The following is a 72,089-nucleotide window of genomic DNA, read 5'->3' on the forward strand; positions in this document are numbered from 1 at the left end:
TCACCACGGTGCTGCCCCCTCCCCACACCATTGATGGTAAATATTTGCTTCAGTGGCAGCCAGATGTTTCCTGCACTGGTGGCGTTAAAGAGGCTAAAACCAGTTTTCTGTGACGCAGAGATGTGTTATTCACATGGGGTTGCTGCCATGCTCCGTGCAGCTTCTGGGCATGGGGTTCATCATCTGCACTGCTCCTGGAGTTGCTCATGCCTGGTGCAGGGGCTACGCAGAAAACTCCACTGCTGCTAGGAGCTGTGGGGGGACAGAAGAGGCTGGATGGGGTGGGAGGGGATGGAGAGGGACTGGGGGGCCCAGTGCCCTGCTGGCATGCACAGCTGTTGGCGCAGGAAGGTGGGTGCTGGGGGACCGAGGGCAGCTGTGGGATCAGGCAGCCCGTGTGCACTCCCCTCAACCTGCCCGATCCCCCTGTCACCTTGGCCTGGCAAGCATCCCTGGCTGGCCATTTCATAGCAGAATGGGGGTGAGCAAGCCAGTCTGACTTTGTGCTGGAATGGAAGAGGAGTGTTCACATAGCTACAGCTCAGCATGAGCCTTGATGAAATCCGAGCCTCGCCTTTCCTCTGTCTGAGATTTGCTGTCATCCATGCACATCTCATGTAGACAGGAGTTCAAGCTTTTTCCAGAGGGATTTCTCTGCTCAGACGTTACCTCAAGCCTTAGACTGTCATACCTTCATCTGAAGAGTAACTGTATGGATTGGCAGCCAGGTCGGCAGGAACTCAGGGCTTAAATGCACTTAAATGACCATGTGGACCTGCTCACACTGGCAGCAGCAGGGTCCACAAATGGGCTGTGGTGCAGAAGGCGTATGAAAAATGGCAATAACATGTAAAAGCCTCTCTAAAATCTCCAGTCCTTAAAGAGGCATGGACACCCTGCAGGCTCTCCAGCTCTTTTCTGTTGTCATCTCACTCCAAACTGTCACAAGATGTCAGTGTTTTCAGATACTCCTGCTATGGCTGAGCAAACAGCCTCTCCGCACTGTCTGGCTGACTTTCAATGGCATAAAATTCATCCATAAAATTGAGCAATAAGGTTCACAGCAGAGTGGCGTTACCACAGAGAAACTCGGCGTAGGGACCACATCTGAGTTTCGGCCTCCGGCAGTGAAATCGAGACAGAGTCGCTGTTTCCCTTTGGCCCTGAGGTAGCTCTAAGGCACCCGTCGTTCAAGCTGAGATGGGTGATGCTTGTTTGGAGCTTGGTGTCAGCATGGAAGTCCTCAGAGCATAAATGCAGCAGGGTGAACCAAGAGGAGGAGACGTGGCAAAGCAGCAGACAACTTAGTCTTTCTGTGTGTGGTTTCACATGTACTACAGGATTGCCCTTTTGGGCGAATCCTAGAGACTTGGAGACAGGCCACGTTCTTGTTGCAACTTCCCCATGCTGGTGGTGTGACAGACAGAGGGACGCTGCTCTAGCATCCGACTTGCTGTTATCAGGCACGATGCAATGAGGAGAAATGATGCAGGTGGGAAAGGAAGCGGCTGAGACTGTTAATGCAATAGCATCTAGCAAGATGGTGCTTGGGAAGGTCTCAGGGCTAATGCATTAGAGTTAATGCAGCCCTGATTTTGAAGCAGATGTTGCTTTTTTTCTTTTCTTTTTTTTTCTTTTTTTTTTTTTATCCCTGGACAAATCCTTTTGGAGACCCCTGGCATGAGAAGTTTTTTTTAGCTTGTAAATTCTTTAATCCCAGGTTTCCCTGCATGACACACCAGCCACGGTGACCTCTGGTGGGTAGTTCAATATCCTGCCTATTGGTATTTTCTAAGACTCTTTTACATCCAAAGACCTTAATCCAGACCCTCTTCACCCATGTATACATAGAAGGATTTGCAGGGACCCAATGTCATCTGCTCTTCCCAACAAATACAGAGCATGTAATTTTCTATCCCCTGTTGGTCCTGCTACTCTGGGGCATGGGGGTTATAAAAAATGAGAAGCCTTGTGCTGAGAGCCTGGACCTTATCCTCCCAGTGACTCGTAACTCCTACTAACAGGAAAGTCCACTTGTAAAATTTAAGAGGAGCACCTTAACATAGAAAGGCATCTACAATTACAGAGCTATCTTCAAGCATGGGTTATAAAATCAGTATGTGATCCTCCTTTGGAAGCTTTGAATTACCGTTTTAGGGAGCCACTCATTGCCATCACCTAAATAAGAAGAATAATATTCTACTAGGCAACTGATAGACTCCACCAGTTGGATAGTACTAATGTCCCCTTGTCCCACCAGACCTTCCTGGCAGTATTCAGTGACCCCTCTAATGGGGACAAAGGGTGCCGTATAAGATTTTTTCCCCCATCTTTATGGGAGATTTGTCCTTCTGAAGGCCCAAAGTTGGGGGGGGGGGTTTGTTTGTTTGTTTTGGTTTTTTAACAAAGACCTTGTGGAGTCTGCCTGTGAAGCCATGAAAATTAGCATGATTTCACATGGAGATGTGTTACTGGGAAAATGAACTGGTCCCATTGCATAGAAAATGCCTAGGAAAAATAAATAGGTTATAGTAATGTTTGTGACTCAAACAAATCCATCTGACTTGAGCCTTTTGTGTTAATTCCAAGGTATTTATTTCAGAGAGAGATGCTCTAGATCGGATGTTCCTGTATGAGAGGACAGCTGATTTACACCATGATTGCTTGCCACCAAGCTGTCCTGCTGCCTTGCAAGCTGCACCCTTTGCTGCCATCCCGAGGTTTGGATTTGATTTCCCTCGAGAAAGAAGCTTGTGTTCACATTCTCCATCCACCTGTGTTGCCTCAATACAGCATTGTATGTTTCCAGGTTTGGTTTTTTCCCTCCCTCACCCCCAGCCCCTCCCAAACTTGCTCTCATTGAGTGGCATGAAGGAAAAAAAATAAAAAAAAAAAGCCCACCTCCTACTAAGAGGACTAAGACCTGGGGAGCCAGTGAAGAGGAGAGGCCGTTGCCTCTAAAGTTCAGAAATAAAAAAAATGACTCGTTCTTTTGAGCTTGCTGTTCCCTGATGTGACACTGTGATCAGTATCAAATGCTTGGTGGCAAGGATTTTTGTCAAGCTTTCCCAGCTAAAATAGATTTAACCTACCAGTTGCTCTTTGTGGGTTTAACAATGTGTGCGACAATAAAGGGCTGCTGCCGCTGCATTGTTAATACATGAATAGTCCCGGTTCCCTGTATTTACTATTGTGTGCTGCAGATTTCCAGGAAGGAGTGTTTGGCTCTGGCTATTGATACAGGTCCTGTTTTGCAGAGGGAGCTGAATCAGCCCCTTGGTGATTAGTCAATGTGGAGGCGCAGTTAGGATTTAATTGAAATTAAGGAAAGCACCCGATTGCCTTTGAACTGCTTGCTGGGCTTTCTTCCCTGCTCAGAGATGGTGCGCCTGGGTTTCGCACATTGCCGTTGCTGCTTTTGGATGTGAGGAGTTCACCCTGCAGGCAGGAAATTTGCAAAACACCAAAATCAAGGAAGAAATCTGCTCCTTGATAGCGGTTTGTGGTGTGCTCTTGTCTGGGGCTGGCCAACAGCATGACGGGCAAGAATAAGAGGCAACAAGAAGGACACTGATAATTCTCTGGTCTCCTGGAAAAGCATAGATGGGGCTGAATGAGAGGGCAGCTGTGAATGCCCCCACAGAGGCTTCTGGTGACTCCTGGGCATGTAATTTATTCTCATTTTATGTATGTCGCACAACACCTCGAGCACCCAGCCGGGACCAGGCTGCCTGGGGGAGGAGGATGGTGAAGGCAGGATGGCTGAGCAGGGTGCTGGCACCATCCCTGTGGGTCCAGTGTGGGGGACTGGTCCCACGCCATGTTGGAAGTGTGCTCCTGTTGCTGTGCCCTGCTTCACTCACCTGAAACACCTTCACAACCTCCATGAGTGAAGGCCCATGAACCTTAGCCAGCCCCATGAAGGTTCCCCCAGGAGCAAATCTCAATGATGCCTTTGTTCCTCCGATCCCAAGGAAGCCCTTTTGGGCAGTGCCCTCAATGGGACCGAAGCTAGCTCTCCCCTGGATGGCAAGAGGACCCAGTGCCCTCAGGTGACCTGGAGTCAGCCATCCAGGTGGGAAAGAAAAGTTGCTCTCAGGTACTGGAAAAAGAAGAGAAAAACCCAAAGGGTCAAACGCTCCTCCATCCTGGAAGCGGTCTTTGCTGGTGTTTCTCTTGGTTTCATTTCCGTAACAATCAGCCACTTATTATTAAATCAGAGCTGCTGGGGAAATGGAGTTAAATTAAGGGAGATCAGAGGCAGGAACGGAAGCGATGTCTATATAAATATCTGCCTATATTATATAGAGTACTGTAGTTAATCAATCCTGAGAACAAAGAGCTTGGCTTGAACTAAGCAACAGCCCCAGCCAAGTGAAGGAGCCCTGCTGCGGTAAGCAAGCAAACAGTGCTATCGACAAGGAAAACGTCTCTAAAGGCCTCTCTTCCCACTGAAAGAGTTGAAAAACAAGGGTTTTCAGCCCCTGGGGCAAGCGCCAGTCCCCCAGCTCTTTGGGCGAGCGCTCCTCTGAAGGTTAGCGAGCACGGGAGCCAGATGAGGGGACAGCAGCTTTTCTTAACTGAGGCAAAAAACTTATTGATTATACGTTCAATAAAAGGTCAAGACTCCCTTTGAGGGTCACCACAGTTGCAGTAAAGCTCTTCCCAGCCCCAGCCCCTCTCCCTGTCTGCTGAGTGTTTCGTGCCAGTCTCTCCAGGTGGACACCTGGGGTAAAAGTGAGCTGCAAATGAGCTAATCATCATTAATGTGTCGGTAGAACCTGCCAGCCTGACATCCCTCCTAATGGCTGACAAATGTCAGGGTGACTTGTATGCTTTTTTTGTTAATTGAATTGGTTAATTAGGTCCCAGAGGCCTGGCTGCTAATTATGAGCTGCAGCGGAATACGGGTTTAAAAAAAAAAAAAACCAACAAAAAAAACCCCGCCACAACAAAAAAACCCCCAAAATCCCCATAAAATCCGATGCAAGGAAATTAAAACAAAAGGGAGCGATGGGGGAAAAAAATAGCACCCCCCACTCACTCACACACACAAAACCTCCTTTGTGTTCTTTACAATCTGTACAGTTACCTTCGCTTAATTTCTGACCTGCCACATGCTACTGCCTTCTTGATGTGTTTTTAAAAGGAGGGTTAGAGAAATTCCAAATCTGCCTTTTTTGACGGGAGCATCTGCTCAGTCAGAAACACAGTCATTAATTTTCTGCCAATTATCAAAAAAAAAAAAAAAAAAGAGAGAGAGAGAGAAAGAGAGAGAGGAAAAAAAGAAGAGGGGAAAAAACCCCTCCAGATTTGCATCTTAATTTGTTACTTTGTAAAGATGTTGTTTTTTTTAAAAGTTAAATACTCCCTCCGGTTTGCCAGTCATAGAAAGTGAAGAGATGATAGCAACTTCCCACCAAGAAAAGGCAATTAATCATTATATTTTGCACTTCTATAGCAGCTTTCATCCCCTGATCTCAAAGCGCTTTGTGAAATTATTGTATTAAGTCTCCTGCCAAGCCCCGGCGAGGGTGGCAGTGTACCAGCAAACTCCTTGGGGCCAAGGTGGTCTTAATCTGCGTCTGCTGAAATGTGCCAAGGACACTAATAAACTTTATAACAAATAATTACTAGTCTACCTGTTTCAGGGAGGGGTACGCAGAGGCGCAGGGAGCACTCGAGGGCTTCCTGCGGGAATATGACCTGGGAGCTGGAGGGAACATCTTGAACCACCTTCCTCTTGTCTCAGCATTCCCGCTCCTTCTTTAATAACAGACTCAACTGGCAGCTACACGCAGAAAGATCTCTGGCATTGCAGTAATTAAACATATTAGAGCTAGAGCTGGTTGGGAACCAGCTTTTCCACTGTGCAGAATACCCCACAGACTATGAAAAATGCATCTGCTCTGTCCTGAAACAAAAAACTTGGGAATTCAAACTTTTCCTTCCAGAGAAAAGTTGAAACACCAACGCCCAATCTCTTGAAACATCTTTTTCATAAACCATACCACTTTGCACCACATTTCAGCACTGTAAACTTCTCCGTTCATTTCTGCCTTTGTAAAAGAAAATCCGTTTTGCTTCAAAAAGCAAAACTATTCCTTCCGAATGAAATGAGGGTTTTTTCTATTGATGAGGTTTATGTTTTTTTAAATCAGATGCTTGCCTTCAGAACTGGTTTGTGGAATTTGAAAGCAACATGTCAAAATCCATACAGTTCCAAAGAAAAGGAAAAAAGATCCAATTAACCTGGAACGACCATCGCTACCTACAACAGCCACTTGCTGAACTGGCACGGGAGGCTCAGCCGCTTGCCTGTTTCCAGGTGCATTTTGGATTGCTGGGAATTCTTCTTCCTTCGTATAACAGAGGGTTCCCATTGACCCAGAAAGTGGAAACCCAGGTGGTTGATCCCTAGTGTTATTTCTGCTGCAGACTCGTTGCCGCAGCACGAGTCACTTTGCCTCAGTTTCCCCTTTCTCCCCTTGGCCGGGGACCTGTGGTGTCCCCCGGTGTCCCCCCGCCAGCCAGGCACATGCCCTCACTCCCCCTCTCTCTCCTCACCCCAAACTCTTATGGGCACCGCAGGACTGTCAGGAGGGGAAATTTGTGGATGCTGGTGAAGGACTTGCAGCCCTCAGGTGAAGATAAAATACGACGATTATCCTGCTTGCTTCCCCACCCCCCTTCCCGTTGGATAGCAAAGTTGCCTTACGAGTTAAAATAAATTGCCTCGCGCTCCCCACTGAAAGCATTTTGACTTTGTCTTGAATCGCGTATTCCAGTAGTCATTATACTTCAGCTGCTTCTTCTTCTTCTTCTTAGCATATGACATATATAGCAGTTCAAAAGTTGCAGCGAGCTGCTGCCAGGTCACATTCAAAGGAAAGTATCTGGGAAGCTGGCAGCTAAAAGTATCTGATAAGTTGGCACTGTTACTGCTCAGCGGGAGGAGGGAGAAGTGAAGGAAGGAAGGGGAGGGGGAACCAGGCATGGGGGAGCAGGGAAGGGGAGAGATTCAAAGGGCTTTTGTTTCTGGATCAGATTCTTCCAGACTCTGAAACTTTTGCAGAGATGTATGTGCCAGGGATTTTTTTTTTTCCCCTTCTCTTCCTCCTCTCCATAGTTTAATGCATTAAAATAACCTATTAAAAGGCCTATATTTGCTTTCAAGCAGACTCTGAAAGGCGCTCAAGATGTCACTATTAAAAACGGCGCTGCGCTTTGCAGGCGAGGGTCTGTGGCTAGGAGAATAAAGCAGAATTGATTAGCTGCTCCGACTTTGCCAGCCTTACAAAGGCTGTGGTGTGCCACAAGTTGCTAGAGAACAGATCAGCAGCTTCTAACCAGCCCGCCTGTATACAAGGGTGCGTCGCTTCAAAATTCAGCTTGTTTTTGCAAAGCCTGACGCTGGTCCGGCATTCCCACGATGTCCCCACATTCCCCCCCCTTCCTGATGTCCTATTTTCCTCCTTTTGCGAGTCATGTGGGAAGAGTCAAAATTAACCCGTCATGAAATTCCCTCTGAACCCAGAGAACAAAATACCCCCCTGGGAGGCTACGGAGGGTGTTCGATTCGAGGAGGCCACGGGACCCCAGTGCAAACACTGCGGCTGTTGCCCCGAGAGGCTTGTTCCCGGCTACATAATCGACGATGAATATTAGAACAAACAGACTGGAAAATGTCAGCAAATGCTGCAAATGGCCAAAAATATAAAGCCAAGGCACAAAGGTAAAGAGAAGATCGGAGCCCTTACGTTCTGCATAGAAATGATCTACTCTGCACCTTTGAAATTAAGGAACGGAGTTAGTGTCATGCCGTGCATCAATCTGACAATCCACCCCTGAGTAGTCATTGTCATTATACCACGGGTCACATGTGTTACAACTCTATTAATGTGTATGAAGATACTCCCAATCTAACACTGGTCTAAGAAAATCAGGCTTAATTAGCTTCTCCTTGTAATTAAATGCAATTTATTCTTATGCTTTGTGTTATGCTTCTGGCTTGCCCATACTATTGTCTGCTGATTATTAGAAATGTATTTATGGAAGGTGTAACAACTGTGTAAGAGCCGTGTTTATAGCAAACATACAATTAGCTATGCTTGTACCATTCCCAGCACAGCAGGGGCTTGGTCCCTGAATGCAGCTCGTGATGGGAGTGCTCTGCAAATAAACACTAGGCACAGGCGAGCCTGATCTCATTTGCCTTGGTACGTTAAGGTTATATCGTATACAATCAGGCTGAGGCTCTGTGTTCCACGTTTATAACTATAATTCTTCCCAAGAAAAGCTCCCACTAGCCCTGACTAGTGACTGACCGATGCCTTCGGCTCTGCTGTTTCAGAGATTTGCACGTGATTAACCCGGTGTGTTAAAAACTGGGCCACTGACTTTAACAGAGACTACATCTAAAGCAACAAGATAAGCATGTGTGTTATTCATACCTGTGCGGCTCAGGTGGAAAACACCCTTTTCTCCCTTCACAATTATGCCAACAGCTGCCCTGCAGAAGAGCAGGTCCAGGGAGAGACAAGGCTGCATCAACAGCTGCTCCCCGTGCATTCCCTCACCAAAAATTACCAGCCATTGGGTTTTCATACTCAAGGAAGCATTTTCTGAATGGTTCTTCCATGCATACTGAAGTCAATAGAATAAGTGCAAAATAATCCAATACCTTCATTAATTTCAATTTAAATCAATGGTAAACTAGGTGCAGAGATCAAGCCAGGTCTTCCTTGTTGCTACTTAAAATATTTTAATAGAGGGAAACACCTTTGCAGGTGAGCTGGCTCAGGGAGGGCAAGAGTCCAGAGCAGATTGTGGGAACAGTTATTTTCCCCACCACCATGCATGTTCTTGAATAACCTGATTATTCTCATTAGCACTCCATTCGGATGGCTGCAACTAAATAAAAGAAAGCAGGGGCGGGAGCGGGTAGTAAATCCTCCATATATGAATACGATGAGGAGTTTAAGCAGCTCCCTCCCACTCCTGCTAAAAAAAGTTTTAATCTTGGCCGCTCCATGAATATTGACTGACTGCTTATTGACATGCCACCTGCTGGGGCTGCTTCAGCTATTGATAACCAATGCCATCACGTCTAAAGTTCAAAAACCGACAGGCGGCTTTCATGTTTGTAAACAGTATTGATCTGCATAAATAAGCTTGCCATTAGACTGCCGGATTAAACAAGGACGAAGACAGAACATTTGTGAGATTAAATCCGGAAACAGTTAATTAAAAGCTGAGCAATAAACCCAAGCTGTAAACAGCAGCCAATTAATTCAAGCGTCTGTAGATCTATGAACAGCCCTTCTCCGCGTTCCTGGCCATGCCCTGCACCGGTCCCCTGTCCCCCCACCCATCACCCGTCCCCAGCACCAGCATCCTGCTGAGCTTTGCCTGCTCTCCTACCCTACCACCTAGCCCGGCGCTGTGCTACTCCCTCATCACACTGCTGCAAAGGGGCTCTGAAAAATAATTTTGAGATGTAGGGACACTTTTTCATGAGGAGGGGGAGAGGGAAGCCCTCTGGGCTCTCCTAGTGCACACTGTGGTCCTGTTACAGTAGAAGACCTCATGTAGGTTCTTTGTGAGCAGCGATGATGTGGATCTGGGAGATAACCCAGGGATTCCTGTGTTCTAAATACCTCTTCTGACACTGGCCCCCACTTTGTGGCCTCAGGGTCATCACTTCGGTGCTTCACTTCAGTTTTCCCATCTGCAAATGGAGAAGACAAGACCTTGGGATGTTTGGTCTCTTCAACTCAGCCATACTTTCCAGTGACAAACAAGTCATTTCATGAAATAGAAATGTTTTTACATAAATTTTCATTTTTTTTAAACAAACCCCCTCAATGATCTCAAAAAAAACCCAAAAAACCAGCAAGGTTTGAAGATTTTGGGGGTTCTGCATCCGCTTCCTCCCTTCCTTCACCTTTTCTAATGACAATATGAGAAAGAAGGAAGGAAGGAGAGAATAAAAGCTGCTTAAAGGAAGAAAGAAAAGTTTACTTAACTAAAAACAAACAAGCAAATCCAGAAAAACAAATGCAAAAGTTATTTTAAGTTTTCTCTGGAAAAGATTCCCATATTTTCTAACCAGTTCTGTTAGCTACACGTCCTCAATCCCCGCCTTATAGAATTACAGTTAAGTTGGCTGCATTAGAGATGATTTAATGGTTATTTTATACTGCATGTGGAGAACTTGTAGGCTCTAGAAGGCGGTGCAGTGCAACTGAGTCTACAACCATGTCGGATTTATAGGGCTGCTGCCCTCACCACATTCAAGAAGGATGTGCAATCCTCTACCAATTCGGCTTTCAGAAGTGGCACAGAAATATTATGGAAAACTGGGAAACAGACTCAAACATCTCAAAACCTTACCAAACACCATGAGCACTGAGCTATCACTAGCCAGGGGTTTCTCCAGCAAGCAGTGTGGACTGTCAGCAGATCTGCACTACCCTCAGGGGCTATTCTGCTTGGCTTTTTCTGTCCTAGTGCTCCCTCCGCAGTCTCATGCTGATTTTATTGAGGGGAACTGGATCCTGTACTGGTAGATGGACAGACTGTATGGTTTCATGAATATGTTCATATACTGGCTGGCTGTACTCCCACACGTGGTCCCAGTGGATTATAACTGACAACAGCAGACGACAGAAACACCTTACCTTCCCCAAAGGTGGATTTATGATGGTACCAAAGCCAAGACTTCAGCCACGTATCGCTCCAGGAATGTGGTGTGCTCTGCTAGGTAAAATACTTGTAGCTTAGATCCTCCATCCATTTTTCAGGCTTAATCTTAAGTTACAACAAGCTGCTCCCCTTGGGGTATTCCACTAACATCGTTTTCTCCCTTGTGGGAAGAGCGCAAGAAAAAATACCTGATGAACAGAACTGGAAATTAAATGCCTGTCACTCATCTTTTCACAACAGTGTTCTGAGATCGTGTCCTCCCCTCTGGACAAGATCTGACAATGGCAAGAAAATAGTAGGCAAAATATTTTTGTGTGCTGGCACTTTCTAGGGATGACAGTTGCTTATCAAGTATATAAGCAAATAACACACAAAAAAGAAGATTGCACTGAAAGATGGGTGAGAGTCCTCTCTTTGAAGCCCAGCATCAGGAATTGGTTTTATCAGATCAGTAGTTTTAAAGTGGTGAACTGCAGACTTTTAGGAGACCACGGACCACTCCTAAGAGGTTGATTTTTGTAATAAATATAAGATTTTCCCTGCCTGCAGAAATCACCCCACTTTAGTAAGCAATGCTTGTGCTACCAGCATCTCACCAGGATTGCTGAAATGATGTGGACCAAAATCAAACCAAACAAACCACAACCAAACCAAACAAAAAATTCCTTTATTTTGGAGAGTTTAAAGGTGCTAACTGCAATAACCCAGTTTGCAACTCAATGCCAGGCTGAGGAGCTGTGAGTAGGAAGGAGAGAAACAGTGCCATGAAAAGAAACAGAATGGTTTCAGTGGGGTAGCTGGAAATGCCTTCAATGTTTTGAACATGAGTTTTGGTACTACTGCTTGTTTGTGTGACTCCCCGAGGGGCGCAAGCCTTGACAGTCACCGAGAGCTCTGCCTGCACTGCCCCAGGTGCAGGGGAGTGATGCTGGAGCTGCTGCCGTGCACAAATAAACCTCTGGAGCTCAAGTGGTAAGAAGTCACATGTGGTTTTTATTGTTTATTCTCCGTTAGCTTTGATAATTGCCCCAGAGTGCTGTACTTTGTGACAATGTCCACCAGCGTCACCAGTACGTGTGCTGAACGTACTTGCCAAAGCTCACAGCCTAAATATAGTATACAGCATTACGGCCTTTTCCCTTCATTCAGAGCCCTGTTTTTATCCTCCTGGATTCAGCTTGTAAATTCATGTGCAAGGACTGGGTTTTTCTAAGAATTCAAGTACCACCGGTGATGACCAGGAATGATTTCTCTGGTATTACCAGTCTGCTGACTGCAAAGCCCAGTGGAGCACAGCCACATTCACCCACAGCAGAGCAGGACCTCTGAAATCAAAATCAATAGGTGTTTTTCCCTGGCTTGGGTCAGGCTCGGGATAAGATAGTTCAGGGAAATTTCAGAGGCCGGGTGCTGGGGGAGACAGCAGAGAGTTAAGGATGCTGCTGCTCCCCAAAGGCCATGAGTAAATGCATTCCTCTCCAGCTGGAGACTCTCATAAATGGCCTTTGGTCCAAAGAACCTGATCTGTTTAAATTACAATGTATGTGTCACAGTATGTAAGAACCTGTTTGGATCATATGGAAGTAACTATTCTTGGAACACGCAGGTCTCCTGACATCACTTCCTTCAGAAATAGATCCAATTACTTCCACAGAGAGACCAAAAAATAGGGAGAGGGGGGAGGAAAAGAAAAGTCCTGTAAGTGGAAGGTCAGAAAACTCTGCAGGTGGAGACCCTCTCTCTTTTTTTTTTTTTTTTTTTCCTTTTCAGAATTGTTTCAATTCTTCAGCATAGAGGAAGGAAGGATGGTCTGGTGGATAAAGGTAGAGGCACTGTTGACAGTTCAGAGAGTTGGCCCCCGTTCCAGCTCTGCTGCAGACATCCTGTGCAACCCTGAGCAAGTCATCACCTCCCAGTGCCCTTCCTCCTCCTCTCTAAAACGGGGGGTAAAACCGTGTTTACTTGCCTTTCTGGGAAGGACACATGCTTTAGGGGCTTTTCCCTCCCAGAGTTTGGAAGGGAGGGAAACAGCACCGGGATCCAGACTGCCAGCTGGCAAACATCAGAGCGCTGCGTGCCCTGCGAGCCGAGCAGAGCCGTCTCGCGCCGGCCGAGGGGCTGAGCTCGCTCTTTCAGCGCAGCGTCCCGGGGTTCAGCCTGCGCCGTGGGTGCTCGCAAGCAGAGGCGATGTGATGTGACATTGGTTTTGGTAGTTGCGTTTAGCAAGATAAAAGATAGATTAAAACAAAATACATGCAGCAAAAACTGTATGCCCGAGCAGCATCGGGGCACAAAACTTTCTGAACAAGACAGGATTCTATGTACCTCTCCACAAAGTAAATACTACCACATGTGCATTAAAAGGCTCCTATTATTTACAGAGTGCTGACATGAAACCCCCTGAAAGAGTTAGTATTTTGTTAGGTAAACGTTTTTCCCTCTGAGCGTTTTCCTCTTCTCCCTCTCCCCTCCCCCCTGTCCAATAACTTACAGATGTTAGAACAATAAATTGAATGAATAGTTTCCCACACTGGAATGCCTGCATGCCGAAGAATGCAGAAATGATTTCTGGCCAGTTTCTGACACTGATCTACAACTACACTGCATATATTCTGTTGCTCTTGTATCAAGTCTTGAGCTGCTCCCTGCCAAGAATTAAGTGCTTGTTCCATAAACCTGGTGTAGATTATCACTTAGCTGTATAGATGTATCTAATAGAATTAAATAGTTTGGCTCCTGACCAGTAACAGATGTGCTACATATAATGCAATAATAATGAGACTGAAAGCACCATGTTATGCCAAGGGAACATTGTGAGATAGCTCACATTTCTTCTGTTGCCCAGTCAAAGCTCTGTGAAAAGTAAATCGAAAGTCCCATGTTTATATGAACAAAACAAGCTTTGGCTTTCCTTCTTTTTTAATTTTAATCTTACAATGGGTTTGTTATCCAGCCTATGCACAAAGGCGAGCGCGGGGTCAGCTTTCGTTTCTATGCAGCAATGGATTTGCTTTACCATAGTTTTATTTTTCACTAAAGTTCTCCTGTAACTTAAATGGTTATAATAAAATAATGTTAAACCAAGTCATAACTATCTGCTTGGGACATCTGAGCCCACGTAACTTGACCCATTGGGGACAGAATGGGTTGGGTAGGAGGAGGAAGAGCTCAGTTGTACACATAAGCTGATCTTTTATTTTCAAAACTAAAACTAAAAAAAAAAAGTCGGAACATAGTCCTGCGATGAAGTATGTATTTTCCTACAAGGCACCCAAATCCTCCTGACTTCTGTCGCAAGGGAGGTTCTCAGTCCTCCAAGGAAGAGGTTCTTCATATCTTCTGCAGAGAAGGGAGGAAACCCCTCGGAGATCAGGCGCCCAGGCTGAGTCTCACCAGCAGACTGCAGCAGGGCCAGGGGCACGGCCACCGTCCCGCACCACCACCACCTTGCTTCAGGTCGCAGCGGAGGCTCAAAGACGAGCGGCAGCACTGGTGGCAGGGAGGTCACCTGCCCACCAGCTGAAATGAACCTGCATTATCCACCACGGCTTTTGATCGGTGCTGCAGCTGCCCAGTGGCAGGGCTGGGAGAGGGGGGAGAAACCGCCCCGCCTGAGATTGGGACAGCCGGAGGGTGCAGGATATCTCCGGGAGGTGCAGAAAAGGTGTCCAAACAAGCTATTACTGGATGCTGGCAATCTGGCTGCGTTGTTTCTGTTCTTCAAGTGTGGGCATGGTTAATGAGAAAGTTGTGAAGGGAAGCGAATTCCCCAAGTACCTGCCTGTCTCAGCCTTTCTTGACCCATGTCGGTCTGGGTACAGATGGAGTACAGCACAGAGACTGCACTGCACGGGCAGTCCAGGTTACAGATGAATATCAGGGCTCCAAGATGTTATTGTTAGATCTATCAGCTGTCTTTGATGCCCTGAGGTATTGTTGAGTTGCTTTTGATCCTCGGCAAGAATAGATGGGACTGTGCTCTGTTCACTTTTCCCTTAGCTTTCAGAGAGATCTCAGAAGGTAATTTTGGATAACTGCCCTAATTTATTGACCTTCAGGGAATACTGCCTGATGTTTCATCAGTGATGTACACAAAATCCGTGGAGGTGATTAATTAATTGATACTTTTTTTGTAATTCACTTGGACAGACAGAGCTATTATTAGCATTGGACAAGTACCTCTGAATATATTCTGTGACCGTCCATTCAAATACAAGATGGAAAGGCCAGACCGTCATAGCAATATTCAGACAAAACCAGTCTCTCCAGCTCTAGTGGGAAGACCACATAGGAGAGTGTTAAGAGGGCTGGTGCTGTAATAGAAAGGAGTTAGTCCTTTGGGAGAAAAAGTTGAGTTGGTGCTCGCTGATTGCCAGAGCTTGGATTCAAGACCTGGAGATGATCCACTCCAATGGACAGATGTAACTCCTCCTTCTCTCTGCTTTCCCCTTTTGAAAGGCAATGCTCTGGGTGACAGAAACATGAATGTAACCATTCTTTTAAAAAACGGTTATGGAAAATTCATGCAAAACTGGATCCCCAGAGTTATGACTGACAGCAACACTGGGGCCCGGGCCATGCGACCCTACCACATGCCTGATTAAAGTGAAACCGCCCTGCTTGAATTTCCAGGATCAAATGGCTGTAACGTGTTATAGAGACCAAGAACTGATATTCTGTGATGAGAAATTTTGGACCAAGCAACAGACTCAAACTATGCTTACAGACAGTTCTGAGGCACAAGAAGAAGCAGCAGCTAAATTTGGCAAATAAATTATTCACCCAGCTCTATTAAAAGCAAAAGAAAGGAACAGAAAATAGCCATCTGGGAAGCAAGGAAAAGCTCAAGACAATTATCCTCCTTACTGTACATCATCCTTGCAGTAATACTCAGGGAGAATGTGACAATTGATTAAAACTAATTGGAGGTTAAATTAAATGATAATTAGCATTAATCAATAGCAGTGTTGGCACGCCAGTGCATCCCTCCTGTAGGCAATTCACCTCCAATCCCCAACACACCAATAAGGCTGGTGATCTGCGAGCCCAGCGTGTGCTCCTGCCATCAGTAAAGAAGCAAGTCCCAGCAGCATTGACCCGGAGGGTTGGAGGAAAGAGAGCATTTCAATGAAAGACAGACTTGCCATCATGAGAGATGGCTGCTACACTACTCCCGCAGCTAATTGCAGCCAACATCAAAGACTAGGGTGCCCTCAAATGATGGAGGCTGGTAACGACAACTCAATGCCCGCCTGCTTTCAAACAGCAGATCACAGAGAGCCTTGCCTTAGCATATTATTCTGCTTTTGTTAAGCACACTCGTTTCTCTTCCTCTCTCCTTTTTTTTTTTTTTTTTTGGTGGTATGTTATTGTGTGGCCAGTGCACAAGGAAGAGCCATGACTGTACCGTCCCTGCTAAGGCAGTATTGCCTCTTTGCAAAGGGCCGGTTTAGCTGGGAGTTTGGGGAGGAAGAGTTTGCTCCAAGGGTGTCATGTACAGACACACAAGTTAGAGAGCTTTTTGCTTTGATCTTAATGTTGAGTCCTAATTTGTGATTGTGTTTAAGGGGAGATGAAGTCCCACTTTGTCATTCACCCAAAGCCCTGGTTCTGCTCGAATAAATAAAATGCAGGCACTTTTTATGAGCACTTGAACAGTGCGTGCATACATGTGCACGTGTGTGTAACGCCCTGTGGACATCCACCAGCTCTCTAGCACTCGACTGCCAACAAATGGTAGAGAGTCCCAGTCTGAGGCAGGAAGATTTGGGACCAGCCACATGCTCATTGAACCTACACCTGCCTCAACCAAGAGCTGCCAGTTCCCTCTGCAGTACTGAAAACAACTTCATCTCAAGAGGCTTAGAGCAAGGATTTGTCTAAACAATGTCAACATTTGGATGCCAAATCTGACAGTTCTTGGGGGACTTTTGGCTTCTCATGCTTCCCCAGGTAACTCCAGTCAGACCTTGGGAGTACAAGGCTGTGCCAAGCAGACGCTCACAGGAAAAAGAAAGATGAAAGTGTTTTAATGCTACTCACATCTTGGGCAGTTCTTTGGGGTGAGTGTGGGGAAAGAAAGCACAACCACTTCCTCTCCCTTTCCGTGATCGGCCCCTGCTGGGAGCAGGTCTGGAGGACAACAGCCTGTGCAGAGCCACTGGGGGCTGTCTCCACTATCTGTTACCTTTATTTTCTCACATAAACAATGAGCAAAAAACATTCAGCTCAATTAGTTTCTTGTCCCCATCCCCAAAGCTAGGGAACCAGGAACAGGAAAGAAAATGTTACCTGCCTCTCGAAGTTTCATCAGCACAGCTGACAGAAATGCAGCTTTGTACCCAGTGTAAGGAATGCCAATATTAGCATTTTTATGCCAATGCTAGGGAATTTTGTTGATTTCATACTGAAAAACTTTGCTTTGGAATGTTTTGCCAAACTACATGAGGTAGGGAGGGAAAAAATTCTACCTTTATCTGACACCACCGTGCTGTCAGAAATCCTGATGCCAATCAGGACTGGGACAAGATATTCTGCTGTTAAGTGTGGCTCATTCCTACACTTTTAGTCCTTGCATGTCTGCCAACTGCCTAGATATCCATGGGCTACCACATGGCCCTTTCAGGTGGTGACCTGAAAGCACTGCAAACATAACCATGGTGTGGTTTTGGAAACCATCTCTAGTCCACCTGCCCCAGGCTGGGAATGAGTGACTTACCCCTGTTGGGAATAGATATGCTGTGCCATGCCATCAGAGGAACTCTGTTGCCTTTAAAACACCATTTACTCTAGGTGGATTGGCCAGTGCGATACTCCTAATTTAACCTTTTCAGTGCACTTAAATATCAGCACATTTATGGCTGTAACCCTCGTCCTGTCCCTGTGTCCTACACACTGTTGTGTGTTACGGAGGCTGTAAGCTGTCATTTTATGGTGGGTTTTGGAGGAAACCAGGTGTTGGAATATATCTCTAGGCAGCACACCTTGGTAAACTCTTCGAAAGGTCTGAATATCTGGAGGAACCAATTCTGATCCAGAACCTGAGGATCTACTTCATCACACTGCAATCCTTGAACCAGTAAGCCATCTGCTGAGAAGAGACTGACCCGCTCCAGCAAAGTCCAATGTCATACACTCAGTTTCCAGTTCAGAGCTGACCCGCTCAGTGCACACACATGGCAAGTGCAAGGCTCTCTGCACAAGGCTGTGGTAGACCTACAGAGACACCAATCTTGTCTTCACTGCTCCATTAGCATGAAAAGGAAGGGGCTGTGTAAGTAATCAGATATTTAGATTGTACCTAAGATAATTGCAAGAGGACAAAGAGAAACATCTCTCCAGCCTAGAGGAAAACATGGCTTTCCTTGCACTGACCACACATGTTAAGCATCTTTGATCAGGAGAAAAGCAGGTGGTAAAAGACAGCATAGAAAAAAGCTTGGTCATGCCTAACACGTCCCTTTCCAGATCAATATATTCTTGTGAAGATATAATCTTCCTGCTGTAATGCTGACAGGTTAATGACAGCATGAGTTATCCACTATCTAAATGCCCACATCAGTACCTGAGTTAGATTAACCCTGGACGGACTTAACTACTTGTGCATGCGACTCCATAACCTGTCATCACAAACCCCTCACCGGTGACTTTTCCTGCCTTTTATTTATTAAACCATCGTGCTGCGGGCCCTCGCCTTCCCCTGCCTGTGTGATGCCGGGTGTTGAAGGTTGTGCTGGCAGCCGGGGAACCCCCCCATCCCCTCCAAGCCACAGCCTGGGCACGTTCACCCTCAAGGTGACTCTGTCTCCAACATAGGCACACCACCAGGTGGGAAAGGACACTCTTTGCCATGAGGAGGAATGGACAAGCGGAGATACTTGCCCTTTCAATGCAGTTGAGAAGTGGAATAAAAACCAATTACCTGTTCCTACAATTCCCCTAGCATGTGGCACTTGTAAATTTGGAGTGTATCTTTTATTTTTAAAATTAAGACTCAGATTTGTGTCTGTGTATTTTACTGAGTTTGAGTTTCAAGTGCAAAACAGTCCTTTGTGGAAAAAAAAAGGTCCAGACAGCATGCCGTAATGGTGCAGCAGGTTGGAAGAGGGATGAGACATGGCTGGGCGGCACTCCTGGGATCCTGCCCTGGCTTTGGCTCAAAATTTGCAAAGTGGATTACTCCAGCATGTAGCTGGGATCAGGGTCCAGTAGCATTTGCAGTGAGCAATCTGCACTGTAGCTGGCCAGGGACTCAGGGGATTTCAGCTCTAATCCTGCTTCTGGTCTCGACCTCCTGGATAAGCTGGAAGAAAAAGGCAGAAGGTGCAAAATTTTAAAAAGGAAATTTTAATCTGTTGGTTTAAATTTCAGTAAACTAGCCCTGCCACACTCCATCAGCTGCCAGAGAAATGCCACTATTAACTTCCAAATTGCCTCTTTTCCCCCATTTATAAAGCAGAGACGAACCTACCAAGTTGCCTGGCTGCTGGATCTCTGGATCCAAGTGCACCCACTGCGCTCCTACAACAAAAAAGACAAAAAGGGTGAATTTGGATGGGCAAGGTACAAACATCTGCTTCTCCTGCCTGCTGCATTTGGGCTGGAAAGCGCTCGCAGTGCTGCCTGGGAATATTAGTAGTTTAACACGTAACCGAATTAGCGGCGAGAGAAAACAAATCACATGTGACTCAGTCTTCTGACAGAAGCAGCTTTGATGTCCTTCTGGTCGGGCTCGCCTGCTTCTCAGCCCAGCCACCCCCCACCTGCACCCCACCCCACCCTGTCAATAAACTGTTTGTTTAGCCTCGCGCAGATTATTCATTTCTTGGCACGGAGCTCTCGGCTCCAAAGAATTAACATTTGGATTGTATTTACTGGCTAGCAAAGTGCCAGCGATACAGCTGGGATTCGTTGCACAAACTATTTTGATGGGGGAAATCAATGACAAACTGAGAAGAGGAGGATCAAACAGTGAACTCTTTTGCAATCGTTGTTTGAAAACATCGTGTTGGTGATATTTGGAGTTTCTAAAAGGGGGGTGGGTGGCAAATGGGGTGGCGTAGACCCCTCCCGGGTCCTCTTGCTGACTCCCACACACAACAACCTGACCCCATCCCGGTCCTAGAATAGATTAGTCACAGGATATTTCATTTTAAACCCAAGCTTATGGTTTTTGGTTTGTTGGGGTTTTTTTTCCTCCAGAAGAGGAGACTCTCTGGATGTTTATTGCTATTTTGCTGGAATTTCTTTTTGGTCGGAGAGGGATTTGAAAACTAAATACATTTCCTGTTGGAGGCCGAGGGCTGCGAGCTGCAAGGAGAAGCATAGCCTTTGGCTTGGTTCAGCAGTAAATAATCACTTGTGTTCCAAAAAGTCATTCGCATTGGCAAGGGCTCCCAGCACCTGCAGATAGAAGCGCCCGGGGCAAGTCCAAGCACTTCATTTAGACTGTCCCTTATTATGTTCAATCAGACCCCATTCCTCTTAGCCACAGGAAATTCTAGGCTTAACCCACATGCGTTTAAAAATTAAAAAGGTGGAAAGACGTGTGGTTAAAGACACAGAAAAAGAGATATGGGAAAGGAGAAGGATTTTATATGTTTGCACCAGAAACTTTATTTTTTCACTTCAACTCTCCATGTGAAATGTAAGCACATGAAACCTTCATCTTACCAATACTGTGAAGCTTGGAAAAGTCTAGTAGTTTGCCTTCACACCCATTCTACTTGTACACCTTTTTTGTCATCTTGTTTTCCGCAATACAGGTACACAGAGAGGAAATTGTATATCTTTGTCTTCCTATTCTTTTCTGTTAAGCTTTTAATGCTGGCTAGGTTAACCAGTTTGGCAAATTCCCTGAGCACAAGTGGTGTCAGAGCCCGGCAGGCAGCATGTTTGTCCTTAGCTCTCTGGCCAACAAGCTAATATGGCAGGACTATCCTCTCCTGGGGAAAAAATAGTGAAAATAGTTTAAAAAAAAGCTTAAGTCCTTTACACCCCAAACCTACAGCAGCACACTGAATGACTTCTCTTCAACGGACCTTGGATCAGGACCTGACAGCAAACCTATGATGAGATGTGTGGATGTGGATTACTGCACGAGCAGGGTTGGGGGTCACGTCTAGCTACGCTCAGGATACGCTCCCGTTTCCTCACATCCGAACGGAGTTCAATTTCACACAATGTATTTCCTAGCCCAGGTGTCACAAAACAAGAAGTGCTGCCAGCAGTCACTTTGGGCTCTGCTATAGCTCCTTGTAATCGCAAAGCTGTTGCCAGAAAAGACAACATTTTTTCAGGCAACAGGGTGAATTGCTTGCATGGAAAGCCCTGGGGTCTTCATCTTTGCAAGTCTGAACCCTCTTCTCTTCCTCTTAATCACAGTGCTACAGAGTAAAAGCCGGGTGTGGGCTGCTCTCTGTCCCAGATGGAGGTTTGACTGTCCTGGGAGCTTTCAACTCTGGCTGTGTCAGGGACACTTGCAGAAACCTGGTGCTATTTTTACCAGTACGAGGAACATTGAGTTCAGACTTGTGCTGCCACCAACCAAAGAGGAGCTGGTAGTGCCTTTGGGAGTGTGACTCAAAGCAGCTATCTGAGCACCGTGGTGTCCCTGAGTACGAAAATAATCATGGATGTAGGAACATCCCAGGCTGAAGCAGGGAGCCGTGATTCACCGAGATCACACAGCGTCATGTTGCTTTGCTGTGCAAAGATGGTTTACAGCACAATAAAATAGCATCTGCTCCTCCCCCCTCTGGAGATACTAAAGGTCTTTAGCCCTAGGACTCCAGCCTCGCTTAATCTGCTACTGGATTTCGTACTAATGCAGACCTGTCACTGCAAGCACTCGGTTGTGCGTGCGCTGCATCACAGCAAAAGTTCACTTCAGCAGGCCATTGCCATCGGCAATTAGGCTGGAGCAAAGCTCAGTCTCCGTCTGAAATGCAATGAAAATGCTGGAAAGGCAGTGCCGGGTCCCACTTGGGCAGACTCCACAGGTTCTTCTTCAACCAAAGCCGGGTAAGTGGAGGCTGCCACCACCCTGCTGCTCCGTGGGCGTCAGGGGCACCATCCATCAAAGTAACACCTGAAGAACAGCCCTGCGTCAGCGCCAGCTGCCAGGATGAGGGAAACTATCGTCCGCTGCTCAACAATACAAAGGGCTTCTTTCCTCCTCCTCCACTAAGTAAACTGTTAAAGACCATGACCCCTGGAAAACATAACAAGAGTGGAGGAATTTACAGTCGCGTGTTACAGGTCAAGGCATCGAGCGTTTCACAACCTTGTGATTCCAGCCAAAAGCTCCTCTGTCTGTCTGCTCTGTGCAAACGCAGCTCCCATCCTCACATACACACACACGCACAATGGATATGCATGGTAAAAATGTTAAATGAAGGCCCAGCTTTTGTTTTCTGACTGTCATACCATAACAAAAAGTGGTGAAGACATTAGCAGCTGGGCAGCTTCCTCACAGAGACCTGAAAAATATTCAGTGGCCATTTGTGACCATGAACATCCATGTCCCACCATACAGTGCCTAAACACAGCTTATGATGAGGGCAATGTTAAGATTCAGTCTAAACAGAACAGAAGGTGGACGTGGTGGCTTCATTCGAGATGGGATGGAGAATTTCTTGGGGCAGGAGAGCTGGCGAGGGCTGGAACGTTGGACAAAGAGGGGGCCTGGTACAAACTGAGCAGAAACATCTGAGGGGTGCTTGGGAGCTTCCTCTTCATTTCCATTTGAACTCTACCACAGACTAGAGCCGGGCTTCCCATCTGAGCCAGACACCCTGTCCTTGCAGGGGACACCAGGAGTCTCAATGCTTGGGGCACAGCAGCCTTGCGTCAGCAGTGTGAACACCATGTGAGGCAGGGTTCAGACCCGGGCTTTGACCTACACTAACAAACCCTAAAACGGAAGTTTGATTAGAACAACTAGTGTGAACAAGTTAAGAACTTTTTTTCTTGTTTGGGCAGGACTATTTCATTTAAACGCCTAATGAGCATTTGGGAGAAAGTACTTCTGTGCTAAGGGATGTCCACTGCAAGCAAACACTACCAAGATTCCTCTTAACTGGCCTAAAAAGATGAGGTATTCCCAGTACTGCAAGAGCTAAAAAGTGAATTGCAAACCTCCCCTTGAAGTAACAAAACTTTGTTATCTTTCTACACAGCGAAAAAAGGAAAAATCTTTAACCTCCCAATTAAAAAACACATATAAAGTAAGTCCTACTCACTGTTCTAGAGTTCAAAGCAGTGCTGCTGTATGATCTTGTCAAACCATTGTGAAAGTCTCATACTGACATTGACTACTTAAGACACAGCTACATCTGGATTTCAGACTGAGAACTGGACTCAAACACACCTAGGTGAGCAGGGACCAGCCCTTCCATGAGGATGAACCATGAACACTCTTAGAGGCACACGACACCTGCATGATTCACCCCTTGCCTGTGACATCACCAAACCTCAGCCTTCCCTCTCCCGGGATAAGTCCGTGCAGGGCCATCACAGGGGTATGGATAGAGTACCAGCACACGGTCTGGGTGGATAATTACTGATTGCGATGATGGGAACTTGGTTGTATGTCTGACATGCTTTTAATCACACAATGGGAGACAGAGCAGAGGGGCCATGGCCATCGGGGAGCAGCTTGACAGAGCGATTCACCATGGGCACACAAGCCAGACGAATTTCTCTGGCCAAGTGGGTTGGACCCATACACTTACTCTCCTCCCCCCTGCCATGTCCTAGGGCAGAGCACACTGAAACATCTATGACCACAGGAAATACATAATTTTCTGCAGCATGCAATACTGGATTAAGTCTCAAATATATGTAGATGTTGCTCTATGTGTGTGTGTGTTTATATATTGATGCACGCACATATGTTTATATGGTTGTGCAGAGGACTGAACATAAGGTTTGATGCGTAGGGATGAGGATGCACAAGAGGGCATCAGCAGATTCTTAAAGAAGTCAAATCAGCCAATGAACTACTAACTCCCTTTGCCCAGGCCTATCACAACAAAAGAAATGCAAGCCGGTAGCAAGAGCACATTTTTTCATCCTTCTTAGATCTCCAGCATCTCCATACAACAATTTCCAGTAATAAAAAGTCTAGTTGCAGCCAAATAAGAGGCCGTTGCTGCCATAAAGCAAAGGGGAAGCAAAGCCTGTTCTCACAGTACAGAGCCTGCAGGAACATTTGCCAAAGTCCTCAGAGGAAATGTGCTGGCAACATCTCAAGGGCAGAAAATAACTCCCTGCTGTACCTGCTTCCAACCTTCCCCTGCAGACACTTACACACACACACAGCTGGAAAAAGAAGGGCAGATTTAAAGAAAACTGGCACCTCTTGCAAATTAGAGGAGACAATCCCATGTTTTGGAACAGCTCTGTGTAACTCCCTAACTTGGCTTCAGTTCTGCAAATGTCACATGAATTATCCAGTCAAAGGGTAATTACTATGAAAGGTGATGGGGTGATCACCATGCAATGGGAAGTCTTTCCTTCCAGGGCATAAGCTACTTGTGGCTGGTCTCATCTGGGCATCTCTGTCCCAGTGTCACAGAATAGTGTCTACCAGTCCAGGCATTGTTTTGCTTCCAGCTCGGGATAACAACTATTTCCAGTTTCACCGGTGGTTTGGGTGATACAGATACCTTGACACCAATATCCAATATGGGCTCTCTAAGCATGGGCCATTGAACAGCTGCTGGGCAGCAAGCACACCCTCCTTCAGCTGCTCAGCTGAGCCCTGACTTACCGAGCCCATTGGGTCCTCGGATAACGAGGAGCCAGGATAACGAGGAGGCCGTGGGGATGTGACCTGTGCAGCAGCAAACCAGGACGGTACGGGGTGCTGCTCCGGGCATGGCTTGCACACACTGTTTACGATAAGACAAGCAGGAAGGCTTTGGATATCTTTGGGTACCTTCTGTTTCAGGGTCCCAATGGTCCGGGAAAGGAGTGAGGTGCCCCTCACCTGAAAAATCACTAGCACAAATCTGGCATTATATCTCAGCTAGAAGACCAACCTCCCTTCTCAGTATTTGTTTCAGGTCACCTCCAGATGAAGTTTTCCTCTAATTTCACTGCCTCATTGCCCCAAACCTTTTAATATGAGGTATAACCCAAAACCCAAGACAACAAGAGAGAGCCAGAAGCAACCTCCTGGATGGTGAGAGATGTCATATTTGATTTTCCCAGCTAACAGGAACGTGAAATATTTAATGCTCCCTTTCGAATCTGATCCTTTCCTTGGTTTCTCTGCCTTTATAAACCACTGGTGCATGGGGAAGAGGCCAAAAGAAGAATATCAATTGTCTTCCACAGCGCAGAGACCTATTCAGAAAAGGCGCCCTGTTCTGCAGGAGGCTAAATGTTTTTTCAAATGCTTCTGGCAGAAGAAGAGTGCAGAATCCTTCGAGGACTGCTCTTTATCTGGTGAGATGGCTCTCTGTAGAGTTAGGGGAAGGAAGGCTTCTGTTAAAGTTTCTTCATTTCTTTTCTTTCCTGTGACTTTTCTGCAAGAGGATAGTAAAAGAAAAAAAAAGAAGAAGAAGAAAAAGAAAAAAAAAAACCAAACCAAGGGTATGTTGTAATGCAATCACAGAGCTACTGCTCTAAAGCTTTCTGGAGGTCTTCCTCTTCCAGGCCATCTTGGACTGCAGTTAGAAGTGCCTCTATGAATCTTCAAAGCGTTTTGGTGCAACAGGGTTTCTTTTCTCCCTAATAGAAAAGAATGAACTAGTCTCTTTTTTTTAAACGATCTAAGCAGCAATTTTCTTCACTTAGACAAGCAGAGCAGTTTGCTTTTTTTTAAAGAAAATCTGAGGGGGAAGTTTCTTGCAGTATATTACAAGCAAGGTCTGTCACAGACCCTTGGTCTCCCAGTGATAATTCTGTAGCAATTCTTATGTTATGATTAGGAAATTTCAGGGCAATCCAGGCGATTTGGTTTTAATCTCAAAACAGACTACAAGTGCAGCTTTAGGATGGATTTTTAAGTCAATCCAGGGCAGCTTGTCACCAAAAGAGACAATCCTGCCCTCTCTCCTGCTCCTGCCGTTTTCCTCAAGAATGGGTTGATGCTGGTGATCAGAAACTGACCCTCTGAGAGAAACTACTGTTTTCTGATAGATCAGCAAGCTGCAAAACAGCTTCTGTATTTTCTCCCATGCAGTTGTGCATATGGAACTGCTGCAGGTGGGTGGCCCTGAGGCCATGAGCTGCCAGGGGACTTGTCACCTGCTGCAGGGATGGCATGGCAGAGAGCTGTGTCTTGGACATCTACGCCTCACAGCGTGTCTGCGAGCACTGAGATTTGCAGCCAAAACTGCTGACGGGTCTTTAAATGTCTTTTTGCCAGCCTTGCAGATGTCATTTGTTGATGGTCACGCTTATTTTTAGGGCAGGCCAGCAGCGGTGTGGATCTCCAATGTGGAGAGAAAAGAAGAGCAAGGGGAAGCTCTTCCCACTCCAAAAGATTGTCCTCTTTGGTTTAGGGTGCACAGAGGCTAACGTGAGTCTTTCTCTGGATTTCAGGGAGCTTTGGATCAGGCCCAAGGTCCATCATTACCCCATGACAGAATCAAGACACATACTCGTTTTTATGAGTGAAAACTATTCTTTCTCTCCAGTGAATGGCTGAGATCTGAACACAGCTGCTATTTTGCTCTGTGCAGTGAATCACTTCTGATTCTTAAGTACTGAAACAGTGACATGCATTCCCCCCGCCTAACATGGGGAACCTTCTCCATCATTGTACCATGAGAAGAATATAGTAATTCATGCCATCTTTATTTTTTTAGCTTTGTTATTGCTGAGACTCCTTTCACTTCAGGCTGAAAAAGCAGGCAACTGGGGCAGAGAGGAATGCTGACATTAACTTAAAATATGAAATTTCTGAGAATGGGAGATCGCTAAAAGAGCTGGCGTACTCAAACATCTCTTCCTCAGCTGGTAAGCAGGAAATGCAGGAGTGGCTTTGTATGAACTTACAAGGAGACATGACCAAGAAAAAAAAAACGGTATTCCTCTAAAGATAATTTGGGTGTTTTGCTGGCAGAACTAGCTGTGCAGAAGAGCCTGCATCCCTTCCCCTCATCCTGGCACATGCCAGGGACTTGAGAGCGTCTACCTGGTAGTTCTTAATGTCACACTGCAAAAAGAAGTGCTGCAACTGTAAAGCATTTAGGAGAGATAAACAGGAGTGATCAGAGGCTTGGAGAACAGGAGATATGAGGAGAGGCAGAAAGAATGAGGTTCATTCAGTCTAGAGAAAAGGAGGCAACCACAGGAAAACAAGACTAAGGGGGATCTTTGGAGGTCATCCAAGCCATTCCTCTCCCCTGAAACAATCTCAGCAATAGCTAAATCACTCCTGATAGATAGTGCTTTGACCTGTTCATAGAGATCTCCACCAGCGCACAGTCTACAAGCTCCCAAGGCAAGCTGGCTTGCTGCTTCATGAGTCTCACTTCTAAAATATTTTCTTATCAGCTTATTCTGAATCGTTCCTACTTCAGTTTCAGGCCTATCATTTTATCAGCCATGGTGAACTAAACAAAATCAAACTTTCGTTTCTGTTCACCACTCCTGTGTTAAAGGAAATAAGATGACATGATTTTTTCTTGACAAACCTACACAGGCTGTTATTCCTTTTCTTTTCCCAGGTGCTTCCAAACAACTAAATTGCCTTATATTTCCTGGAGCTGAAAATATAGACGAGCTGGTCTGTAATTCTTATGCTCCTCTGTTTTCCCTTCCTCTGTATGAAGATAGGTAAAACATTTGCCCTTTTCCGGTTTTCTGGCATCTTGCTTAGCTTTTCCTGTCTTCTCAAAGATAACCACAGGTATCTAAGATCATTTCAGTCCACTTTCAAAATATTCTAGGATTAAGTTCATCAGGTTCAGCCAATTATAAAATATGAAGCTTATCTAATTTTCTCACTTCTTTCCTTATTCTGTGCTGAACTCCTATCCTTTTTTTGATTCAATTTCCAACCCTGTTAGCCTCCTGCTCTCAACTGATCTTTTAAATGAACACTGATACAAAAAAAAAAAAAAAAAAAAAAAAAAAAAAAGACTTTAAACACTTCACCCGTTGGTATCATCTGGTGCTACCTTTCTCTTTTCATCTTATGATAAATGTATTTGTAGAACAGTTTCTTGGTACTCACTCTTCATATATGTAAAAGAGATCTGCAAAGAGAAAAGGAACATGTATTCCTCACAGCCACCAAGGGCAGGACAAGAAATAATGAGCTTCAAGTGAAGGTTAGACATTAGGAAAAGTATTTTACCTGTTAGAACAGCAAAGAGCAGGAATGTATTATCTTGGGAGTTTGCAAAGTTTTATATCATTGGCAGTCTTTAAGCACAGGTTACACAATTTATTTGTAGCCTTTTCCAGTTTGTGAACTCCTAGCATTGCTCCTCACAGGGCTTCACGTACAGCTGGTTTAGCCCAGTGCTAATGGGATTTCTACTGTTTAGATCTGCCTGAGACACTCCCTTTCCCCCCACCCGATGTGCTCCACAAACCCACAAAGTCTGTGGGCTGCACTTTAGGAATCCATGGATTAGATAAACATTTGTCAGGAACTGGGGCAGGGGTTCCTGCCTGCCTATTTGCTTTTCTACAATTCAGTGATCCCCAAATTCCCAGGTACTGTAGCTGCATCCTCTGCATTTGTGATGTCTCAGAAGTGAAATGAATGTTTATCTTTGCAGTTTCATTGCTTGCCTTCACTGAACAGTACCTCTGAAATTGTCTGTACTTTTTCACAAACTCGATAAGAATTGTTTCATCTGACTTACAGATCAATTAATTAGTGACTATTAATGTCTAGCCTTTTACATCCACTTTATAGTGCTGCAGGTCGTGCAATGATGCTGTAGCAGAGCCAAGACAGATCTCCTGAACCGCCTTCTCCTCCTCCAATCTCCAGATCATTCTCTTTTCCTTAAATCTCATCCATCTGTATAAAGGGAGAACTGAACTGATGTTTGGATAATTTGCATATGCAAATCTGAACTAAAGAGAAACCCTCATGGCTACTACATAGAGGTTTCTGTTAAATGTTATAAATTGAAATGCTTTCCTCCCCAAGCTAAAATAAAAAGTGCCCTGGAGGGTATATTTCTGAAGGGTTTGTGACTAACCTGATTAGTCACCCTAAATTGTGATAGATGGAAGGAAAAAGCAGTTGTCAAACAAGGAGGAAATTCCAATAGAAGAGTAAATTTAAGGATGACAGTGATGATAAATTCTTACAAGCCTTAGAAAAGATCAGCCTTTTGTGTAGCTCTCATAAGGACCATTGAGCGCTCACTATATAATGGGCTGTTGTTTGGATAACTGTAGGAATGTGGTGATCGTTTTTAAAAAAGAAAAAAACCACCTCATGTCCAGGCTGATCTGAGTTTATTTTAAGACACAAAAACCTGTAACAAAATTTTTAAGAACTCCCCTTCCTTGCTGTGCCTGCAGGTCAGCTTGAGACTGCTGGTCCAGGGGGATGTACTGCAGGAGAGCGTAACACTCATGATTAGACGACTTTGGATGAAAGACAGGTATAAAGTTTAAACAGTCAATACTGGGAAAACCCAGCAAAGTTTCTGCTTCATTTTTGTCACTAATAATTTCTAAACATAAATCAGATGGTTTTCTAATATATATGTTCTATTTGTAATGGGAACTAGATCAGTGAAGAGCAGAGAAGATGATCACAACGAGCTCTTCTAGGTCGATTATTGCTGCATGCTTTCTTCCTTTCCGAAATACATAAAAAATTATCATCTTAAATCCAATGTAAGAAGGTAACCAGTTTTGTGTTCCTCTCTGAACAAACTTGATCCTCTGGAACCAGCTTAGCAGGACATGGAGCTAGGGAAACTAAAATATTTCCCCTCCTCTGTCTAGAAATGGCTAGCAGTTCTTTAGCTGGCTGAAAACTGAAGGGAAAACAGCAATAAATTTCATACATATTTTTCAGCATTTCAAGTTTTCAAGTATTGCCAAAACTTAACAATTCCAGACGTTTCTAAGATCAATATCACATGGTGAATACAAGGGTCTGATATTGCTGGAGTTCATAGTAATTGATTAGTTTGGGACAAATACAAAAGAAGTGCGTATAGAATCAATCTTTTCTGTTTTCTGGTTTGTTTGCTTTGGCATTTAAATTCTTACCAGTATATGCACAGTAATAGCACCTAGGAGCTTCGTCATGGAACAGAACAGCATTGTGCTGAAACTATACGTTACAAAAAGGCAGTCCATGCGCTGAAGAGCCTGCATGGCTGTCATTCAGCTTGACACCAACCCTTAATCAGTCTGCCTAGTTCCTGGCCATGAATTTCGTGAAGTTTCAGTCAGAGGAAGCCTGAAGCTTTCTTCAGTCATGAGTTTTTCCCTCAACAGTTGAATTGTGTATCTCTAGTAACGTGGTCATTTCTGATCAATGAGGTCAGCAGTAATGACTTCTCCCATCTATGATGAATGAGCTTTATTTTGAGCAAGCCATGATTTCTTTTTTGGGGATGTAAAGATTTCAGACTGTATAAGTAAAATTGTAGCAAGATGGTAAATGAATGATGATGTTCCAGGACTTGGAGTTTGTGTTTCTCCATACCTGAACAGCTCAACCACCTTCTGTTCCCTCAATAGCTTTTTCTTTTCCCTGATTTGGGACAAAGCATTTCATCCAATATTATAAAACTGCTATAGGATGCTCAGTGCACAAAAGTTTTGGACACTTGTCATAATGGACAAAATACTTTGAGCATCTCTATAGAGATCAGGAACATGACTACAGCCCAAACAAACTGTTTCTCTATCATTTTGCTGTCTTATTCTGAAGTGGGAAGCAGGTCAAATCTCACAAGAAAAGCCTGTTTTTGTGAGATTTCAAGCCAAAAAAATGCAGTTTTAAGAGGTGTGCGTGCCCTCAGTTACACTTTCTGATAAGCTCATCATGTTTTTGTCCATTTGCTGGACAAACTGAGAACTCTGAAGAGTTCTTTCAACTAAACCTGGCTCTTGGCTAGATGGGATAATTGCTCTACTCCTGCTACTGCATGTGCATTTTTGAACAGAGAATTAAAACAGCATGAATTTCACTCCATCCAAGATTTGTCAATATCCCTCCAGAACAGTAGATTAAATCAGTATTTCTCAGACTTCCTGCTAGATGTATCCTTCTCTAATAAAAGCTTTTTTATTTGTTTATTGCCTTAGCTCATTTCCACTAAGAAAATGTCTCTTTTGTCTAATCATGAATCTTCCAGGACTGTAGCATGAGGATCCTATGTATACATGGATAGACTATAGGAGAGATTTTTTCTCACGATTAATGTGACAACATTAAACACAAGTTATAAAACAGAATTCATGGGATTTCCTCTTACTTTCAAGGACTGGCAGTGATATTTTTCTGAATTCCCTCTGAAGCAAAAAAATTTAGCAAGAAGACCAAGGAAAGCCAATGACATCTTGGCTTATGTGGGAACTGCAACATCAGATACAGGAATGGCCATCCTGGGTAAATACACTGCAGATGTTATCTGTAGAAAAGTGTACAGTTCTTGCCATCAGCATGTCCTTTTTGTTGCTTCTGATCCAAACGGCCAGACAAAATTCCTTCTGATGTTTGCTTTGGGAGGAGGAAGGACCAACAAAGTTCTAAGGTACAGTTAAAATCCCAGTCCACTAAACAGAAGGGGTATTAAAAGAACAGAGGGTAGCTCATGAGCTCAAAACCAAGTCCTTTCCATCAGCACCTGGCCTGAAAGCTCTCGCTATTTGTGTTGTTAGTAGGTGAAGCTATTGGCGCTACTGGGTTTCTTTCTGTCTCTCTTGTTCTCCAACACAGACACGCTCCCCTCCACTAAACAGGTGGCAATGAAGTTTTCACCCCCTGATTTAAAAACCTGCGCAGCAGTAAAAGGCCTGTGTTTTGGCTGATCTCCAATCGTTTCCACCAACTGGTCCACAACTGACTTCTTTCAGCTATGGGAGAGGAGCGGGAGCGGTTACACTCTGCAGTATGATGAGTTGTGACCCATCTAATGATGATATAAATGATTGCCTCATCTAGTTAGAGCTTCCATTACTCCAAGGACATGACAAATTTGGACACAGAAGTCATCTAGAGTTTCTTTACTGACCAACGCAGGGACAGGCATGGTGGAAGGCATCCCTCCAGGTCCCCATGTGCATTGCTGGTCTCTAAATTAACTGTGGCCACTTTGGAAGATGACCAGGGCACCACTGCACAAAGTTAAGTGGGAACTTAACTGGTCTGTGTGCAGAAACACAGTGTTTAAACATATCTGGGTTTTGTATTTAAAAATGAAGTGTTGGTCTCAATGTAGTGTTCTCTCACAATTAAAGATTCATGGGGATAGTGAAAGAGAAGAAAGTACACTTCTTACAAATACAAGCCATGAATCCTTAATATGTAAACACATGACAAAGTCCCTTCAACAGGACAATTCAGGTGTTCCAGGCTTGCTGGATTGGCAACCATATGTTTTTTAAGTCATAGAATACCCCTCTAAACTTGTATCTCTTCTAAACTATGAAACATCCTCCTCCGACAAGAGTAGAGTATGGATTGAACATGGCGGCAGATAAAATAGCAGCAATTATGTCTTTGGCAAGTACCCAAGATGGTCTCATCTGTCCTAAAAAGCCAGAATCTTGCTTTTGCTAAATGCCTTGATTCCAACGTGCTTGTAAGCCTTTCCCTGTAAGATTATTTGCATATGGAGAGGGAGGATTGCTGCATGTGCTGACCAGAGGGTTCCCTCAGTCAGACCTAAGACCTCCAGACAGATCTTTGCCTGACAAATAATGCATCCTCCTTACCGAGTGTGCAGAAGAGATGATACATCCTTAAACAGCACTTTGTTGCAATAACATGTCACAAAAGCTAATATTGCCTTTAGCGGTGCATGCATTAGAAATATGATAGTTGATATGCTAAGTGATTTTTTTAATAGACCTTGTTAAACATGTTAGCTTCAGAGACCTCAAGCTATCTATCACTAGAGAGTCTTTTTTTTTTTTTTCTTTTTTAAAGCTTGGCAAAGTGAACTAGTTTTTGCCTGTAGACTTACCCTACAAATTTATTTTCAATACCAGGCCCTCTGAGAGGATGTCCTGTCCACAGCCCTCCTCTGCACAACAGTGGGAACTCATATCACCTGCAATTGTAACTCCAGCCGTGATGGGAGATGGGGCAAAGGACGCGATGTGCCAGCTTAATTAGGGAAACTAAACCAAGGAAAGGGTCCTGGAAAAAGGTTGAGTGCAATCCAGAGAGTTAGGAGTTTGTCAGCAACTGGAAAAATTGAAAGAGAAAGCAAAAATAGTCTGCTTTCCTTCTTGTGGGTAAATGCCACCACCTGCTTCCTCATTCATGTCTTGATTTAAAGAATCCTTTAGAGTCTGTTAATAGCGCATCACCTCTACTGGGGCTGAAGCGCGGCCCTATTTGTATCAGCACAGCGTAGGAATGGATTCATCCTCCCTGTTTCCAAAGCTCATATTATGTTACTGGAAAGGTGGTGGGACGAGTGAAATTGTGTCTACACTAGAGTTTTGCAGCTAAACTCAGCATTGAATTCCCAGTGTGGACAAGTTCTGAGTCAACAGAAAATCCTTCATGAGAGGAGGAGAGTAGGCAAGAAATTCAGGACACTTCTCCTGCAGGGGTGACTGCAGTGGTTGTGTCTAGAGTAAATTAGTCCATGAAGTACAGGATCTCCAGCTTTTCTAGCAATAAGCCAAAGCAAAGGGTTTAGAAATGGAAATGGGAACTGTCTTTAAATCAAACAAATCCACTGGATCCCCGTACAAACACATAAGTAGGGTTAGGAGAGAGGATTTACTTCTGGTCCCTGGAATTGACAATATACCCTGAAACTATATAATGAAATGAGAGGAAAACACGCATTTTCCCTATTACTGCTGTCACACAATTAATATAAAATAAGGAGGCTGTTTGGTGTTTGTTCGAAGTGATCCATCCCCACCGGCACAATGAGAGCTAATGAACTAAATCTGAAAGCATCAGCATAAGATTTTGACAAATGTGTTGTTTGCCTATTGAGAGGGTAGAAAATGATTATAAATGACAAGCTGGGCTTGTTTTCAGGCATGGACACTCCAGGAGCAGCGGCATTATGGCCTCAGTTGGCTGTTCTCTGTGTAAATGATTTCACACTTCTGCTACTGAATCAATTGGGTGTTTCTCCATTTAAGAATTGCTGAAATAAAATATCTCCTGTTCCACAGTCAAGGCATGTTCTTGACTCCCGGGAAGGCGGAAGGGTTTAAACATATCTGAGTTTTGTATTTAAAAATGAAGTGTTGGTCTCAATGTAGTGTTCGCTCACAATTAAAGATTCATAGGGTTAATGAAAAGTTTAAGCAAATTATTAATAAGCATGGTGAAAACACAAAATATTGTACTATAAAATTGGGGGGAAAAAGTTGTATTTCATGTCTTTTTGTTCTGAGGGAAAATGAGAAGGTGTTTACTTAAATATTTGGCTAAAGAAGTTCAGAGACCAAACTAAGGTTAAGGCTCTGGTATAACGTACAGATTATATAATAGCCTAAAGTAAATTAAATTCTGGAATCTCTTATTCCAGTATTTCTCCCAAAGAAGAGAATGACCTAATCACCCAACCTAACTTTGCTTCTTGTTTCTCTGGTCTGCCAGTTCTTGGGCAGAGACTCTGTAACAGCTTAAATTCCCCAATGAGGTAGAAAATGTTGTAGAAAGAGCAGGAATGAGAAGACTTTTGGCTGATTTGCTGCTCCCCATTGCTTAGTTCTGCACACATCTGTGCCATTATAAATATAATGAATAATAAATCCAAGCTCATTTTCAGGTCTGCATCCATTGCAAGTATAAATACACAAAGGCAAAGGATTTCTCCTTGGAAAGTCAGCGAGAGGGAGTTTTATGTAATTCTTATGAGACTTAATGAAATGCTGAAGATGAAACAATTCCTATTTTGCCTTCATGGAAGCAGACTTAAGTGAAATGGTGCCTTTCATTCCTCTTTACAGAAGGAGGTTCAGAGCATCAGCAGGTGGGCAGATTTAAATCAGCAAAGTGCAAACCTCACAAAGACTGGTGTCTAGGCTCAGTACCGGGAGGCCACGTGAAGTTTGGATGCTCTTGCAAAGCTTCAGACTACCTGTCATGAAGCAAGAAGGTGTTCTGCAGGCTTGCCCAACCTCCACACTTCTAGGGGCTGGATTCCAGTTTGGGGACTCTTCTGGGTTGTGTTGACTTGGTGAAGTCAATCTACAGCTCTAACCCCAGCGTGGAGTTGCACGCATCACTCTGGCAGCATGGGGAAGCTGCGGAGCCAGCAGCTGCCCCTCTGGTATCAAATACTTCACTGATCTTCATCTCTCCTGAAGAAAAGTTGGTGGCCTCCATGGGATCAATGTTCAGGCCAGACCCAGACTGTAGAGGGGCACCTGAACCATTTCCACCCTTCATGAAGTTTCCAGAGAACTAAATGTTTTAGTTTGGTAAGCCTCCAAAAGCATTTGGGAAAAAAAGATGATTCAGGTTCTGCAAAGAGTGTGTAAAGGTCTCTGTGTGTGCATAGGTGGTGGACTCTAATCAGTTGCATGCAAGTTAATGGTAAGACCCCATGTGATGCTCACCCAACAGTGCCGTAAAAGTCAGTCACTAAAGCCATGTTCTTCCTCTACTCAGGGGTCATCTTTGTGGTTTAAGTCTGATTTCCTATTAACCAATTAATAATGACTAAAAAAACCACTTAAATATTAGTATCAATGAAGTAATGTAATTGTTTATATATCTTTTTAATATCTTACATTCCCTCTTGGGCTTTTCAGAATCTTGTAGTTTCTGCCTCTATAACGGGTACTTTATTATTGTCCCTGGACTTTTTTTTTTTTTTTTTTTTTTTTTTTTTTTTGGTACAAATTGAGGGCTGTTTCATTTTTCACTCTTCTAAGGAAAATAAATTTTCCCTTAGGCATGGAAAACATGACAGGTGCCCAAATCCCATTGAAGTCTGTCTGCCTAATTATCCTCAGATTCCTTTGCAAAGCTTACTGTTAATGTTTATAACCTCCCTGTACTGGCACCCGTCACTGTATTTTTCTCATGATCTCAAAGCACTCTGCTAAATAAGGTTATAGCATTATTTTCCATTTTACATGCAAGGAAACAGAACAGAGACAAGACTTGAGAGGAAGAGATCCACCTTTCCTGCACCCAGTCCTGACTTCTGCTCAGCACTTGTGCCCATAGATTTCCTACCACTGCTTATCAAGGAGGCTTGTCTTCTGCAGATTCTCTTCCCTAATTTTTCAGCAGGGAATGCCTTTCCAAAACCTCTGTACCTGTTTGCTCAGGGTTAGGTTAAACAGAAACAGGCAGGGCTTTACAATCAATTAAATAGAGGGAGGAGGCTCTTGGGAGGAGGAAGTCCACGCGATGTTGAAGGGATCCAATGCTGGCTACCAAATGGTTGTGCACACTAGTAGAAATCTTTCTAAAAAAATCTTCCTAACTAGTCATACACTCTGCAAGCTGCAGGTGAAACAGGCCTGGAGAAGAGGTATGCTGATCCTCCAACGGTCTTAAATCAGGATGCTGAGTTGCGGGAGGAACATCCTTCTTTCACGTGCTACTTGGTGCTCTGTGTTTCTGGCAAGCCCAGTAGCTTGTGTTTGCTTCCCTGAACTGGCACACAGTAACATCCGACAGGCAAGCTAAAAAGTACTGGCTTTGCTTACCTTTAGGTAGCCCAAGTCCAAATGAAGTTACTAATACGTCATTTGTGGGAGAATTAGGAGAATAACCTACTAGAAATGTTTGTCAGGGCTTTTACACATTCCGGTAATCCAGTGAGTTTCCCTCCTCACTGCAGCATATTCTCGAAGCAATGGTGTCACCCAGAACAGAGGTGGGAACCTCTTGGCTTGACCCTCAGACATAATCCTACATTCCCCAGGCCATACTCTACCCTGACAAAGATAAAACGGAGGGAAGAATTTTTTCCTACAAACTTCAGGCTGTTTCTTACAGTTGTCTATTGTCTCAGGTTCTGACACAGAGTCCATTTTCCTACCCCCTCTTTCAGCCATGCAAATCAGGCAAAGCACAGCACACAATGAAACGTTAGCATCTTTTCAGATCAGCGGTTCTGAGCCCCCCTTGAGAAATCCATAAAGGCCCTCCCTGGAGTATTTAGCAGATAATGCTCCCTCTTTCCGCCTGCGGTGTTTTGAAAAATGTAGCCCATAAAATGTGTCTGACATTGTACAGCGAGCCCAGCTTCCCTGCGAACGCTGTGGCCTCCTCGGGATGAACACGGTTCCCATTGTTAGCCCTGACTTGCTGAATGCAGCGAGGCCAGATGAGATTTCTATGCCCTGCACAGCAATAGCACAGGACTTGGAAGGGAACTTCTCGAGGAAAGTATATTTGATCAGTCATAAAAACCTTCCTGGAGATACATGCTGAACTCTGTGTGTGTGTATTATAGCTGGCACTGTTAACAACACCTATTGCTAAGCTTGCACGATACTTTCTCATACAAGACCTGGTTTGGTTGCTTATAACCTACTTCATCAGACCTTAACAGTTTGGGCTGATTTTTTTTCCATGCAGAATAGTTGCTTCAGGAAGAATATATATTGGAAATTTCTGCCAAGACAGACTGGTCCTTTTTTAGAGTGAGTTTACAGGAAAATACATTATTTTTGCCCCTGTTAAATCTTACAAGGATTTTATTGAAAAACTCTTTTTTTTACCTCATTGCTTTGGTATTTGTAGGGAAGGTTTCTGTTCTAGAGATATGCCTTTTTCAATTTTGTTCTTAACCTTCTCTTCCTCCCCTCAATGCTTGGGCCAAATTGCAAGCGTATTAAAAAAGAGCGATCTCTTCAGACATGCTAGAGTTTGGCAAAGGATGTCTCAGAGGTTGGACAGGATTTTCCCTGTAAGTATATCAGCTGAGATGTTGCTACATGTGAAAGCAGAGACCTGGGAAGCACACAGTTCCCCTTTCTGCTGCCCAGGCAAGGACGGTGCCCAAAGGAGAGCTGGAGCGGTAGTTTGGGAAGAAACTGCGGTTTTCACTCACAGAAATCCTCCTCTGCTCCCTCTCTGAGATGGAGGACATCCATCTCAGGGGTTTAGCCACCCCTCCCAAACATCTCCCCCTCACCCATCCCCAGTTCTCAAACCGGAACACGCAGGAGTGTAAGATGAGCTCACAAGGGTCAGGGCTAGCCTTTGTTTCACCTCTCATCCATTACTTCACTTCCCCCATATCTCAAGTCCATAACCTTTATCAGCAGCGGAACGAATCGCATGAGAAAGTTCAGGGGATGGCAGGAACATCTGGGCCACATACTGTACATGCCACTGTAAGTTAACCTCTCACGCGCTGTCGGATGCTGTGCGAAAGTATGTCAGGGACACAGCTGTGTGCAGGGCTTCACACGCACGCACAGCTCCAGCAGGCAGGAGCCACCTCGGGATGGAAGGAAAAAGAGAAAAGTGAGAGAAAAGAAAGAGGGAGAAGGGGATGGGAGACGTGAGATGGGAGGAAGGCAAAACAAGGCAAGACGTGATGAATTTTTTTGGTTAAGGGATGATGCATCGCAGCCGGTCAATGCAACGAATCCTCAGAGAAACCTCCCTTGCATACCCTGCGTGGGGTGCACCGGTGCTACTCCTCATGAACCAGATTTGGTTTAAATGGAGACAAAAGGGGCAAAATGCAGTGGGAAATGGGAAGGAGTGAAGGGAAGGTGCAAAGGGAGAGAGACTCTCAGAGCACTGAGTTTTTGCAGGCGCTCTCCGACCCACATAATCAGCAGGGCTCAAGCTGACAGCAGGGGATTTAAACACTTATAGGGGGGAGCTCAGCTGGGCGTCTCAAGGGAAAAAGGGTTGGGAAATACAGTTCTGTAGAAGAGACAGAGAGAGAGAAAAGAGCTGTTAAGCAGTGAGAGAGACATCTGCAGCATAGCTGTTCATCTTGGTGACTTTGCTCTAGAGCTGGCAACGAGAATGAATGAGCAAATGCCTTCAGCATCCCGAGTCTCTCGAGAAGAAGCAAAGAGAAGGGCCCAGGGAGAGAGCACGAGTCAGGCAGCTCGGGGCACCAGCAGCCCAAGTCCTGGGCTGATCTCTGGTACCAAAGATGCCGCCTTGCAGGAAAGGACCTCCCCAGCTCTGCAAACTGATTAAAGATACTGCCCACAGGACAGTGTCCCTGCTTTAGTTTTCCGTGCCTATATGGGCCAACATATGACATACAGAGCCAGGAGGGATGCAGGGAGGTAAAAACCAGTGCACAGCTCCTTAGGAGGGACTCTGAAAGAAGGCCACTCGTGAAATGGTGTACCACTACGGTTTATCACTGGGATGAGAAATGGTCCATCTTCCAGCCAGCCAGCTGGCTACCAGGAGATGAGAGGATGTTCAGTGGCAGAGCTCCATCATAAAATTGTCATGTGAATTTTGACAGTTAAGTGATTGTTTATTTCAAGATGGGATTAATGACCTAATTGATAAATAGGCCTGCAGATGTGTTCTGAGCAAATGGACATGTCTACAAGGAAGAAAAAATATTTGCAGAACGTCTGAAAACTGCTTCTCTCCTGAAACTACACCCTGGCTGAAGTGAACTGCCCGTTCTCTCAGCAGTAACAGCAATGGGAGACGTTCATCCTGCTCCTGCTCTGCCCACTGCCGTTTACGTACTATTCAGTATCCTCCACATTTTAATGTCTTCTGGAATCACTTCCTTTGCAAAAATCTATGGGGTTGAAGAACAGGTAAAGGATGGAGATGACAATCTTAGGATATTTTTCAAACAACTTTTTATTTCAAAAAGGCTTTGGGTCTTATGGAGCCCCAAGTCTTCCAAAACTGCGTATCACTTAAAACATATTAAAAGATATTTAGAAATTTTATTATCCCTTTAAACATGTCTTTAAAAATATATGCCTTCACAAGAATACATGTTTATGTATGGTATTCAGGATCCACTATGCAAGTGGATCCAGGTATAGGATTTTTCTGGCATTTCTGTAACAGTATTGTATAACTCATATATGCTCTAAATGCAAACTTTGCAACAGCACTAGACAAAGACAGCATCAGAAGAATTTACCCATACACATGCACATACACAATTAATTTCCTGCTTGCAAAGCAAATGAGTGCTTTATTACTTGTCCTTTCTGCAGCTCAAATGACTCCACAATGCTCATTAAAACTGACTTTTTCTACCTAGGGTGTTTTAAAGCAACAAAATGAAAGTGCATAGTGACTGCAGCCTGTTAGAGGAGAACTGCAGCAGCATTTGGAAACAGGAGCTGAGATAGGCAGGAGACTTAGAGTGCACAGGCAGGCTGGGGCATCCCAAAGTGTTTCCAGTCCTGCCATGTTTTCAGGGAGTACCGGAGCCCGCGGTCGGTGGGAGGCTTGTCTCTGCCCTTGCTGGGCTTGGGCCAGGCAGCAGTTTGCTTTCTATGAAGGGGTGTGTGGCTCACCCCCGGGGCTTGCTGAACACCCTGTAAATGTGATCTGTAGTGCTGCTGGTTTATTCTAAGCACACGTCTTTAAAGACACATTTACAAAGTACAAATTTGCCTAAATATTCTTGCAAACAGGACTTCCACCTGTCTAAAGCACCATGGATCAGGCCCCGGCACTCCTCCCTGCACCAGCTGTGACCTAATCCAGGCTTTGCTGACTGACTGCTGGGCTTAGTCACTCGCTACTACTGTAATGTGTTTTGCCTGTTAGTGGGGTCAGCCAGTTTTCGTGCCACGAGATGGGAAGTAATCCATTTAACAAAAGCGACGCATTTTTATAGCTTCTGGAATCACTTCCTTTGCAAAAGTAACGGGGTGAAGGAGCAGGAGGGGACAGTCCTAAGACATTTTTCAAACAATGGACCTTTTCTTTCAACAGGGCGTTAGGAGTATATAGGACCCCAAATCTTCCAACACTATGTATGCCAAAATACATTTAAATATGTTGCATGCTAGTTAAGATTTATATTTTCTATTTGCTTATGTTGTTTGCAGGGGTGCCTGCTGATGCAATGTGAATGCCTCAGGTTTGTGCTCCATTCCCCACCAGGAGAGCCCCGAAAGGCATCACCATGGCCTTGGCACTTCAAGTCCCTGTGCAGTCCCTTTTCAAGGCCTAGGTTAGGTTAGGGTAATCATGTGGATTACCTCCTTGGCTTGAGAATTATTTTATATTATAATGATAGAGGCAATATCTCCCTTGGCCCCTGACAGTGATACAGGAGCCTGTTGGCAGCAAGGTCACCCCACTTTGGAGCAAATCTCCTGCTGCCCACCCTGCCGTTGCCGCATACACGGGTCGCTCTGAGCTGCTGTGAACCTTGCTGCAGACATGCACCAGTCCCTGCTGCAACCCCGCCGGTGGTGGCTGTGACAGGGGCTGGAGGGACCGGTCCTGAGCACCGGGAGCAGTGAGGGCATTCACTCCAACACAGGGTGACGGATAGCCTAACGCTTGGGATGGACACAATGTACAAGAGGTGGTAACAAAATGAAGCTCTCGTTAACTTCTGGACCCTCATAAATATTTCCACCCAACATAGGAAATAATCTGCAGAAGGTGAGGGGAAAATATTCCTACTGGTGTAAACCAGACCGTGCCCACCTAGGGCTTCGCTTGCCTATACCAAACCTGCACAAGGAGTTAGTAAGAGGCAGAGTGCGTTATGCCAAATGGTTTAAACCAGATTAAACACAGATTGCCCCACGAGGGATTGTCACTACAGCTTTTATGACTGACTTTAAAACCCCTTACTCTGAAACTGCATGATCTAGGGTAAGAGATTTGGAATAACGCACTCATTCTGGGATAGAGGAGCATGCACACAAGGAATTAATTCATCAGTAGTTAATCTGGACTGATGCCACGTGTAGGCAACTCCCCTTTCCGAGACTGTGACAAATATGGGGGAGAGGGGAGAAGAGGTTGTAAAGTATCTTTAGTTCCTTTTTCTCCTACTCCCTGTATTCTGCGGCAGCTCTATCCAGTCCTTCACGCGAGTGAAAGGGAGCTTTAATAACAGCTGTTTCCTCCCGTACCCAACGTGCTCTGCAAGACTGTAATTACATTGCCTGGCAATCTGGGGAGGAGGAGGAGGGCTAGTGTGGAGGTCTTGCAGAAAAAAACCCCTGCGGTGACTGGGGAGGTTGCAGGGCAGTCTTCGCAAGAGGCATGCTCAGGGGCCGATTTCTACTGCCAGAGTGCTCCAGGGAGAGCCCCGGTGTAACCCAGAGCTGCCTCTGATTTTCCAACCGGGTGGTAGTTTGTGGCATATTGCTTGAAATGGCCACTGAAGCCTGCGCCTGGCGAAGGAACAAGCCAGTTGTTAGAGGGAGAGTTTTTTCCAGTGTCTGAAGCATGCTGGGTTCATCTGCTCCTGGATGGTGGTGCTTGGGAGCCTGGTTTTATTCCTTCCCTGCCCTGCCTGCTTTGGAAGGGTCCCAGGAAGAATCAAAACTGCTGGTGTACAGGCAGCCGGCTCTATCTGTTTACAAGTCGAGGGGGGCTTTTGTGCAAAGCTACCTACCTCCCTGCAAGGGAAGTCTGCTCATACAATGGGAACCTAACAGAGTGCATCTGTTTTGTCTTAGTCTAAAGCATTCCTTTCTGGTGCTAACTGGGAACAATTTAGCTGGAATTTCCAATTGAAATGAGCTTTTTAACTTCTATATTGACGATTTAAGTTGTTCTCAGCCAGGGGATCTGCCATGTATTTTACAAATAGACCAAGCCAAATCATGATGTTTTTACAAGGTTTTACTCAGACCAAATCTATTTATTTTTCTAAAGTACCCTTCTTTTACTCAAATACAGATTTCAATGCAATGCCACAGAGGGTACCTGGTAACAGCCCATGTTGCAAGACTTGGGATTTCCTGCAACTTGAAGAGGTTGAGGAGGTGGGTAAAGGAATAGTCCTGGAAAATCGTGCTTGAGGAAATTGTTTAGGTGCATCTGCAGTGAAGTGCAACACAGCCTAAACAAAGAGCAGAACTTTTAGGGTCATTTATATAAGAACAACCAGAGTAAAGGTCCAGCCCCATGTCTGTCTCATGCTCTGGGAAAACATGCAAGTAACAGGGCAGGATTTCTCCTACGATTTCACCTTCCCCTGTAGGCTTTTCCAGCACTCACTGGCTGCGGCATGTCCACCCGAAGTATTGTCTACTAGCAACCCTGATCCTTCCCTCCATGCCTTCATCTAATCCCCTTTTCTCATCCATCTCCCCTCCCCGCACCCTGCAGCAGTGAGCTGGGTCCTCAATTTAAATACCTGCACAGGCTGCAAAGATGCCCATAAGTTCAATAAACTTCCTGGAAGTTGAGCAAGGCAGTAAGGCTTTGCAGATGGGTGGCTACGAATACGAGCCAATTTGTACATGACAGACAAGGAATGGACACAGCAAAAGGAAGCCACGCTGGTGGCCAGAGCACAGCAGAGTTACAATTGAACCCAGATCACCTAAACTCCATCCCAGGCTTAAAGTAATCTGTGATGCATCGGTCTGGGTAAAAAAGGGATACAGCGGTCTTGTAAGAATAAATATGTCAAAGGATTGGAGGTGCGTGGGGACAAGTAACTTAGAAAAATAATACAAGGTTAGAAGAAAAGATAAAAGCCCCTGTGCAGGAGAGGAGCAAGGGGAGAAAATGGACTGCAGAGGCAAGAGGAGTAAAGAGAAGAGGGGAAGGAGGCCTTCCATTAAGTGATTCAGAAAGTTTTGGAGGCCCCTCATGACACCAAGTCTGCAGGTGCAAGGCTGGGCTCCCTCCCTGAGCAGGACCTGATGACACTCTGAAAAGTCTCTGCTTGTTCATTAAGGATCCCCGTGTCCAGAGCTTGGTAAAGCTGTTCATCCAGACCAGAGAAACCAAATGGTTTGAATGGCTTCCTTCTCCCTGCTCTGCAACGCTTCTCTGGTCCTGTGTACCTTACTTTATTTTTCTCCTTGCTTTAATGTTGTTTTTGTTACAGCGGGAACACGGTGGCTGCTCTGCTGCCGCCTGCCCTGTCTTCAGAGCAGATTGTTTGCAATTGGGATCTCTACTTAAAACTGGTGGGCCCAAAGGGTTCCATTCCCCCCAAGTCTTGCACCAGGACCTCGCTCCAATGAATTCTGCAGCTGTGCCAGAAAGTCCCAGGCTCCTGCCTAATTCACTACCCACATGTGCAGGGAGAAGAAAAAAAAAAACCAACCACTTCCCCTTGCCAAAAAAATTAAATAAGTCATAGGCATCAATCACTGCCTAACATGCACATTTTTATTCTCAAACAGCTTCATTTAGAGTGTTTTAATATAGAACAGCCTGACAGAAACAATGCCTCCTAAATAGCTGTATGGGACTCTTTAGTCAATAGTACATACAGTAAATATTTATTATAACGTAACACAGGTTCTGTTTGTTTCTGTTTGTTTTTGCTTTTTATACTTTGCATTTGATGTGAGTGGGAGACACACCAAATATTGTAAATATTTATAAAGTATTCAGATTTGATATTATTTGCTCAGGTACAAATGGCTCCAGTTACTAGACTGTCACAAATGAGAAAACCACAAATACAGAGCAGCACTGAATGAAAACACAGTGGAAACATGACATAACCACATCTACGGACTGCAGTAAACATTCCTCACAAGAAGGAACTAAATAAAGGTGCAAATATCTTTTTAAAGAGCTGTTTTGGCAGATATTTTAGAGACATCAATTTAGTGACATGGTTTTTGTTCCCCACCTTCTAAGCATCACAAAAATATCTTAAGTCTAAACTTACGTGCAATTAGTTTTTGGCTATTTGGTTTTAAAGAAAACCTCAACACAGAGAGTGCAGATAGATGGATAAGATGAGGTGGGGCTCTTTTTTCAAGACACTCAGTCTTGCTTTGCAAAATAAACATCCCTTTAGATAAGTCTCCTGAAGTGTCGTGAATTTTGTTATTTGTTTAGGACAGACCATCAGGAGGGGCAGGGACCTGCTGTCATTCCCAATTCACTTGTGGAGGCACTACTAGATCTGTCCTACTAGTCAGCAGTATTTGGTTACCTTAGCAATTTACTCCATCTCTGGTGTCCGTAAATCTTTTTCCATTTCGGTTGACACCTCTTTAGCTTGGGGGTGAACCAGAGGATCTGGTACCAAGCTCTCTTGTGCGATGCCAGTTTGGCTGTGCCAGGAGATCCCCCCTCTGCCATCCCCTTGGGGCAAGCCCAGCATCGTTGCCTCCTGGCCTTACACCCTCTGCTCCACAGCACTGGTCTCCAAAGACTCTGACCCCAGGAAGCTGAGACCCGCGTCTGCCACCACGCAACAAGACACAGCAGGTTCTCGCAGGCGTTTGGCTGCCCCGGCTCGGCTGGGGGCATTCCCTCCCCCCCCCCCCCCCCCCCAACACAGCAGCACTGAAATCCAGCACTGCAGGACTGTTGTGGTCTTGGTTTCCCAATCCATCAGAATTATTTTTGTCCACAGTTTTCATCAACCACGATTCAGAAGGATTTTTCTAAGGCTGGTGGATGGGTTGGTTTGAGTTGTAACCAAGGATCAGAACTGCGGACAAAGTTTCAGGCTGGTTTGTGTTTTTTCCAGAGCTATTTGCCCAGTGCTACTTTCTCTTTTAAACTTGCTACAATCAATATTTTCTCCTCACCGATCACACTCGGTATATCATTTGTTTCCGTGGAATCACCCCTCTGGATAAAGCACGAAGAAGTAAATACTGGAGACAAACACAGAAAACATCTGGAATATGTTTTTCTCTCCAGCTGATTCATCATTTCAAAATGTACTTTAGGCTGAACTGGTAGCCCAAACAGGACTAGGTTTTGATCATTTTTTCCTCCTTTTTTGTTATTATTGTTTTTTTATAACAAAGGTCTCTTTTTTGCCTCACTAGAAACTCTCCTCTTGTTTTACTGTTTTCTCCATGATGTAGTAACAGCAACGTATTACTGGCACGGCCTGTAGTTCGAGGTCGTTGGCATTTCTTTTTTCAAATGTATCCCTTACAAGGTCCAAAAAAATAAGTTAATAACAGCATTAAAACCACCTGTGAACAGTCATTGAAATGCCACATTTAAATTAATGATAAGTAATCTACACCTTCCCAAAATCCTGACTGACGGGTGGGTTTGCTTTCTCCCCTTCCAAACTATGGGCTAGGTACTAAAAATAAAGTGAAATAACACTCAGGTGCTAAACAGATTATGACTCACAGCTGGAGGCAAAGAAATTGCAACTCTATCCCAATTACACTAATTTAATTGGGTGTTAAAAAATCCTGGGTTCCCAACAGTAGTAGCCAAGGCAAGGTTGTAGACATTTAGCAGGCAAGGGAGCCATCTCTAATTTTATTTTTTTTAAAGGTTTTTCTGGTGCTGGGAGAAATGCCTGCCCAGGCATGAGTTCTTTCATCTGAAATTAGTACTTAACAATAATGTTTCTCTAAGCAGCAGAGCAATGCCTTCACGTGGGAGGTGAACTGGCAGCCCCGTTTGACACCAGCATTGCTGCTGCCGCTGCTGGCAGAGGCTCCGTGCCAGGAGGGAGGGGGTCAGGTTACCCCCAGTTTGTCTCTTCTGCATCCCCAAGGCTAGAACCAAGCCCCAGTATGAAGAACAAAGACTTTTTTCCAGGCTTTGCCACCTTTGGGCATGGTGACATTGGCGCTTTCTCATCCTGCTCAGGCAATGAGGATGACAGCACTGGGCAGGGTCCCAGCACCCATGGGAGACGTGCTCACCCATGCTGGGGAGCACATGTGCTCAGCCCCAGACCATCCTATGAGAGCCTGCAGCAAGTGATGAGCCTTGTCACAGCCCCAACGGGGCCGTGAGGACCTTTAAACCCACCCAGCAAGCGGGCACTGTGCGGTGGTGTGGCCGGAGAGGGCAGCGTGTAACCCCGCTGGCCTGGGGAGTCGGGGAGCAGAGAGCTGAAGGCAGGATGTGCTTTCCTGCTGGGTGGAAGAAAAGGGAATTACTTCCTCTCCAGGAATACTCTCCTGAGGCTTTTTCCTTCCCCTTTGGTAAAGATTAAAGAAACATGGTCCACCTCCTGTGCAAGAGTTCCCATTCCTCCCCAGCCCTCCTCTCCCTCTCCTTCCGCTTGGCCTCCCAAAAGCAAAGAGATGCTGGCAAGAGGAGTCAGTAAGTAAACAGCAAAGGCTATAGCGAGGGGGACTGCGCTTTTGCCGAGCACCTGGAGCAAGGCTGTCAGAGGGATCAGCCGGGAGCCATGACAGCAACCCTCAAGGAGCCACCTCCTTGTCCAGCACCTCTCCTCGCTGAGCACCTCCGCGCTCGCAGAGCAGCCTGCCCGCGATGGAGCATCACCCAGGGAGCCCCCACAAGCATCATCTGCCTTGGGTTTGGAGGGGGGAGCGTGTTTAAGGGATTTCCTCTCAAAAAATAATAATCAAAAGTTATTCTGGCCTCACACATAATGGGTTTGGCACCAGGGGAGTGTGTTTCTCTTTCCCTTTGGTTCCTGCAGATTGAGGCTCCTTGTCGCCTGCAACAGCATGGCTGTGCCACTGCCTCGTAGCCGCAGTGTCCTTTTAAACAGTCTCCTCTCTGTGATCTGCGCATCGTAGGGAAGCCTTCATTCACCAGCTGAAGTTGCAGCCTGTGTTGTGACAATTTCCATTGTGCCAGATGCTTCTCCTTCAGTCTGGGGTTTAGATTCAGTGAAAGGTAACAACCCGAAATATGTTAATTCTTTTAGAATATAAATAGCAGCGATCAAACTTTCTGTATCACTATCTAAGGGGAATAAATAGCTTCAGGCCAAATATTTTAAAACCCCTGCAAATACGAATTACTTTAAGAAAAAAACCCAAACCGTGATACAGCTAATGCAGAGCTTCTGGTAACAGATGATTTATAAAGGGGCTGTCAATACAGAAACTGAATTATAGAAATAGAAGCTCTTGAAGACCTATGGATCCATCTCCCGACACCGCTGGCATGTCCCTCACGCTGGGTGCAAGCTCGGAGCGTCCCCACGCAACCTCCCGCGCTTGGAGCTCCCAGGCAGCTTTTTTTTTTTTTTCCCCTTTCGACCCTTATCGCTCACAATTTCCCCCTACTCATTTCTCTGAGATTTGGTTTACGGACCGCAGCCGAGGTCCATCACCCGAGGAGCCGCGGCCGGGGGAGCGCAGCCCGGGCCGGGAGCGGCGGTGCCGGGCTGGGCGACGGAAGGTGGCAGTGCAGTACAATGCAGCAGCCGCCGGCAGCGCTTCTGCAGAGCCGAGTGTGGCTATCTAGATAAAGTACCGCACTTATCATTTGTTTATAATTCCTGAGGTCTAGGCTAACAAGTTTAACCGTATATATATATATTAAAAAAAAGCGCCTTTTTTTCTTTCTTGCCTTTTTTTTTTTTTTTTTTTTAATGCGCAGATCAAGCTAAAATTAAGGGGAAAGCAGGGAAATCATTTAAGAAAACAACAGCGAGAAATACAAATATAGATGTGGTCTGTTTTATGCACGCACACAAAACCTAAACAAACAAGGAACCTTTTGTCGACGCGAGCTGAAAATGTAAGAATTCCAGCGTATTGTCATACTCGTTTGCGTATCTCTACACATGCGATATTTTTTCTGAACAACTATCCTAAAAATTATTTTAAAAATAGGAATAAAAATTTTCCATAGGCTACTTTCACATTGATGTATTCCTTCCACATTTGTCTTTATTTTCAAAGCTTGTTCTATTTTTTCCCCTAAATAGTATATTACAGCATCCTTATCTTTTCTTTCACGAATAAGGGACAGCACACATTCAGGGTAATGAAGAAAAACATTCTTGACTCCGTTTGCTTCCTACTGTGAGCCAATTAAATACACAACCCACCAGAAAGAGAACGATTTTTCATTAGTTTTTTAACTTCCTAAAACTAAAATAACTCCAGTGTTCAAAAAAATCCTTATCCTTCACCAAAAAAGAACAAATAAAATCCAGCTTTTGCTTTGTCTTAGGTTTACAGCATTCAATATTCACGAAATCTGCTTTACAAAAAAACCCGGGGGAAATTAACTTTCTAAACTTAAAAACATATATATGTATTATAATTATTTTCCCACATTTTCCATTATTTGATCTGTGAGATATCATGAGGATAATAATTTAGGGCCCGATCCCATTAGTCTTTCCTCAGAGAAATACTATTCTTCAACATATTATTTTTTTCCTGAGCCTGAGGTATTTACCAGGCTGAGTATTTCAGGGACAGAGGAGTTGGGGTCAGACTCAGCGTCCCCCGAGCACTGAGAGGTGCCCATTGACTTCGGGGGGGAGGGGGGGGACGGTCCCCCTGAGTCCGGCTGGGCATTACAAGCCGAGTCCTACACTCCTTCCTCAGGCAAGGCTCCCACCAGAGACACTGGGATTTCATTTACAGCATCCGTTGGGACTTTGACCTGAGAAAAGGGAACGGACCCTGACACGGGACCGCCGCAAATGCTGGAGTGAACGCTCACAGCTTCCCCGACCTGCCGCAGGAGCTTTAGTACTCAGTCAACCGGGAGCTGAATCCCAGTTCCTAAAAAATACACTGCACAGTTTAGCAATAAGATGCCCTCCAGAACATTTAAAAAATAAAAAGGGAAAGTATTAAACATAGCTTTTATAGTAAATTATAAGCTTACATAAAAATGCTTCATGGAACGGCAGGGGGGGGCGGAAAGAGAAGGGTCTTAAGTGTGGATGTTTCTCCAAAGCTTAAAGTAAGTCGCTTTTGCTTTAGAAATTGCACCCTCTTGGCTGGAGATGTTATTTGTTTTAGGCTTTCTTACACAGTTTCTTGGAAATGTACAGGCTGCAGAAGGGAGGAGAAAACATCAAGAAATATCATGAGTGTGTGCGGTGGGGGGGGAGGGAAGACTGACAATAAAATAGATCCCCCACAAAATGCATATTCTTCTATTTATGTATTTGATAATGAGACAGAAATGCCCTTGGCACTCCGTAAACAACAGCTCCATAACCAGGAGGGAAGGGCAGAATAATGCGTTGCTACGTTTCAGGTTATAAACTATTTCAAGCACTATTAACATGCCAGCCTTTTAGATTATTGGGGATTTTCATTTTATTTTAAACTAATGTTTACCATTCTTAAGTAATGTTGCTGTCTTACCTAATATCTGTTTTTGCAGGTTTACAGGAAGATTGTTCCTTGAGAAGCTCCTCTCCTACCAGAAGTTCTCTAGAAGAGAAGTGAGAGCTGATTTAAGTATAATATCCATAAGAAAAAAATTTAGCTTTGTATCAATAGAGCGAAATGTTTGTATAAAGGTATTTTACAACATAAGGCTAAATTTAGGGGTTATTCACCACGATGAGTTAGCAACACAATTCAGAGCTCCTTAACTTTCAGAAAAGGAGATAGGAAAAGTTCACATTCATAATAAAAATAGATTTTTATTTTGCTTTTAAAGCAGCTTTTGTGCATTTTAAAATATCATTCCCTCATGATAACAAAAAGTGTTTGTCTGTAGTGTTTGCAGTGTCAGATGGTATAACTCTATCGTATGATTTGAAATTAAACAATATAATTACCATTTGGCAACCGATATTTAAAGCTGAAGTAACTATTTCTTCAGACGTTATTTAGACTGCATTTAAAAACATGAACGAAAGCTATATTTTTCCTGTACATTCATTTCAAAACCTTGAAGCTGGAGTCTGTCTTTCTTTTTTTTAACCAAAAAGAAACCAAACTATTTCTGTTTAGGAAAAATGGGGTTATGGTCTCTTGAAAAACAAGGTTTTCTACAGCTGTGCAAGAATACTGCTGCACTGAGACAGTGTGTGGAGAGCTGCAGGAGAAGGTGGAATATCTTCAGTTGGATTTTAAAACCGAGTTTCGTCCTATGTTCTGATCACTGGATATGGAGATGAGAGCAGGGGACAACTGCTAACCACTGGGAATAAGCATTTCTTCAGTCATCCAATTCAGTGTGTTTAACAGGTTCTAAAATTGATGCCAAATACTATAAAAAAGACACTCACTTGTATTATATGATGCATATAGGCACCTGGTTTCTTTGAATGTGGCTCATTACCAAAATTTACCACTGCTTTATCTTGGTCCTCCTCTGTTTATTCCATTAATTTACCAAGTCATCATTATCTGTTAGTTACAACCAATTTTTTTCCAGGATTATGGATTTGTTGAATTTTACATATTTATTTTTAGCAGCCCATCACATCTCAGGGAAGAGAGATAAGCAGGATATGAAATTTCTCCTTGTAGCTGCAAGCCTTTTCTGAAGCTCAGACTACAGAAAACAAAGGCATTTTATTTCCACGAATCTAGTACAGACAAACTAGGAGTCAGAAAGGTATTTTACTTCAAAATATCTGCATGAATTTTGAAACTGGCTTTCAACCAGATGCATAGAAATGCCCATTCTTCTATTTTCTTGGTTAGTATTATGTTTAACTCATCAGGGTTTTTTTCTCTCTCTCTAATAAGAGATTATTTTTCTCATTCATTTCTAAGCAGTTTAATTTTGTTAAAATAAACGAGTACAAATTCTTCACTGCGGTGAGAGACCGAACTTTTTCTCCCCCTATTCTTGAGTCATGTCAATCTATAAAGCGTATCGATAAGCAGAGCAAAAGCCAGCAGAGACGGTCCCCGGCAGCAAAGGCAGCGCTCCCGACCCTGCCTCGCTCCGCAGTGCACACGCAGGCTCCATCCCCAGCACAACTCCCCAAACTCAAACCACATTACTTCCAAGGCTCATCTCACATAGTAATTTGGGATAGACAAACACTGCTAAAAACATCTCATTAAGGGCTGAGAGGGAAACAATTTTTATAGGGGGTACAAAAACAGACATAAAGGGACATTCTTACAATTCTTCTAGATGCTTGAAGACTGAGACATTTTTGTTTTATTTTGTTAACCTTTTCTCCAACGTTCAGAATTTTCCAGCCCAAGCAAACAATTTTATTTCTATTTTATATTTTTACTGCCTCATTGTGCCTATAAATGTTGAGTTGCACAGATTTCATAATAGTAAAAATATCAGCCAGAGACATCAGCACTGTGGAAGTTTTACAAAATTCTTTTAATAATGAATTAAAATCTTGTGATGCAGACATTAGAATCAAGCAAGTTAAATTATGTCAAACAATGTCACTTGCATGCTAACTTACCTAATGGGAAAGACTTAGTGCCCTCTCACTAAAAAGATCTCAGCTCAAGAAACTTCACTTGCTAACCGCAGTGAGAAATAACCGACACCGAATAATTTATATGACCAATATCTCTTCTCCCTACTAATAGTTAGCACATGTATGCCAAGCTGGTATGAAGCGTCGCGCTCTCTCAAAACGCCATGGAGCTATCAGATTTTTCAGCACGTGTGTGAATCGTAAGGCTGTGTTAGCATGAATACATTTAGTCGCTTGAAGAGGGTATTTCCCAGCTTTTGCTTAAACCTTAGGAAAACAGCCTTTTGCTTGTCACTCAAGATCGTAGTAGGGAATAAAAGCAAGCAGGAGCAAAAGAGAGGAATATTGCTGGGAAAGGGTCTGGGGTGGGTTTGATGGTACAACTTTAGGAAAAAACGCTGAAATGTTTTCTTGTGGTTTAATTTCTCATTCCCCAAGGTACATTACTTGCTTTAACTTGTCGATCTGAGGCTGGAGGCCAGACAAGCCTTCGAGCTGTGGGTGGGAAGAAGGAGTTCCTCCTGGTCATCAACATGGCATTGGTCAACCAACACTTGATATTGCAGCTTGGCTGGGTTGTGTCAATGGTCCCCGCTGGGTTACTGCGGGGCGTCCATGGCACCCAGCCCTACAAGGGGGGCACCTACAAGCAAGTTTGCTTCAGGGACTTTCATAACTCAAGCGGTGTTCAGGACATCTCACTCTTCTCACCCCCAGAGCTATGACAAGGACACCACGCAGTCCTCGTGTCACTCCCAGCAGGATTTGTCCCTCCACAGGGACACTGTGCTGATGGGTCAGGACACAGCAAAACCCACGCCAGACCCGGACCGCATCCTCGCTGCCCCAGATCCAGGGGAGCGAGGCAAAGGGAACGGCTGTGCGCCGAGCCAGGAAGAGAAGCGCGGTCTCCCGCAGCCGCTGCCTTGCACGCGCCAAGTAAGAGATGCTTTTCCCCTTTTCATTACGCGGGTTTCTTAATAAAAACTGAAAGAGCTTTTTTTTCCAGAAAATGAACCCCAGGGGCCCAATCAGTGAAATACATTAACCTTCCAACTGTCAGCCCCCCCTCCCCTGAAATTAAGCAATACCAGCCCTCGAAACAGCTAAATTACCTTCTTATTTTTTAATTGTGTAATGACGGTCCAACAAAAAAGGAGCAACTCAGGACTAGTAAATATTCAATGAAGAAATTTATTGTAGTTCTTATAAAGGGAATACCCACAGCTTTCTTCACATGGACTTAAATCAGGCAGAAACTAGAGCGATAGGCATAAAATGAAATAACGGATGCATTATTTCTAGTGGGATTTACATCACCATTTGGTCTAATTATTCCTGATATTTCACCCATCATATTAGAAGCTTCTTCAGGGAAAGAAATAACAGTTTGTCTCCTTGAGAACAAAGAACAAAGTGTCTCTTTGCTCTCAAGAAGCTCAGCTATCATTATGAAGAGAAAGAATCTGTCCATTATCAAGAAATCCCACTAGAAATCTTGAATATCTTACCAAATAATTCCTGAGCACACTAAAAATACCAGCAAACGAAAGCAGCAGAAACTATGGGACCCTGGAAAATAAATAAATAAATAAAGGAGGGATCGTGGGTGCTCCACGACCCACTCATTTTTTTCTCGCAGAATGGTATTAATCCAAAACCCAAACTGTGCCTGGCTTGTACAGTTAATCTAAGCAAGATAGCCACCACTCCTTTATATTCCTTGTTCAGCAAGGCACACTTTCAGCTGTATCTGTGGCCGTGAATTAACTGGTGGGAATGCATTTGCATACATTTGCACGGTGAGTAATTCACCGTGAGTGATTATGTATGGGACCCACTCACAGGACGTATGAACTTTTTTAGATTGGATTTCGTGAGGACTGGATGGTAAGCCTTAGGAGGAATTTAACACAGATCTAGGGCCATGCACAGCTTTCAAGAATTTAATTTCTTAGGACATACGTAAGAGTTCTTTGTTCTGGATCTTGTATTTAATACTGCAGTATCTAGCAAAAAGCATTTTAAATGAGCATACGAAGCCATGGGGTTCAGGCGCACTAATTTGGCAACTTCCTAAACAGGATCTTACTGGGTCAACTTGTGAACAGTGAACATCCCTGGGTCTGAGGGAAAGAGCAAGCGTTTCCCAGCATCCTGCCGTGATCCTGCACCTCTATAGGCAGTAACAGCTTGAAAAATGAAAGAAAATAAACCCTCAGCATGCAGAGATAAGAGGGCTCAAAATATGCCTTTTTCCTAAAATAAATGAACTTCTCCAAATCTTTCCAAAGGTCTTTTTCAGTCCCTAAACACAGACGTACACTGTTCAGTCACTGCCAAAGGGGATAGTGAACATATTTGACCTTGTATGTAGATGTTGTTTAAACACATTCAGCTTTATTGCTTGTGAAAATCATTGGTCCTTGAAAGTAGAGTTCTTAAGTTTAGCGGAAGTGGCACGATTTATACTGGTACACAATGCCGAACATCTGGGAAACTCCACCAGTTAATCAGGGGTGAAGTATGCAACAGCAGATCTCTGTTTTGGTGTGTGGGAGTGGGGTTCTGCCCTAGTAAGGGGTTTCATGGCAACCTGCTCTTATGTTATGAAGAATTAAATACTCCCTTGGATAGTTTGCACAGTTCCTGTTGAAATCGGTAACAAATCTGCTCTGATCTGTGAGAGAGCATAGCGTGGAGCTTGGATGTGCACTTTCTGTGGTTACTGTGGTCCTATAAAGCATCTGTAAAGGATTGAGTATCTCAAGGAACTAGCAGCCCTTGCCTTCTATTGAAAGCAATTGCAAGTGGGATGCATGCCCTAAGATGTGATGTTAGTGAAAGCTGAGCATAGTCCCAGATTGCAAAATCAGGCCAGAATGATGAAAACATTTGTATATGTGCTACCCTTTTATTTTCTTTGGCATGCTCTACGTAACCTCTGACCCTTTTTTTCCCTGTGTGAAGCTGCTCTTTGTTTGAATGGAAACAGAATGTGAAAATGATGACACAGGGATTTTTGAAACAAACACAATGGCCAAAAAACCAAAAGCAAGTGAACTTTCACTGAAATCTAGCACCCCGTCAAACTCTTATACACATATGAAAAGAGCAAATTTCAGGATTATGAGAGGATTTTACACAGAGAAAGGTGATATGCTGAGAAATGTTCCTGCACTTGTGTGGGGTGAAAAGGAGCCATGCCAGTCCATGGTGGTGACACACAGGCCCACTGCCCATTTTGCTCAGGTACAATGGAGCATCTCCAGGATAAACTGTTTCTCTGAGAAGTACTGCAATTGCCACCAAGAAATTCTTGTTGGATAAATGTAAATGGAAATTATCGGCAGGCCAAAGGAGCTGCAGCATTAAGAACACAAAGCTGTTACCCAGGATCTCTCCAAAGCTCTACCTGCCATAAACACATCAAGGAGGATAGAAGCAAAATTCATTCCAATTCAGTTAAGACAGCTTTAGAAGAAGGAGAGTTGAAGTGTTCACAACTGCTTTGAGGTAAGCAAGAGATTGGTGGCATTTTCCTGCAGGTAATGCACAGAGAAGCACTGTCTCCAGTGCTGGGCATGGAGAAGGCCATGGGATTTCCCCTACCGGGTACACAGCTCTGCTAGTGGGCACAGTTCACCAGCTGCCAAGTAGAAACTCAAGACTTGCAGGCATGAAACCTCTTCCCAGGCCATCAAGATGGTGATTCCTTCCCTTTCCCCACAAGGAAATATAATGTTCTGCTTCTTCTGTTTATAGCTTCTGCTCCAAAGCCAACTTCCCCTAGTGCTGTCTCAACCACCCCCTCTCCCTCCCCTTGCACTTTCCCCTCCCTAGTCTACCTCTTTTTAAAGGAGTGCATCCAATACCTTTGCTTTCTCATTCCTTTTCTAGAGAGATTCCCTCGCCACAAAGTGTTTTTGAAGAACACCTGAATCAACTGGATCCTTCCAGCTCCTATCCTTCTCTTGAGCATAAAATCTGTTTAGCCAGACTCATCATTAAAGTATTAGCAACTCCCTTGCTTGGTGACACAGCTTCTTGCAAGCAAGGCACGGGACATGTTAGGGTCCTTGTCAGCTGAAGGCTGGTGGGTTTCTGCACTTGGTGAATATGATCAGAGTTCATTGTTGTGTGTCTGAATCATCATAAATTTTAACAGCCTTGGTGGTGTGTTTCAAATGCCTCACATGCTAGCTGAGTCTGTCTGTAGTTAATATCCCAACATCAACGGGTCAGAATCGCCTCATCTCAGTTATTCTGATGTGGTTTTTTTCCTTGGGGTGGGTTGCTGGGTGAGTCTTGCTTCTCTTGTATTTGACCCATTTAAAAGATTTTACTGTCTTGCTTCCAAGACCTGTTAGAAAAAAAATCAAGGGATGATATTCCACAGATCAATGTGGACTACTGCCAAACCTCTATCCCCAAATACATTCATTGTTGCTCTCAAAAAAGATATTGTACAGAAAGAACACAGTGCCTTTTAAATGTATTTTTTGAAAATTGAACTACTGTGTGCAACACATTTACTAAGAACTCTTAATTATGTTGGTGGAGAGAGCTCACATACGCATATCAGCACCAACTCTCACTCCCTCTGACTTAAAACAACATAGTATTTAAGAGTTAATAAGGAATCTAATTCTACATTTGCATATTCAGTGTTCAACATACATTTAAAAAAAAAATCTATCCTAAGTTCCAGATGCTCTGGGAAATGTTCAAAAATACAGTCCATTAAAAAAAGGCTCTTTGGGGTTCAAGACCAAACCAAAGTAAAACAAAAATAGGCAGGTTTTGGACCCCAATGACTTTTCATGAGCCACAGATAGACAGGATCAAAGGCATTAGCTGCAGAGGAGTCTTCCTCAGATTAGAGGGGACTATCACACTCAGAATGATCAATCTATAGGTCAGCAACAAATTTTGATCCAAAATTATTGACAATCACTAAGTTAGGGCATTTGTGCACCATCTCTTAAGGAAAAGAAAGAGCAAAACTTTACTGTAAGTATTTTGGCTCCAGCCAAGAAAGGGAGGGGCAGTTATCAGATGCAGACTGATTCCTTTAAGTAACATGCCTCTGTTTCTTAGATTTAAAAAGCCAGAGAAGCTTGGTAAAAGCTGAAATATTTCCTTCAGTAGGAAGTTTCTTGCTTTCTAGACAGGGTGAAGGAATCTGGGATTCAAATCAACAGTGCTAAGAGCTTCCCATGCTTCAGGAACTAGGGATTTCTTTTCAGCATCCTGAGAATTAGGTACCAAGGTTAAAGGTCTAATATAGACACAAAAACGTAGGCTGAATTTCCAGCAGAACTGGCTATGCTGGGGAGATTGATGTCTGCAGTACGCCATGGAGAGCTGAGCACTTTTGATATTGTTTTCCATCAGACATCACAGACAGCCCTGAGAATTTCCTGTAGTTAGGTGTGCATGTCTAATGACAGCACAGACTGAGGAGCAGCATGAGAAAGCATCCTTTCCATACCATCCTCCAGCTTGACCATACCATGCCAGCAAGCCAAGCTGGCGTGGTGCTCCAGCAGTTACAGCAGCAATTCCCCACTGCCTTCTTACTCATTATGGTGAAACAGTAAGTCATAGCAAGAAACTCCATGTAAGGACTCACAGTTCCATTGTTTTAATAATGGGTATCTATTTTCTGCCCAAATTACATCATTTTAAGATGAAAGATAGCAATGCCTTAACAGCCTACCACTTTCTAGGAAGTGAATAATTCACCATATTATTGAGAGCACAGGAGGAATTTACTTAAGCAAAATGTAATACCCTAAGTAGGACTTTGGTCAGTACAACTTCAATTTTGCAGAAAGTGGCTCAAACACTGTAAATATTTAAATAGTAAAGTTTTCAAAGTCCTATATATTAACCTACATCTGCTCCCATTAAAAGGAAAGGTAGGTAACAAAACAGAAGCCAAAGGTAAGCACTGCTGAAACTCCCAGGTGAAACAGTAAGATTTTGGTTTTGTGTGTCAATCAAAGGTTGCCTCCAGCACAAATTCTTCCACCTCTAAGCAGACAGTCACGCAGTATTGAAGCACAGGGAATATACCACCTCTGAATTACCACACTCGCTTGCTGGAGCCCTTTGGCAATATTTCACCAGACTCCTGCACTTGGCTGTGCTGCTGAGAACAAGCGACTCGATGTGGTGTGACTTCAACCAAGATGCATAAAAAGGACTGGGAGGGGGGGGGATGTAATAATGTAATAATAATATGTTTCACATAGCAATAGCATGGTTAGGTAGAACAGAGAAAAGGTGTAAGTATAGCTCCTGAATGGATCCTTCAATAACAAATATTCTGTGAGATTAAACATATCCTGGCCCAAACTTTATCCCAACCAGAATCACCCTTATAAAATCCTGTCTTCACTGCAAACAAGACAGCTGAAAATCAGACTTATCTAAAGCCTTGAAATTTTGTGGACAATGTTACTGGCTTGACTCCACTTTTCTCCTGGCCTTTAAAACACTTGAGTGGTTAGCCAGAAAACTGGCAACAGCTCCTCAGCCTGTGCATCCCCTTTCCCTGTTACAACACTCCCTGTCCTATTTGTTCAACTCATCTTTTCCCTCTAAAGCTCCACAGTTCTGAAGATGTGATTGCAATTAAGCCTGCAGTGGAGTCTATGCATTATTTACATTATTAATACACAGTTTCTAAGACTTTGCACCAACCCCTTCCAGCAAAAAAGGGAAAAAACTGACAACAGAGAAACTGTGAAAAACAGTATTGCTGAGAAAGCCCTGTTATTTTTTGGCTATGCCATGCTTAACTACTGTTCTACCATGAGCTCAAAATGCAGCTTCTCCTGAAATACAGAGAGCTGACAGCGTCAGATGCAGAGGCACCCTGTTTAGAAGTTCCCCTATAAATAAACATTTCCCTTTGGAACAGGGAAGGACAGAGGACATTCATATTCAAATAAAACTATCAACCTATAGATGAATAGAAATGATTCTAAGTTGCATGGGCTCTCATGGTTACAATAGAAGAAGATTAAGCCACAAACCTTGCCTTTGATCGCAAACTTATTCCTGGTCAGGGAAGCTACTTGACTGCTGCTGGCAAAGGGCACACTGAAGCATGGTAGTCCATTGCCTATCTTTCAAGGCTTTTCACTCGCTGGTGTCTCATTCAAATAGTTGAGAAAGGACTCTCCTTAAAGGGCTACAAACTTCCTGGTACCATAGTCCCAAGGAAGAGCTGCCTGTCTCCATATACAGGAGCCACAGGGCCCCCTGCAATCCTCTACAGCTGTATCTAGCCCAGCTGTGCCTAATTAACTCATTTTCATAGTTAATGACATCTGGGGAGGAAGGAGTACTGAAGACTTTGAAGGAGAGTTCCTAATGGCTGGACTTTGATTTCTCCACTAATAACAGAGCAGGGAGTCTGGGAGTGTGTCCACTTCGAAAATAGTTATTTTAGGGGAGAGGCGGTAGGAAGAAGACTGTTTCCACCAACAGTGCTGTGCTATTTGGGGTGCTGGAGGTTCTAGAGGGAGGTCACTGGAGCAGAGATTGCTCCTCAGACATCTTCCACTTGGACATCTTCCGCTCAGAGATCCTTAATGGCAAGGTCCTGCAGATCTTCCCAGTTTCAGATACTCGAACATCCTTTTCCAACACCGTATCGCTGCAGGCCATGGCAGAGGGGCACCCAGCAGACGATACAAACCCATGTGTAATTTTAGAACACATGATACTATTTTATGTGTCTGCAGGTACTCGTGTACTTAAGTGCCATACAATAAATGCTTAGAAAAGTTCACGGAAGGAGTGATCAATCGAATCCCATCTGAGTTACCTCTTGGTCTCTCTGTTTCCCCTGGTTCCTTTGTTATGCTTCTCACATTTGTATACAGACAACTCAGAAACTTTCCTAGGTGACCTTTGAATCTCTGCCTTTCTTCCTTTGTTCCATTTCCTGAGTTTTTCACTTAATGTTCTCTCTGCACTTTTTGCCTTCTCTGTGGATCTTGCATTATCTGTATCATCACTTAAGATTTTTCCCCTGTTGTCCAAGTATTTACTTCAGCAGCCTCTTCCTCTCTTGTGGTCTCTGCCCCTGCTAAAAAGTAATCCTGGCGTCCCTCGCCCTTCAGCCCATTTCTTTAAACATTTCACTTTATGGAGCTGCTTCTGGTGGTACATTGGTTTTCTTTCTGTTCAAATTAATTCCATCCTACCTCTTTCTGACATATTCCAAAATAAGCCCTAAATGTCCAATAAAAGTAAAAACCTCCTACGTTTAGGTCCTGCTCCAAAGCCGATGAAGTCAATGGAAAGACTCCATCAGCTTCCAAAGATTTGGTCTGATTTACGCAACTTTCTGATTCTTTCGTGTGCACATGCGCACGATTGCTATTTATAAACTGTGGATTTCACATTGCAAAATATTTGGGACTCCGTTCTCACAACCTTGGAGAACTATGAAAAGGAAAAAAAAAAGGGAGGGGGGAATTTTAGCATCAAAATGAAAATCTGAACAAAAAATAGAATGGGATTGTTAACCAAGAATTTAACTTCAGATGTGAGTGGTTTTGTTCTGGAGGACAGACTAGGTTCAGAAGACTTCTGCCCTTGGGTATTTTATCTTCCAAATTTAATGGCATTGTTTATTTATTTTTCACATTCCTAACAAATTTGGAAGCATCCCCAGTGACTTCTGAAAGGAGTATGATTTCTGCAGGTGCTGACCACTTATGAAAAACTCCTAACGTGCTGAATATCTTAGTGACCTAAACTACAAGCACTCAAATCACTAATTGCTTTTGAATCTTCACACCAGTGCATTTTGTTCTTTAGTTCAAAATTAGCGATGATGTTATGAAAATGAAAACTATTGACATGATTAAAGTTTCTAAAACAGCTTCAGAAACATTTGAGAAAATCAAAACCACTTCAGTCTGGGGTGACAAGGTCACTTGATACCTCATTGCAGCCCAGCAGTTCTGGTTGACCCTTAGAGTGGCTTTGGTTCACGTTCATAATTTTGGTCTTTGCAGAAAATGAAAGTCTAAAGTTGATGAAGCACAGGAGCTTGAGAACACAAAGCTCTCCTAAAATAGACAGAGAAGGCTTATTCCTACTAACTACCTGGTAGAGGCAGTGAGTTTTACCACAGTAATAGTGAAACATTCTTAATATCAAAAAAGAAAAAGAATGTGGCATCTGAGTTACCGTGGAAATTTTACTTGCAAAGCAGAAGTCTAGAGAGTCAAGAGAAATGTCATCTTCTTGCAGTGTGGCCTTTCTGCCACCATCTTCTCCGTTGACTACTTTGTTAGTGACACCTGTATTATAATGTGATAAGAACCGAATCCTTCAACTTTAATGAAGACCCTGGAATAAATTCCAATTTGGAGAGAAAGGATGTTTCAGTATGTGGCATCTTAACCTCCTCAAGCTCTTAGGTAGAGATTCTTCAAGAATAGGACATGGTACACCTAACTGAGCTTTCTTTATTTTGTTCTTCTAAAGTGTAGAATAAATAACAAAAAAAGTTTTTTGTATTTCTTGACAAAGAACAAATTCCTTCTTTTGTAACAGTCTGAGCCTTACACAGCACATTTCAGTGTCTGATTCCAGCTAAAGCAGCGGTTGAATCAAGTCTATGTGGTTGTATTGATTTTAAGGTTTGATTAGCAAGGTACTTCAACCTGGGTTTAATTTTATGTCTGTGAACAGTCATTGAACTCAGCAGGAAAACTCATGGCCACAATCTGATGTGTATTCGTGAGCATTTTTTAAGGGCAAAGAAAAGGGCAAACATCTCAAACAATTTTGAAAGAGAGGTTGAGCCGCAGTAGGCAGTATTGCTATTACACTAAATAACGTAAGAACAGGTCTTCCACTTGCAGAAGTGTGAAAAGGTCCACTGAAATCAAAGATATCAGGTTTAAAGGATTTGTGCACCTGTCCTGCCATTTTCACAAAAAGTTACTAACAGGAGCTGGACAAAAAATGCAAAAATAATTTTATCCCTCAAAAATCTATTGAAGCTCTTCTCATTTCTTAAAGCTTGATTTGGAAGAAAAATGTTAACTTTCCAAAAGCCCCATTTTGTCATATTTTGTTTGGGGGTTGGACAAGATGACCTCCAGATGTCCCTTCCAACCTAACCCATTCAGTGATTCTGTTTTCTTCCTCTTACCACTTTTGTAACTTTTAAAAGAGATTTCTCTACCAGGTGGACAACTGAAAAAACAAAAAAACAAAAAAACAAAGGAAAATGGGAGATTATGGGGAAACTGTAACTATAAATCTGTACTATTTGGTAGTCAGCAAGAAAGCAGAAGAAAAGTGGGAAGAAACAAAATCCCAGGTGTCTGAAATGTTCTGACTCTCAAAAAACAAAAGCAAAATTAGTTCTGTTGCATTTCACTTGAGACTGTTTTGGAAGAAAAAATAGAAAGATATTGTGAAAATATTTAAAACCTGATTTAAAAAATATTTTCATAAAGAACCCACTTTTTAGCAAGAAAATTGTAAAATATTCTCTGACATATCTAATGTCAGTATCTGTGTTTTCTCTCATTTTTCTAGTCAGGATCAGAAACAAAACCAAACAAAACAGAACAAATGTTAAAATCTGTAATCTTCCTGACAACCTCTGGCAGCTTGAAAGAGAAACGTGATAACCCTCCTGCTACTGAAGACCTTGTTTTTGTAAGGGAGCTTAAAATTGAACTTGAGGATCCTCATCTTGTGAACATGGTTCAGCATCATCCCTATAGAATGGTGACTACAGGAATCACACTCGGAGACCAGCTAACAAAATGTGCAGGCGAGCAAGCCAATAATAGAGAAAGGAAGGAGCTTGAAAAAGGGAGCGGAAGAAAGGGGAATATTTAGTTGCGTCTCTCTCTCCCTCTCTTTGTCTGCTTTGTCCCTTAAGGTTCAGCTACATGGGCCGTATTGTGTGAACTCGTCTTTGATATCAATGGGGACATCTACTTAAAAATTGATGGCATGATATGGCCCCAGGTATTTAAATTAACGAGATGTTAAATACTCTGTAGTTTTATCTGTAATTAGATGACACGGATGCAACTTGATCCCAAGAGTGATATTCTGGATTGTCCACTTACGGCTTGGGGCCTGATCCACCGTCTGCTGACATCTATACGAGTCTTTCCTTTGACATTTTTGGAAGCGAGGCCCCTGGCTCACTCACACACAGCTCTCATTTATTTTTCTATCTGTTTATCAACGTCCATATGCAGATGTCTGATCTCTCCTTTCCACTATCTCAAAATATTTGGGTTTTATATCACTGAATGTCCTTTTTTTGGGGCTAATTTCAATTAATTTTTAACTGTTTTTTTCTCTGTAGTTATATTTTGCCTTTCCATTCCTGGCTAATTGTCAGGTTTTGTTCAATATTTACAAGTTTTGCATTGAGCAGGATTTCTTATGCTAATCCTCTTCATCTAATATGCTCACTAGAGATGGTTGAAAAAAGTTGGAAGTTTTTTAGAGAAAAAAATACCTGTAACATTCCAAGTCCTTTCAGGCAATTTTTTACTCAGAATGAGCCATTTTTACCTTTCTCCTCCCCAGCAGAAGCCAGTTTCAGTCTCAGTACCTATCCTAAGATTACCTGCACGCCTGCAGTATTTAAACACATCCTGGTCGGTGCCGCCCGTGCCTGACAGTGTCCTTGGCAGCACTTTGAGTGCTGCGGTTCCAGGAATACCCATGGCACGGTCTTGTCTATGGGTCAAACAAAAGTCAGTGTTGGGGCCAGGCACGGGAACCCTCTTTCAAACTTCTTCCCTGCTTGAACTAGATCTTTTTCTGGAGGAGATGGGAAGGCAGAAAGTGAGTTAGCACTGCTCTCATCACTCCACGCTCAGCTTCCCTACATTTCTCTTAGGCTGCTGCAATCTTTCCGTTGGCATCGAGAGCAGAATTGATGGGGCTGGGAGGCTGAGAGCTCCCTGCCGGGGTGTAAAGGCCCTTCAGAGCAGATAAAAGGCATTAGGATTATAGCATTAGGAAGCTTCAAATTACGTGAACATTATGAGTAAATAAGCAAATAGTCAACAAGGAGGGAGAGAGAGACAAAGGACAGGAATGCAAATGGCGTACTGATGCAGCCGGGGCATTGCCAGGATTGCTCCCCCTGGGAACTTCATCATGCTCAGCTCAGCCCCGCTTAAACACCCCGAATGAAGGACCTTCTGCAGCTTATTTAGGGAGGCTATTACAGGTCTCACTGTTGTTTCATGGCCAAAACCAGAAGCTCCTGAGATTGCAGTTGCGTCTCCCTTCTGCTCCATATTGCCCCATTTCTCCGTAGCGGAGTCCCTTGGGCTTGCTGGAAAAGACTCCCCTCCCTCCGGTGCGCAGAGCCGCTGCGTGGGGAGGGGGGCTGCCTCGTCACTTGCCCAGTCTATACATATTTCAGTCTTTTAATCTTTCTCCCCAAGCCAGTCCTAGCAGCCCCTTCATCGCGCTCACAGCCGTCCCCAACTCCTCCAATTTGCCTGCAGTAATGAGGTGCCCAGTGCCCAGGCACAGTGCTCCAGGTCCAGCCAACACGTGCTCCGCGCAGGGGGACCGCTGCCTTGCTGACACATCCCCGTCTTTTCTTTTCCCTTTTTTTTTTTTCCCTTCAGTGATCATCATTCAAAATTAAAATAACATGGAAAGGCAAAGCAACTGAAATCAAAATCTAATGCATAATTAGATACAGCATGAGACAACAAACACGTCTTTGCTATCTGCCTCTGTATTGTAAACAATGATTACTTTACATGTTCAATGTGCCATGAAAGAAGAAAGAGCCTCTTGTGATGTTTTGTGAGAGCTTTGACTACATTTGCCCACTTTTCAAACAACAAAAAAATAAACTCACACTAACAAGGTGTATGTTTTCAGTCCTAAAATATGGGGTCACTGTCTGTTAAGGGGTCCATTCAATGATGAAATGAGATCAAAATGGTTAAGGCCACTGAAAGAAAGCAAGAAGGATTTGTCTGAAGTTCTGGTATACTGGCTATTATTTCAACCAAATAAGGATGCCTGGCTTTATTCTTCATGCTCCCTTGCCCCTTTTGAAAAACTGAAAAGAGAAAGGAAATGGCTAAGTTGTATCATCTATTACCTTGATGAGTGCTTATAACTCTTGATTCAGAGTTAATCATTAATCCAGGTTTTTGTGGTGATTGTTTTAGCTATGAAGTTTCCGCATGAAATTTGTACAGCACGTCAGCATGGAAAAGAAAAAGCCAAATGCAAAAATCAAATAAAGTGATTAGAGAAGGTGGATGTGCCTGTGTGTATAGATTTATATATCCTGCTGATTTTATTTTAATACACACATGAATATTTGTATATCTATGTCAAAACTGCTGACCCTTAAATTGGGAGTGCTTTTTTGCTCAAAACCAGATTGCTTTGATCTATTATTTTTTAATGTATTTATTCATTTATTCTGTCCAGACTCTGATTTTCCTACTTATTGTGACCAGTACTCTCAAATTGGGCAAAATATTGTTCTGTTAATCTCTTGTGTATTTAATTTTTTTTTTTTTTCTCAATTTGACAAACAATGAAAAGCTTGAAAACTTCTGTAAAGCAAAAAAAATTATATCACTTCAGGGCTGTGGAAACCTGTTTATGTTTTGATCATTCCGAGACATTTCATTTTAGTACCGGGATTGTTATTTTTGTATGCTAATTAACGTACATTTCAAACAATCTTGTTTTGAACTGAAAAACTGGATTTTTTTTTGTTTTGAAACTTATGTTCCAACAATTAAAAAAACCTATTTAATTAAAAATGCAAAAACATAAACATTTTCTGTAGAAAGCCTTGATGGCAAGAAATCAGCACTTTTTGATAAAAGCCTTGTTTTTTTTGGTTTGGGTTTGGGTTTTTTTGGTTTTTTTAGAAAAAAGACATGACTATCTCTAGCAATAAAAATGTGATGTGAAAAAGGGATGATCTTTAACTATTCCTGATGTAGCATAACTAAATCTAGTACAATTTCATATACCATGACTCACCCACTAAAACACAATAAGATTTTATATGAGACAAAAATACGATTAAATGCTAGAGTATTACAGTCTGATCCTTGGAGAGCAATAAACGATACACTTGAAGAATCTGCTTTATATAAATATATAGGTGTGATTGTATGCACATATATATGTCCCTGTGCACCCAATATATATCTTATCTCTCCGTCCATCCATCCATCCATCCATCCATGCACTCACACATTGCCTTTACTCCAGCACAAATAACTTCCTTTTGGAGGGATTTGCTTATCATATTTCTTTAAGGGAATAATGATCTGTTGTTGACTTGTTTGTAGCCCATCCATGCACACAGCTATTAATTTATTAATTAATCCTCCTAAAAAGGCACACCTCTTCTTTCTAGATTGCTTGTCCTCATTTTCTATTATTTAACATGAGTCCCACTAAACCATCACATCTTGTTTTACTGACTCAGATCCTGAATCAAACATCTATTTCTTAAGGGTTTTCCAGCAAGTATATTTCACCTGCACACTAAACTCTTGTGGTTAGATTTAGGTCTTGAATGATTATTATTCAGAAACAGCAAACTATTCAGCTTGAAACAAGAGCATGACTTTTTTTAGGTTTATTAAAATTGCATTAAGGGGTTTGGTTTTTTCTAAACCCAGTACTTAGAATGGCTGGAATTGTAATGTGTTTATATAAACTGTATTTCTGCAACCATTGACCAGGGTAATAAATAATTTATTCAATATTTCTTTAAATACTATTTAGTTTGGTTTAAACCCAAGGTTAGACATATATATTTTAAAACATTGCTTTCCTCTGCCTTTCTTTAATATATATATATATAAAATATTTAAAGAGTTATTATGGTAAAGATAGATGAAAAAAATCTTGACTTTTCATCTCTGCTAGCTCATATGTTGTGGCCACTTTTGTAGCTACAAAATAAATATTCTGAAGATTTTTAGTAAGAAATTAAAATCTGTTAGCTTAGTTGATCATTATACTTATTTTGTGCATCTCCTTCCCCAAAGTAAAACGAATGGATTCAAATAAACACTGCAATGGGCTGGGTACAATATGCCCATTGTGAATAAAACACTCAGAGAAGTTATAATAGTTCTTGTTTGTTTATTTCTGTTAATTATGAGGAGAAGCTGCTCATGCAGGACCAGGCGGAGCAGTAGGAGATGGCTGTGGAGGCAGTGGGCATGTTCACTGCAAAAGCATTCTCTGCAAGAATACTACAGCTTCTTAAAACCCCAGATTTTCTCAGAGACCAGTCCTGCCAAGGTGCTCCTGGAGCGTGGGTTCTCTTCTTCCTCCCTGTGCGTGTGCACACACCCCCCCACACATACACCCCCCACACACCCCCCTGCCACCCCTGCCCTAACCCCTCCACAGCCCCTGCGTGCTTCCAGCTGCCTCTGCTGTCCTCTGCCCCCATCTGAATAGCACGGTCGATTATGGGGAATTGATGGATCAAGGCAAAATGCCCAGCAGCTATAATTTTCCCATCTCACCGCAGGCAAAATTTTTCCTACGTGAATGAAGGTGGGAAAAAATTAAAAAAAAAAAAAAAAAAAAAAAAAGATTTTGACAACAGCCCCCAAAGTAACTCGAAGAAGTGGGTACGTCCATTTGATTAAACTGCACAGACACCATCAGCTCCAGAGTTTTCCTAGATCTGAATCGCATAGCACTTCCCATTGGATTTAAAGCCCCCATCCCTCAATATCGCTTTGCACTGACTGCAGCAGCAGTGAGAAAAAAGAACAACCAAGCCATCCCTTGAAATACTTTCTAACCAGTGGGACCCCGAGGTTTGGTTTGGCCCCAGACAGGAGACAGGTCTCTGGGGTGGGCGAGGGGACCACAGCTGCCCCCAGCTCTCCGGCAGCCCCGCTCCTGCTGCGCTGCACGGCGCTTTCCCGCTGCTTTCACATGTCATGAACAATTGCTCTCATCGCTCATCATATTGAAGTTGTCAGGGCTCTCTGACACCGATAATTTGTGTGAGTTGATCATACTTTGGTAAATCAACAGGTCACGACCCCCTGACCTGTCAGCCCGGTGGCTGGCTGAGAGCCACCTACAAATCTTATGACGGGGACAACAGAGAGGCTGTGAACTGCTCAAGTGCTCGTGTCTATCAGCTGCCACCGGAGAAGCCGGTCCCCTCTGTCCTCTGCTGCTGGAGATGTGCTTTACTGCGAGCGCAGCCCTGTCTGTCAGTCCATCTTAATTTCTTCACATTCGCTTGGGTACCTAAGCGTGTGTGTGCACATCAGTAATTTTTTTTTAATTTTTATTTTCAATGCAGTCACTCAGAACAAACTTGAGACTTCTCCATATGTTTTAAATAAAGGATCCCAGTGTGGGAGATAAAAGGAACACTACTCAAAGTTCTCATCCAGCACCAGTGAATTGCACTCACCCTAGCTGCATGCAATGGTTAAATTTCCATGGCAGCTTTATGGGCTTCTTTTATAAAACTTTATTGACTCACACATTCTCAAGTGGTGGCTCTGACTCTTTATTTTCTTTTAGGTACAGTATGTATGTTCAAGATGCCTTTGGTCCTCTGCTGCTCTATTTTTTTTAACGTATAGGATTCCTGACCAATGCCTTCAAGTACAGACTGTGCAAGGGAGGGTAACACAAGCATCTTTTATTACCCATGGTCTTCAATAACTCAGCAGCTAAACAAGCCAGAGGAGAAGAAGAGAGACCTATGAACTCGAGCATGAAGGATACTGTGTGGATCAGCTGGAGGGAAGTCAGGAATGAAGTGGGTTCAACTTGGAAACTGCAAAGTTGAAAGTCGTATGCCCTGCAGAAAAGACTCGTCCGGCACAGACAGAATTCTGTAGCAACCAGGAGTTGCAGACACAGCTGGCTTAAAAACTATCACTTCTTATAGGGAAAGGCAAGGAGATTTTCTTTTTTTAGCAGATAGTGCAAGCATTGTCTTTGGCTGATCCTTCTCAAGCATATGCACCCAGAGCTAACTCCTCCACTTTCATGAACAGCATGGGTATGGTAGGAAGAGGACGGATGGTGTGAATTTGTAATTCCATTTACAAAGGCAACAGCTGGCTCTCCCTGCTTTGATTGCCAGGTGTTCATCTGATGCCACATGTTCATTTCTGTGCCTTTTATAAATATGCTGAACAAATGAAAGTGCCCGTATTCCCCTCTCCCGCACTTGAATTTAAATGCAAGTAATGTGAAAAATAAATAGTATAAAGTTAGCTGTGTGGGGAGCAAGCAGAAAGCACAGCTGATTAGTCATGCAAATAAAGGAATTAAGAGGTTTCCACTGCCCTATACACTTTTCACAGAACTTTGCTGTTCTTTCCACACTTGAGTTCTCCTGCTCCGCTGCTGGCCACTCCGTGCTGTTGAGCAGGGAGAGATCTGGCACACGATATGCTCTAACCTTGGCCCTGGATTCAAGTTCAGTGACCCTCCAAAATAAGCAGAGGTGGCCATGGCAAACTTCAGGTTTCCCTCAGCTAGCACCGGAGTTGCTGTGGGCCCAGAAGCCAAAAAGAAATGGTTCCCCACCTGAAAATGCCCATTTTCCTTTGCCACATTGTCCATCTTTTGTTTGTACTCGGTCTCTTTAGAATGAGCTTTGGACTAACCAGAAGGATCTGCTTTTTCATTGATTTTATAATGGTGCCTAGAGATCCCCAAGCGCTCTATGATCTGTAGTGCGAGCTGTGTGAGAGAGCAGCTTGCTGCTGCCCCAAGGGACTAAGGCTTTCCCCCGTGACAGAAGGAGGAGGAGCAGAGCAAGAACGTGGAGGAGCAGAAGACAAACCAACGATGAAATACATCTGCCCTGTTCTGCAGCTGGTGTGATCTAGCTGTGCTCATGCACGCGAGCCGCTTCACTCTGGCAAGTCCTACTGATCAGCGCTCAAGAGTGAGCATGAGCAGTCCCCTTGTGCAGTCCTTTGGGTGCATGCAGCTGCAAAGGAGACCTTCCAGCCTGCACTTTCCCAGTTACAACCATGGTAGAAACCCATTTCAGGATATGCCATACAATTCCCGTGTCATTGCTGCACAGCTGAGTCTCCACCAAGCGCATACCGCATCCTGCAGGCTTCTTGCTGTCCCAAGCATTCCCCATAATCTCCTACAAATGCAAATTGCTGTGTTCTTCCCACCCACCCCAAAATACCTAGATTTGTAACCACCTTGCCATTGCTTGTGAGACTGTACAAAACTCATGTCCTCCAGGATGGGGCCTGGGGTGATGCCTATGGCTGCTGCATCCCAGCACGTGAACATCTATTGCCTGAAGTGATCATCTTCGCCAGACAATGGCCATAGCAGATCCAGCAGGATCTGTATGAGCTCAGCCCCAAAACCAGCAATTGGTGACAGAGAGAGATGCATTAGTGACATCCTACAATGACAGCAAGGCTCATCTCCTCCACGCTGGGTGAATGGAAAGTATTTCAGAGAGCAGAATGCACTGGAGTGATGAAATGCACGCTTACCATGTAACATTAAAATTACAGCAAAATGAAAAGTCTGACCTGCAGTCATCCATGCAAAGATTATTTTACATGCAAAACATCAGCTGAATACAATTGTTGTTCAGCTTGATAAAAACCAAACAGAGGTAGGAGAAACGCAGAGGAATCCTGCACGTTAACTGGCACGGCCACTGGAAAAACATACAGAGCGCAGACCCTCTCCGCCCAGGCAGAAATGAAGTGTAGTTGGCCCTGCTGCACTATAACAGATGCTCGAAAAACTGTTCACAGAATAAATATATGTGTTTGTATATGTATAGGTGTACACTGGTGTACAGAAAATTGTGTTTATAACCCAAAGTTCTTTCTTCTGCCCTGTGAAATCAAGGTTTTTACCAAAAGAATGGTTTAAAGCTAGAACCATTTGTATTAAAAAAAAAAAAAATCACGTTTTAAAAACTAAAGTAACTAAAACATTGCATATTTGAGTTTTCCCTTTAGCACATCTTAATTAATGTGAAATTTAGGTTGAAAATTAAAAAATAATGTTTTTTGAAAATTGCTTGGCAAAGGGACTTTTTTACTAGTATTTTTCCACCAGTACATTTTCATTGTTAGTTATTGCCAATGCAAAGTGGTTGAGCAGTTGTACCAAACAAGAATGTATAATGATTATTTGATAGTAGGAAATAACTGAGTTATCAATAAAAAAAACCCCAATTTGATCCTGTGAACCGAGGAAATTGTGTTTCTGTCAACCCAAATATTAAAACCACAACAAAACTAGATTCAAGTAGAAGAAATGCAAGATCTGAAAGAAAAAATGTTCCAGTGCTAGTAATATTTAATGGAAAGAAGTAGCCAAGAGAGGTAAAAGTTTAGGAGTGATAATAGGCAGAAAACTAAGAATAGTTGCCACAGAACATGGCACTGAATAAAAAATTGGCAAATAGACATTGAGAACATAAATGCAAAGAAATCATGTCACTGGGAGGAAGTTCTTATCCATGACTAGCCTGACTGCAATCAAATTACACATTCATTTTAGGGTGTCATGTTGGCAGGGAAAGACTGTAGACCTAGTGGAAATGAAATGAAAAGCAACTACAATAGCAACTTCAGCTTTCCATAGCTATGGAAACCTGTTTTACAAATGAAATGTAAGGGATTACCATTTGTGTTTCACTTGGCTAAAAAGGAGATGGATTACAGATACTGAAGGAAATTCTCTTGTCTTGCTACCTCCCCCAACGTTCACATCAATTTGAGCAGAGCATGCTGGGGGTAGGCAGGGGAAGAGAGACTGGAATTAAGATATTCTCTTCTGTCTTGTGGAGAGCAGACTCTTGTAGAGTTACAGGAAATAAGAAAAGGGAAATTTTAAGCAGATTTCAGCCTGGCTCGTTAGGAGCTTGACTGGACCAGAACCAGCAAATCTGCTCCAGGCCATGTGTTGGGCTCTCAGGAAGCTGAGAGAGATGTTCATAGCACGCAGAAGTAGCTGGGGTTCTTCAAACGA

The 72,089-nt window shown here is 43.7% G+C and overlaps 1 long non-coding RNA gene across 1 annotated transcript; it reads right to left on the reverse strand.

Annotated features, from left to right (window-relative positions):
• Positions 1-18,703: 18,703 nt before the first annotated feature.
• On the reverse strand, positions 18,704-47,642 carry LOC142602494 (uncharacterized). Its single transcript, XR_012836241.1, has 3 exons — positions 47,456-47,642; positions 19,178-19,227; positions 18,704-19,009 (listed from the first exon to the last, which is right to left on the reverse strand). It is a non-coding gene; the product is annotated as an uncharacterized LOC142602494 (long non-coding RNA).
• Between the last annotated feature and the right edge of the window lie 24,447 nt (positions 47,643-72,089).

This window comes from Balearica regulorum, chromosome 7 (genome assembly GCF_011004875.1).
Source record: "Balearica regulorum gibbericeps isolate bBalReg1 chromosome 7, bBalReg1.pri, whole genome shotgun sequence".
NCBI classification, from domain to species: Eukaryota; Metazoa; Chordata; class Aves; order Gruiformes; family Gruidae; genus Balearica; species Balearica regulorum.